The sequence below is a fragment of the Microcaecilia unicolor genome, chromosome 2, assembly GCF_901765095.1.
Source record: "Microcaecilia unicolor chromosome 2, aMicUni1.1, whole genome shotgun sequence".
Classification (NCBI taxonomy): domain Eukaryota; kingdom Metazoa; phylum Chordata; class Amphibia; order Gymnophiona; family Siphonopidae; genus Microcaecilia; species Microcaecilia unicolor.
Window position 1 is genome coordinate 242,505,886 of NC_044032.1, and position 72,089 is coordinate 242,577,974.

General features: G+C 44.0%; 1 protein-coding gene across 1 annotated transcript; it reads left to right on the plus strand.

The window, feature by feature from the left end:
• The first annotated feature begins 1,681 nt into the window (after nt 1-1,681).
• Nucleotides 1,682-54,824, plus strand: C2H9orf135 (chromosome 2 C9orf135 homolog). The gene is made up of 6 exons (XM_030192380.1): nt 1,682-2,117; nt 17,051-17,159; nt 40,350-40,471; nt 41,528-41,596; nt 43,941-44,001; nt 54,303-54,824. Exons 1-6 carry the CDS (start codon nt 1,996-1,998, stop codon nt 54,492-54,494), a joined length of 675 nt encoding a protein of 224 aa, XP_030048240.1. The 5' UTR covers nt 1,682-1,995; the 3' UTR covers nt 54,495-54,824.
• Nucleotides 54,825-72,089: the final 17,265 nt, after the last annotated feature.

Below are 72,089 nucleotides of genomic sequence, written 5' to 3' on the forward strand. Positions count from 1 at the left end.
ACCCAAGCATCCTTCTGGCTTTGAGTCTCACTTTTTTTTTACCTGTTTGGAAGCTTTAAGGTCATCAGACACAGGGGCTCATTTTCAAAGCACTTAGCCTTAGAAAGTTCCATAGTAACCTATGGAACTTTGTAAGGCTAAGTGCTTTGAAAATACGTCTCACAATCACCCCCAAGTCCCGCTCTTCGTTCGTACACAGAAGCACTTCACCCCCTATATTGTACCGTTCCTTGGATTCTTGTGACCCAAGTGCATTACCCTGCATTTTTTAGCATTAAATCTTAGTTGCCAAATATCATCCATTCCTCAAGCTTTGCTAGGTCTTTCCTCACGTCATCCAAACCCTCCAGGGTGTCCAGCCTGTTGCAGACTTTGCGGATGATACCAAACTCTGCAAAACCTCTAGAACGGTATTCAAACTCACTATCAATATAACAGATCCTTTGAATCTGAATAAACTAATAGGTACGTTCATGCGTAAAGCATATGGATGAAAACTAGAAAATCTCAACAATGTATTCCTGGTCACAAGCTACCAGGTATGTGAACATATATAAAGTTTTTAAAATATGTGAGGTTTTGTGAAATATATAATTATGCATTGAATTGGCCATATTTATGTATTTTAGGGCCAGTGTCCTGATGCAACTTTGGCGAATTGTAGCCATATTGACATGGGTGGGCCCCGATATTTTCTATGTGAATAAAGAATTTTGTATTTCACATTCCATGGAGTCAAGAAGAAATTTTAAGCGTTAGGATATGTAACTTTTTTGAGTGCAAGCCCCAGCTGGTGAGAAACGCGACCATTTGATTTCGTTTTTGAATATGTGCACATGTCAATGTGTGAGCATGCACAAAGGCCAGCAGTTCAGGACACTGCTGCCAGCTGCCCAACGTATAAGTTCATTCAGTGGGGAGGAGGTCTTCTGCAGCAAGGCTTGGGGATCCTTGCCAGTTCAGGAATTTCTTTTAGTTGGGAGGAGCATGGGGGGCTGACATGAAGCTTTGGGCCCACCCTAAATAGGCCATCTGGCTACACCACTAAGGGTACAGCGCTGCGTACATCTAAAAATGCTAAGTAGTAGTAGTACTAGTAGTAGTAAGGTTGCCAACATTTTGAAAGAAAAAAAAACTCACTACCTACCAGTCCCCTGCCCACCCTTCCCTATCCCACCTCGGTTCTGCCTGGGATATCTATAGTCTGTTAAGGAGATCAGATTCAAAGCCCATGATTAAAAAAAAAATCGGCGAATAACATTTTTAACAGTGGGAAAAAAAGACTGTATGGTGGGGAAAAAATAACTAATAGTAAACAAGAGACCTAGATAGTTACAAAACTTAATGTAAATAACGTTTAGACTGCTGTACTGGTTCCATAAAACGCAGCAAAAAAGAATCTAGCACGTCCCTCCACGTACACAAACAAACCGATCTCAGCTCGCGCCGCGGACAACCCTAACATTGTACCGGCAGGAAACACACTCCACTTTTCTAATACCATCTTCTCCTCCTCTGCCGCCCCTGTTCCTATTCTTTCTGTCCCCGAGCGCACAACAAGGAAGTACTAGGTAACAGGTAAGCACCTCCTAGTGAACGACACCGCGCTGTAGACGCGGAAGGATCTCCGCTCATGCAGCCACTGAGCTACCCTGGTTGCCATGGCGACGTGCGCTAATAGGAAGCCCTTTGTTCTTACTCTCCTACTACCTTCAAAGAAGTGTGATTCAAGCTTGTTCATAAGAAGCACGACGTAACAGATCAATAATCGCTATTCAATAATGAACTTCAAACAAGGACAAACATAAAGAAGGACTAATTTTTTGTTAACTGTGCGTGGAGAAGGAAGTGCGTTTATGCGCGGGTGTGGCCGTGGTGACGAACGTATGTGCGGTGGCACGCGGCGCGCACAAGTGCAGGTGTTCCGAAATCCGCGGGGGAGGAGCCTCTGCGCTTTAAAGGCACGCGCCAGGGCGTCCACAGACTTTCTGAAGGATGGCATTTAATACTGTGGAGGTCTTGTGGCCAAAACCTGAGCTGAGAGAACGCAAGGGCTCTCTGACGCTGCGCGCCCAAGATATGATGACCTACGGAAGGCCAACTCTTGTGTACAACTGGTGAGTTCACCTGTATGTTACTGGTAGCAAATGTTACTCCGAATTATATGGGCCAAATTCGAAATCCTTAAAGTTCTATATCATGGGGAAGGAGGGGGTATGGAGAAACTATGCTCCCCATTGGTCACTGACAATGTGAATTGTTTGTTTCTGGGTTTTCTTCCGTCTGTACTCGTTAACTAGCATACTTGCCCCTGTTGCTATATAGGCGTAGCAATAAGACAGTAAGTTTCCCTCTCGTCCCTACCCCCCCCCCCCCCCCCCCCCAAAAAAAAAAACAAAAAAAAAACAAATTGGCTTTTTGCCAACCCTTACTATGAGTTGCCTGCAAGTTACTGTGGCTGGAGATTGTAGCCCAGCCCTGGTGCTGGCCACAGGTAGGAGTAGAACGCTCCTCCTCACCTCATCTTATAGCTACAGTGCCTACGCAACTGAGACCTCGAACCAAGCAGGTTTCCATATCATCAAGCTGATCAATCCATAGACTGGTGGGTTGTGTCCATCTACCAGCAGGTGGAGATAGAGAGCAAACTTTTGCCTCCCTATATGTGGTCATGTGCTGCCGGAAACTCCTGTATGTTCTCTATCTCAGCAGGTGGTGGTCACACACAGCAGCAGCTCTGGCTAGGCCTCCAAGCCTAATTTTTAGGTTTTGTTGAGTGCCTGGGGTTGAGGGCTCTTTTGAGCAAGTGCAAACCTGGTGGTGCCAGGTCCCTCCTTTTCTCCCCCCTCCCGCTGGCTCCGTTAAAAAAAAAAAAAAAAAAAAAAAATTTTGAACGTCCTTAAAGGCGTTTATTTCGACGTTTATTTAAGCGTCTATTGCAGCTACTCACTGGGACACCAGGTCGTTACAGCTCGGAGCGGACAGCAGGTAATTTTTACCTTTTTATAGCGGGCAGGGGGTTCCCCGATTCTTCTCCTCGTGGCATATGGCGTCGGAGGGCGAGGGCGCAAAGGGTCGCTCCCCGGATCGCTGGAGCGCTTCTAGAGGGGATGCGGGGGTCTTCAAGCCTGATTCGCCCTTGTTGGGTGACAGTTTCGTGACCGATGTATGTCCCGGTCCTTCCTCCGGCGTGGCGGTTTTTCCCGCCATAAACGCCCATCCCCCGCTCCTCGCCTCCGCCATCTTGGCCGGCCACGCGGCTCGGACGGCTTCTTCTTGGGCCGCCCTTGAGGTTGGAGACATTAATGCCATGAACGCCCTTAATTTGGGCGACGGCACAAAAGCGGCTAAAGTTAAGAGCCGTTCTTCCCGCGCGGCTCCTTCGCGGAGTGTCGCGCCGGACGCCATCTTGGATGCGCAGCATGTCTCTCCCCCGCTCTTGCGAGCGCCGGTTGAGGGTGCGTCTAGGGCTGTTGCCCAGGCTGCGGAAGTGCACAGTCTGGGGGGTTTCTCCCCCGAGTTTGTTTTGCTGCTGCATCAGGCCTTCCTCATGCACAACGCTGCCCCTGCCCCCTCGTCTGGTAAAGAGGTTGAGGTTCCCAGAGGCAAATGCCCTCGGGTTGATTCCCAGGCCTTGGAGGAATTTGTCTCCTCCGATGTAGATGAGGGCAGCGTGTCTGAGGTCTCCCAACGGTCCTTTGCGGATTCCTTGGAGGAGACGGATCCCCGCTCGGTTGGAGCGGATGACCCCTCTGCAGCGCGGCTTTTTAGCCCAGAGGATTTGCCCAACCTGTTGCTACAGGCCATGGACACTTTGAAGATCTCCTCTCCGGAGGACGTCTCTCCCTCAGCCCCTGTTGGCTCCGCCATTATGCTGGGGACGAAGCGCCCGCCTAGAACCTTCCACGTGCATGATGCTATGCACACCTTAATTTCGGCTCAATGGGATGTCCCAGAAGCGAGCCTTAAAGTGGCTAGGGCTATGTCCCGCCTCTATCCTTTGGCTGTGAGTGAACGTGAGGCCTATCTGTGGCCTACCGTGGATTCTTTAATCACTGCGGTGACTAAGAAAACGGCGTTGCCGGTGGAAGGTGGCACGGCCCTAAAGGACGCCCAAGACAGAAGATTGGAGGCGGCCTTAAGGTCGTCCTACGAGGCTACTGCTTTAAATTTGCAGGCCTCAGTTTGCGGTTCCTATGTGGCCAGGGCGTGCCTGACTATGGTGCGGCGGGCTTCCCCCTCGGATTCTTCCTTGAGGGATGATTGGCCGGCCCTGGAATCGGGCTTGGCCTATTTGGCAGACTTGCTGTATGATGTCTTGAGAGCCTCAGCTAAAGGCATGGCTCAGACAATCTCTGCGCGGCGGTGGCTTTGGCTGAAGCATTGGTCTGCTGACCACGCCTCTAAATCCCGCCTGGCTAGATTGCCTTTTAAAGGCAAGCTGCTCTTTGGGGTCGAGCTGGACAAAATCGTGACCGATCTCGGCACGTCTAAGGGCAAGAAGTTACCAGAGGTCAGGGCTCGAGCTAGTGCTCGCCCCGGTACCTCCAGAGGACGGTTTCAGGAAGCCCGTCGGTACCGCCCGGGCAGGTCGGGCTCTTCTGCCTCCTCTTCCTTTAAGAGGACCTTCTCCCCCAAGCAGCGTTCCTTTCGCAGAGACCGCCGTCCCGGAGGTGCTCCCTCCGGTCCTCCCCCAGGGTCTCGTACCCAATGACGGGGTCTTGGTCCACGCCCCAGTGCAGATTGGAGGACGGCTGTCCTCGTTTCTGGGCGAGTGGACCACAATAACTTCAGACGCTTGGGTGCTGGAAGTCATCAGAGACGGCTACAAGCTAGAGTTCTGCCGACCCTTAAGAGACGGGTTTGTACTCTCTCCCTGCAAGTCTCCGGTCAAAGCTGTGGCAGTGCAGCAGACCTTGGACAATCTCATCCGCCTGGGGGCGGTCGTTCCGGTGCCAGAAAATCAGCTTGGCAAGGGACGTTACTCCATTTACTTTGTGGTACCAAAGAAAGGAGGTTCTGTCCGGCCTATCCTCGACCTCAAGGGGGTCAATCGGGCCTTGAAAGTTCGACGCTTTCGCATGGAGACTCTCCGCTCTGTTATAGCGGCAGTGAAGGCAGGGGAGTACCTGGCATCCTTGGACATCAAGGAAGCGTACTTGCATATTCCCATCTGGCCTCCTCATCAACGCTTCCTGCGTTTTGCAGTACTGGGCCGACACTTCCAGTTCAGAGCCCTCCCGTTCGGGTTGGCTACTGCTCCGCGGACCTTCTCCAAAGTAATGGTGGTCATCGCGGCCTTCCTGAGGAAGGAAGGAGTACAAGTCCATCCCTATCTGGACGACTGGTTGATCTGAGCCCCCTCTTATGCAGAGTGCGGCAAAGCTGTGAACCGGGTGGTTGCTCTTTTGAGCTCCCTGGGATGGATCATCAACTGGGAGAAAAGCCAGCTGCGCCCCACTCAGTCCCTGGAGTATCTGGGAGTTCGATTCGACACCCAAGTGGGCAGAGTGTTCCTGCCAGACAATCGGATTGTCAAGCTTCAGGCTCAGGTGAACCAGTTCCTAGTAGCCTCTCCTCTTCGGGCTTGGGACTATGTGCAGCTGTTGGGCTCTATGACGGCCACGATGGAAGTAGTGCCCTGGGCCAGGGCTCATATGAGACCACTTCAACACTCTCTGCTGCAGCGCTGGACTCCGGTGTCGGAGGATTATGCTGTGCGCCTTCCCTTGGGCCCAGCAGTGCGCAAGGCGCTGAGCTGGTGGACGCAGATGGACAAGTTGTCTGCAGGAATGCCTCTGGTGACCCCAGAGTGGATTGTCGTCACGACGGACGCTTCCTTGTCGGGCTGGGGAGCCCACTGCTTGGGAAGGACAGCGCAGGGACTCTGGTCTCCTGCAGAGGCAAAGTGGTCTATCAACCTCCTGGAACTCAGAGCCATTCGGTTGGCGCTTTTGGAGTTCATCCCGGTACTGGCGTTGAAACCAGTACGGGTTCTGTCGGACAATGCCACGGCTGTGGCCTATGTCAACCGCCAGGGAGGTACCAAGAGCGCCCCTCTAGCCAAGGAGGCTATGAATCTATGCCAGTGGGCGGAAGCGAACCTGGAGCAGCTTTCAGCGGCCCACATTGCCGGAGTCATGAATGTCAAGGCGGACTTTCTCAGTCGCCATACCTTGGAGCCCGGAGAGTGGCAGCTATCTGCTCAGGCGTTCTTGGACATCACGAAGCGCTGGGGCCAGCCGAGCCTAGATCTGATGGCGTCATCGGCCAATTGCCAAGTGCCGCGCTTCTTCAGCAGAGGATGGGACCCTCGATCCCTGGGAGTAGATGCTCTTCTCCAACAGTGGCCGACACAAGAGCTTCTCTATGTGTTCCCGCCCTGGCCCATGTTGGGCAGGGTGCTAGACCGGGTGGCAAAGCATCCCGGCAGGGTAATCCTGGTGGGTCCGGATTGGCCCAGACGTCCCTGGTATGCGGACTTGATCAGGCTCTCAGTCGACGATCCTCTGCGACTGCCAGTGGAGCAGGGCCTGTTACATCAGGGGCCCGTGGTGATGGAGGATCCCTCCCCCCTTTGGTCTTACGGCCTGGCTATTGAGCGGCAGCGTCTGAGGAAGAAGGGCTTCTCAGACAAGGTCATCGCCACTATGCTGAGAGCGAGGAAGCGCTCTACTTCTACTGCTTACGCCAGGGTTTGGCGTATCTTTGCAGCGTGGTGTGAAGCAGGCTCACTTTCTCCCTTCACTGCTCCAATTTCTTCAGTGTTGGCGTTCCTGCAAGAAGGTCTAGAGAAAGGCCTGTCGCTCAGTTCCCTTAAAGTCCAGGTAGCGGCTCTGGCTTGCTTCAGGGGCCGCCTGAAGGGTGTTTCCCTGGCTTCGCAGCCAGATGTGGTGCGCTTTCTCAAGGGAGTTAATCACCTGCGCCCTCCTCTGCACTCAGTGGTGCCTGCGTGGAATCTCAACCTGGTGCTAAGAGCATTGCAGAAGCTGCCTTTTGAACCCTTGTCGAGGGCATCTCTGAAAGACCTGACGTTGAAAGCAGTCTTTTTGGTGGCTATCACTTCAGCCAGAAGAGTTTCCGAGCTCCAGGCGCTCTCTTGTCGAGAGCCTTTTCTGCAGTTCACTGAGGCAGGAGTGACTATTCGCACAGTGCCTTCCTTCCTGCCCAAGATTGTTTCTCGATTCCATGTGAATCAGCAGCTCTGTCTCCCTTCCTTTCGTAGGGAGGACTACCCAGAGGAGTACTCTGCTCTTAAATATCTGGATGTGAGACGAGTCATCATCAGATACTTGGAAGTGACCAATGATTTCCGGAAGTCAGATCATCTGTTTGTCCTGTGTGCAGGTCCTCGTAAGGGTCTGCAGGCTGCTAAGCCTACAGTGGCAAGATGGGTCAAGGAAGCCATTGCAGCGGCTTATGTGGCCGCGGGGAAGGTGCCGCCTATCCAGCTGAAGGCTCACTCCACAAGAGCTCAGGCGGCCTCGATGGCAGAGGCCGGATCCGTCTCCTTGGAAGAGATATGCAAGGCGGCAACTTGGGCTTCGGCTCATACATTCTCCAAGCATTACCGTTTGACTGTGGCTGCACGGGCGGAGGCCCGGTTTGGAGCTTCAGTGTTGAGGTCAGGGATTTCAATGTCCCGCCCTGGGTGAGTACTGCTTCGGTACATCCCACCAGTCTATGGATTGATCAGCTTGATGATATGGAAGGTAAAATTATGTATTATCATACCTGATAATTTTCTTTCCATTAATCATAGCTGATCAATCCATAGCCCCTCCCAGATATCTGTACTGTTTTTATTCTGGTTGCATTTCAGGTTCAAGTTTAGTCTTCAGTTACTTCAGAAAGACTTCGTGTTCAAGTTTTTTCACTTGGATTCTTCAAGAGTTAAGACGAGTTTGTGTTACAGTGAGCTGCTGCATTCCTCTCCCCTCCTTTTTACGGGGCTGGATTGAGACTTAAAATTCTGCCGGCACTCCCTCCCGCTTCGTGCGGCTGTAGGGCAGCTTTGTACCCTTCCTGCTTCGGCGGTGTTAGGGTCAGTCAGCTCCTCCCGCGGTTGCGGTTGCAGGATAAGCCAGATCCCCCCGCATCGGCGGGTGTGGTGTCCCTCCCCCGCTCCGCGGGGATGAGCTGGACGGATTCCCCTCCCCCACTTGTGTGGGGATGAGCTGGGTTAATTCCCCTCCCCCGTTTCGGCGGTGGTGAGCTGGGCAGAGTGTCCCTTCGTGGGTGTAATTCTCTAAGTGCTGAGTCCTGCGGATGGAGCTTTGATATCGACATACTGAGGAGTTTCCGGCAGCACATGACCACATATAGGGAGGCAAAAGTTTGCTCTCTATCTCCACCTGCTGGTAGATGGACACAACCCACCAGTCTATGGATTGATCAGCTATGATTAATGGAAAGAAAATTATCAGGTATGATTATACATAATTTTACCTTTAATGACAGGAACCGCATGACGTGAAAGAGTTGAGCCCTCTCGCGCAGTCGCCATATTGGTCAGAACAAGATTCAATCAGGTGCTATGTGCACGTTATTCATTATTATTATTGTAACAGAGTGAGTTTGAAATGAGGAGGTTTAATGACAGAAATATGCCGTCTTGAGCAGCATACGGGCGTACACAGAGGAAGTATCAGTAATTTGTACAAAATTGTAATCTGGCTCAAGAGGGGCTGGTTAGAGGGTCTCATTAGCAGGCGTTGTATTAATGTGGCGATTACTTTTCCAAGTAAAGGACCAAAAATAGACATGTTCTGAGAATTGGGTCCTGAACATTGAGTTTTTTGTTTTTTGTTAATTTTTAAACTAAGGTGTGTTTTTTTTTTTTTTTTTTTTTTTTTTTAAATCTTAAGTTGAAACCCAGGAGCATTTAAAATCTTTATCCCTGTGCTTAGATCTAAAAAGAAAGATGGTATGTGGGAACTTAATCTTGTGTTTTGCATTTGTGGAAGCACAATATGATGACAGCAATATAAAATTGAATGCACCTTTCTAGAATTTTTACCATCAATGCTTCCCTGTTAATCTACAGATGTCGTTTACAATATTGAATCACTAGTAAAAAAGGCCCGTTTCTGACACAAATGAAACGGGCGCTAGCAAGGTTTTCCTCGGAGTGTGTGTGTTTGGGAGAGTGTATGTGAGAGTGAGTGTTTGAGAGTCAGAGTGAAAGTGTGAGTCCAATCCATGCTCCTCTGTCACCTGGCCCCTCCATTCATCCCTATCCAGCAATTCCGCTGTCTCCCTGAGGCCTGCCCTGCAATCCATATGCATCCATGGCCATCTGTCCCCTCCATTCATCCCTATCCAGCAATTCCCCTCTCCATGAGTCCTGCCCTTCCAATCCATGCCCATCCATGCTCCTTTGTCACCTGGCCCCTGCATTTTTCCCTATCCAGCATTTCCCCTCTCTGCCTGAGGCCTGCCCTGCAATCCATATCCATCCATGGCCATCTGTCCCCTCCATTCATCCCTATGCAGCAATTCCCCTCTCCCTGAGTCCTGCCCTTCCAATCCATGCTCCTCTTTCACCTGGCCCCTCCATTCATCCCTATCCAGCAATTCCCCTCTCTGCCTGAGGCCTGCCCTGCAATCCATATGCATCCATGCCCATCTGTGCCCTCCATTCATCCCTATGCAGCAATTCCCCTCTCCCTGAGTCCTGCCCTTCCAATCCATGCCCATCCATGCTCATCTGTCACCTGGCCCCTCCATTTTTCCCTATCCAGCATTTCCCCTCTCTGCCTGAGGCCTGCCCTGCAATCCATATCCATCCATGGCCATCTGTCCCCTCCATTCATCCCTATTCAGCAATTCCCGTCTCCCTGAGTCCTGCCCTTCCAATCCATGCCCATCCATGCTCATCTGTCACCTGGCCCCTCCATTTTTCCCTATCCAGCAATTGCCCTGTCTCCCTGAGGCCTGCCCTGCAATCCATATCCATCCATGCCCATCTGTCCCCTCTATTCATCCCTATCCAGCAATTTCCCTCTCTCCCTGAGTCCTGCCCTCCCAATCCATGGCCATCCATGCTCCTCTGTCCCCTGCCCCCTCCATTCATCCCTTTCCAGCAATTGCCCTCTCTCCCTGAGCCCTGCCCTCCCAATCCATGCCCATCCATGCTCCTCTGTCCCCTGCCGCCTCCATTCATCCTTTTCCAGCAAGTCCCCTGTGTCCCTTCCATGACCCCCCCTTGCATCCATGCTCCTCTCTCTCCCATGTCCCAGCCTGGGCCGCCCTCTTCTTCCCCCCCCCCCCTTCGCATCCATGGTGTCGTTTCTCCCGTGCCCTCCCGCTCCCATTGTTTTTCTTTTGTGGCCACCCTCTTCGCTCCCCCCAACATGGTTTTTATTTTTTTTTCTTGTTTTTAAATGTACCTCCGTGGCGTTTCCGGCAGCGAAGCGTCAGGGAAGGAGGCGGTGCTCCCGACGTCTAGGTTTCCCTTCGCTGTGTTCCGCCTTCTTTTGACGTCATCCTTGACGTCAGAAGAAGGCGGAACACAGCGAAGGGAAGGCTAGACGTTGAGAGCTCCGCCTCCTTCCCTGACGCTTCGCTGCCGAGCGTTGCGATTGGATGAGTGTCATTGCTCCACCCTCGACGTCATCACGTTTGACGCGTGGGCGGGGCAGACACAATGCGATCTCACCCCCTTCACTTTTGGCTAACAGAGGCTTCATTCGAACGTTGGAGGTGCGTTTTATATAGAGAGATTTGCATGTGTATTTGATTTTAATGTTTTTACCACTTATAGATCTGTTACAATATCGTCATTTGAATGTATATTTTATTTATATAATTTTAATGTGCTTATGCATAGACTGAGGCAGGCCAGTGGGCTGAAACATGGCCATGTTGAGTCGTCACTGATTTACTGTTGCTGACCAATAAACTGTTTTGACCATACAGCATCATCGTTTTGAGTCACCTTCGCTGTCTCCTGAGTGGTATTTTTTTCTGTGAGGTTTTTGTTCTTCTGTATTCATTAACTCAGCACAAAATGCCAGTTAATACAACAAAGTAGCAGTTATCAATATATTTGAATATCTTAATTAGCCTCCAGAAAACAATCTGCATTTAAATATTTGTACTTTCCACAAGGCAAATGAGGCTGTATACAACATTCTGGTACTTAAACATTAAGTCTTGTGTTCGTATGGTAGCAGTGCCTGTGGAATATTAAGGGCCCTGTTCACTAAGCAGTTTTATAGATGTGTTAATGTTTTTAATGCATGTTAACCATGTACATGCTTACAATATCCCTATAGGCACCTGCATGGTTGGACCCAGCAGTGCGCAAGGCGCTGAGCTGGTGGCTGAAGATAGACAAGTTGTCTGCAGGAATGCCTCTTGTGACCCCGGAGTGGATTGTCGTCACGACGGATGCCTCTTTGACGGGCTGGGGAGCCCACTGCATGGGAAGGACAGCGCAGGGGCTCTGGTCTCCTGCAGAGGCAAACAAGCTCATTTTCAAAGCACTTAGCCTCCCAAAGTTCCATAGAAACCTATGGAACTTAGCTTCCCAAAGTGCTTTGAAAATATGCCTCAAAGTGGTCTATCAACCTCCTGGAACTCAGAGCCATTCGGTTAGCGCTTGTGGAGTTCCTCCCGGTACTGGCGTTGAAGCCAGTACGGGTCCTGTCGGACAATGCCACGGCTGTGGCCTATGTCAACCGCCAGGGAGGTACCAAGAGCGCCCCTCTAGCCAAGGAAGCCATGAATCTATGCCAGTGAGCGGAAACGAACCTGGAACAGCTGTCAGCGGCCCACATTGCCGGAGTCATGAATGTCAAGGCGGACTTTCTCAGTCGCCATACCTTGGATCCCGGAGAGTGGCAGTTATCGGCTCAGGCGTTCTTGGACATCACGAAGCGCTGGGGCCAGCCGAGCCTAGATCTGATGGCGTCATCGGCCAATTGCCAAGTGCCGCGCTTTTTCAGCAGAGGACGGGACCCTCGATCTCTGGGAGTAGATGGTCTTCTCCAACAGTGGCCGACACAAGAGCTTCTCTATGTGTTCCCGCCCTGGCCCATGTTGGGCAGGGTACTAGACTGGGTGGCAAAGCATCCGGGCCGAATAATCCTGGTGGGTCCGGACTGGCCCAGATGTCCCTGGTATGCGGACTTGATAAGGCTATCAGTGGACGGCCCTCTGCGGCTGCCAGTGGAACAGGGCCTGTTGCATCAGGGTCCCGTGGTGATGGAGGATCCCTCCCCCTTTGGTCTTACGGCCTGGCTATTGAGCGGCAGCGTCTGAGGAAGAAGGGCTTCTCAGACAAGGTCATCGCCACTATGCTGAGAGCGAGGAAGCGCTCTACTTCTACTGCTTACGCCAGGGTTTGGTGTACCTTTGCAGCGTGGTGTGAAGCAGGCTCACTTTCTCCCTTCACTGCTCCAATTTCTTCAGTGCTGGCGTTCCTACAAGAAGGTCTGGAGAAAGGCCTGTCGCTCAGTTCCCTTAAAGTCCAGGTGGCGGCTCTGGCTTGCTTCAGGGGCCGCCTGAAGGGTGCTTCCCTGGCTTCGTAGCCAGATGTGGTACGTTTTCTCAAGGGAGTTAATCACCTCCGCCCTCCTCTGCACTCAGTGGTGCCTGCGTGGAATCTCAACCTGGTGCTAAGAGCCTTGCAGAAGCTGCCTTTTGAACCCTTGTCGAGGGCATCTCTGAAAGACCTGACGTTGAAAGCAGTCTTTTTGGTGGCTATCACTTCAGCCAGAAGAGTTTCTGAGCTCCAGGCACTCTCATGTCGAGAGCCTTTTCTGCAGTTCACTGAGGCAGGAGTGACTATTCGCACAGTGCCTTCCTTCCTGCCCAAGATTGTACATAAGTACATAAGTAGTGCCATACTGGGAAAGACCAAAGGTCCATCTAGCCCAGCATCCTGTCACCGACAGTGGCCAATCCAGGTCAAGGGCACCTGGCACGCTCCCCAAACGTAAAAACATTCCAGACAAGTTATACCTAAAAATGCGGAATTTTTCCAAGTCCATTTAATAGCGGTCTATGGACTTGTCCTTTAGGAATCTATCTAACCCCTTTTTAAACTCCGTCAAGCTAACCGCCTGTACCACGTTCTCCGGCAACGAATTCTAGAGTCTAATTACACGTTGGGTGAAGAAAAATTTTCTCCGATTCGTTTTAAATTTACCACACTGTAGCTTCAACTCATGCCCTCTAGTCCTATTATTTTTGGATAGCATGAACAGTCTCTTCACATCCACCCGATCCATTCCACTCATTATTTTATACACTTCTATCATATCTCCCCTCAGCCGTCTCTTCTCCAAGCTGAAAAGCCCTAGCCTTCTCAGCCTCTCTTCATAGGAAAGTCGTCCCATCCCCACTATCATTTTCGTCGCCCTTCGCTGTACCTTTTCCAATTCTACTATATCTTTTTTGAGATACGGAGACCAGTACTGAACACAATACTCCAGGTGCGGTCGCACCATGGAGCGATACAACGGCATTGTAACATCCGCACACCTGGACTCCATACCCTTCCTAATAACACCCAACATTCTATTTGCTTTCCTAGCCGCAGCAGCACACTGAGCAGAAGGTTTCAGCGTATCATCGACGACGACACCCAGATCCCTTTCTTGATCCGTAACTCCTAACGCGGAACCTTGCAAGACGTAGCTATAATTCGGGTTCCTCTTACCCACATGCATCACTTTACACTTGTCAACATTGAACTTCATCTGCCACTTGCACGCCCATTCTCCCAGTCTCGCAAGGTCCTCCTGTAATCGTTCACATTCCTCCTGCGACTTGACGACCCTGAATAATTTTGTGTCATCGGCGAATTTAATTACCTCACTAGTTATTCCCATCTCTAGGTCATTTATAAATACATTAAAAAGCAACGGACCCAGCACAGACCCCTGCGGGACCCCACTAACTACCCTCCTCCACTGAGAATACTGGCCACGCAATCCTACTCTCTGCTTCCTATCTTTCAACCTATTGTTTCTCGCTTCCATGTGAATCAGCAGCTCTGTCTCCCTTCCTTTCGTAGGGCGGACTACCCAGAGGAATACTCTGCTCTCAAATTTCTGGATGTGAGACGAGTCATTATCAGATACCGGGAAGTGACCAATGATTTCCGGAAATCGGATCATCTGTTTGTCCTGTTTGCAGGTCCTCGTAAGGGTCTGCAGGCTGCTAAGCCTACAGTGGCAAGATGGGTCAAGGAAGCCATTGCAGCGGCTTATGTGGCCGCGGGGAAGGTGCTGCCTATCCAGCTGAAGGCTCACTCCACTAGAGCTCAGGCGGCCTCGATGGCAGAGGCCGGGTCCGTCTCCTTGGAAGAGATTTGCAAGGCGGCAACTTGGGCATCGGCCCATACCTTCTCCAGGCATTACCGCTTGACTGTGGCTGCTCGGGCGGAGGCCCGGTTTGGAGCTTCAGTGTTGCGGTCAGGGATTTCTATGTCCCGCCCTGGGTGAGTACTGCTTCGGTACATCCCACCAGTCTATGGATTGATCAGCTTGATGATATGGAAGGTAAAATTATGTATCATACCTGATAATTTTCTTTCCATTAATCATAGCTGATCAATCCATAGCCCCTCCCAGATATCTGTACTGTTTATATTCTGGTTGCATTTCAGGTTCAAGTTTAGTCTTCAGTTCCTGTTCAGGAGGACTTCGTCTTCAAGTTTTTTTAATTGGATTCTTCAAGAGTTGAGACGAGTTTGTGTTACAGTGAGCTGCTGCATTCCTCTCCCCTCCGTTTTACGGGGCTGGATTGAGACATAAATTCTGCCGGCGCTCCCTCCCGCTTCGTGTGGCTGTAGGGCAGCTTTGTACCCCTCCCGCTTCGGCGGTGTTAGGGTCAGTCAGCTCCTCCCGCGGTTGCAGGATAAGCCAGATCCCCCCGCATCGGCGGGTGTGGTGTCCCTCCCCCGCTCCGCGGGGATGAGCTGGACGGATTCCCCTCCCCCACTTGTGTGGGGATGAGCTGGGTTAATTCTCCTCCCCCGTTTCGGCGGTGATGAGCTGGGCAGAGTGTCCCTTTGTGGGTGTAATTCTCTGTGCTGAGTCCTGCGGATGGAGCTTTGATATCGACATACTGAGGAGTTTCCGGCAGCACATGACCACATATAGGGAGGCAAAAGCTTTGCTCTCTATCTCCACCTGCTGGTAGATGGACACAACCCACCAGTCTATGGATTAATCAGCTATGATTAATGGAAGGAAAATTATCAGGTATGATACATAATTTACCTTTTTTTATTACTACTATTTCACAGGGAAGATATTGATTAATAAGGGAAGGGTTTCCTTCAGCAGAACTGTCCAGAGTCAGTGTAAATGTGCCAACATTGTCCAGTTAAGCACACTATTAGCAGCCAAGTTCATACAAAGTTAATTATGAACATGGCATTTGATTTGGGCTATAAAGATTTGTTTAATGGGATCTCTGAAATGAGGGGGGAAGGAGAGAGAGAGTAATGCATTATCCACTCCACCTCTGTGCCCTCCCCTAAATTGCAGGGCGGGGAGAGAGCCTGTTAAAAATTTACCAGCACACCACTGGTTTGAAGGGATGAATATCATTGTTACTTGTTAGTAAACAGTGTCCACAGCTCCATATGGGAAGATTCTGCAGTTATTCTCCCACTCATTTGAATCCAAAGTGGACCTGACTTTAAAAATTAATGAAGACCACTGCCTTAGATTTTCTCTTGTCTTACACAAACTGCTTGACTACCTTCTACACCTGAGGAACCCTTTTTTTTTTTTTTTTTTTTTAAACCAATGTAATTAGCATTCACCATCACTGTGTAGAGGGTATGCCCATCTCTGTACAGCCCCTGGTTTTGTCATAAGCAAACCTCATGTAAAAACACCATCAAATCTCCCACTGTCGTAGGACCTTAATGTTATCCTCATCCAGCTGGTTCAGCCACTTGACTCTTGGCATCTGAAGTACCTGACTTGGAAGGTCTTGTTTTTGGTGGGTCATGTCTGCTCAATCAGTCAGCCCTCTGGCCCTAGTGGCAGATCTGCCTCCAAGATTCACCACAATAGAGTAGTTCACACACAGCTTAAGGTTCCTTTCTAAGATGTTGGTGGAGTTTTCATCTTAAACAGTCAGTTGTTCTGTCAGCATTCATTCTGAAACCTCATGCCCATCCTGGCAAAAGCACTCTGAACCTTAACCACCTATCTGGAGCAGACTAAAACTTCCACCCAGCTGCTTTTTCATTTGACCCAAACAGGATGAGGGCAGCCATCAGTAAATGCACTTTATCCAATTGGCTAGCAAACGGCTTCTCCTCTACTTATGTCTGGGCTGGGCTGACTCTTGAGGGTCATGTCACAGCTAATATCGGAGCTATGGCAGCTTGGTTGCCCACCTGAGGTCAGCCTCCATTGAGGAGACTTGAAGGGCTGCAACATGGTCATCAGTCCACACATTCACATTTCACTAAACAGAACACCTGATACAACATCTAGTGTAGTCAGGGTTTTTTTTTTTTTAAGTTTGTTTGACATTTAGAATCCCAACTCCATTCTCTTCTGTTCAGGCTTCACCTTCACAACAGGATTTTTTTGTTACTAGTGTCTGGTTCTGATTTGGCCTTGTTTCAAGACCTTGTTGACTATTTTCAGTGAGTCTGGTAGCTAGTGATTCCCATATGTGGAACTTGTGTTCTGCTTGTTCTCAAAGTGAAGTTACGCAGAAGCAGGTGCTCTGAGGACAGGCGGGTATATGAGAACGTATCTCCTGCTATCTCCCCTAGGGGTTCAGTTTTGTGCTTTAGTCAACTGAGTCCCATGTGAGGTGGGCTGGAAGGCAAATGCCAAAAGCTTCTAGAAGCTGAAGGAACACTGGGCAGTATCCTGCACCAGGACTCTTATCACCGACGTGTGAATTTGTCGTGCTGTCCTCAGAACACCTTCTACAAGTGAGTTAACTTTGCCTTCTGGAACTAGACCTGTATTGAGAGGTTATGTATTGGAGCTACTAGCAGGTCAAACTTAATCTTAAGAGGAGTAACGAACTCAAACTTTGTATTTTGTTTTGTATAAAGGCACTGTAATCGAGAGACGGAACCAAAAGACTATGATGTGCAGGCGATTCCTTTGAGTGAGAAGAACTTCCATTATTCAACGTATAGAAGACTTGGAACTTCAGAGAACGTGAATACCATTTATTTTGTTAAATAACAAACCTTAGACTTTTGAACACATCACCAAACATTAGCTGTAGTCAAAGCAATAGAGAAGGTCAAAACAAGTAGGTACTTTAACCAGTAGAGAAAGTGAGTAGCTTCAAAATAAGTCCGTTTACCAGACTGTTGTGGGAGAGGTGGGCTTGGGGTAATCCATGCTAGTTGGGGGAGGGGGGGAGGAGAGGGACAACAATTTGGTGGGGGTGGGGTGCAAGGTAGCAAGTTTATATTCTGTTGGAGGCATAGTTTTCTGACCCCCCCCCCCCTAACAAAACTGTCCCTACCTTCAGGTTTGCATCTATTAGCTTTCTCTTCCCCTCACCAGTAGGGGCCATTGCAAGAATTAGGTAGATAAAAGAATAGTGATGGTCTAAGTTACACAAGGTAGATGTAGGGAGGTATTGTGCTTACTTTTAAATAAGTCTTAAGACTACAAGGAGTGTACAATGAGGTTTACAATTTTGTGGGGAAAGATTTTAGCCAGTTCTAAAACATTAGATCATGTGCTTCAATTAAAAGTAGTAGCTTATACAATATTTGGCAGTAAAGGACATTGAATTGCAAAGTCAAAACTGCTCTTCTGGTGCTTTTGTAAAATAAGGTATCTGAGGGAACTGTTGCCAAGGTACTGGACATCAAATAGCTATTTGAACAATAGCTCAGTTCCTTCTGGAACAAAACTTGAGGTTCAAGGTGTGCCTTTTTCTTAGAACACATGCAGAATATGGCTGCCCATATGTGTGTCTGTGTGGTGGACAGCTGCAGCAGTGTTTTAGGAGGGTAAGGACAGTTGGGAAGGGGGTGGGGTGGAGAGTTGAGGACAAGGGAAAGGCAGTTTTGAAAGGAGCAAATCTGAGTTCCTCACGCTAGTAGCTTATTTCTGTACTCAAGGTGATTTTTTTTTTTTTTTTTCGTGACTGGGGGAGGGGTGGCTACAGAAATGGCATTGGACCATTTTTTTCGGTGACTGCCTCCACTGCATGCAAATCTCATGAATTTTTATTGCAGATAACCTGAAAACCTGACTGGCTAGGGTGCCTCCAGGACCAGGTTTGGGAACCACTGTTGTAGACACACAACCCACACACCTACCATGTATACAACCACATGTATTCACTCCCCCCCACCCCCCCCTGCACACAGCTCAGCACACCTTGCTCCCCTCATCTACATTCCTTATGCCCAGAAACCTCTACCACAAGCCAGTTAAGGTAGACCAGTGGTTCTGAACTCCTGTCCTCAGGACACATATATACAGTCCAAGTTTTCAGGATAACCACAATGAATACAGTAGCATAGCTGGATAGACCAAGTAACAGCTGTATAGTAAGACCCCCTCTTAATGAATACCAATCACTGAATCTAAATTGCTTGGAGTCACATTTGGCATACACTTGTCAGGGGCATTAAGTCATGTCTACAGAACTTATAAAAGCTACGTGAATAGTTCTCAGAGTAGTGCACACACAATTACATAATTGTTTTTTAAATCAATGTATGGTGAACAGAAAACTGGATGAACATATTTTTGCAAATTTTAAAGTTTCAACCAAACATCGGGACATTCCAACAGTGTTCTTCTCCTGCATCAGGCCTATAGGTTAAAGAGGGCTTTTCCTCAGTCCCAGCTTCAGCCTTCTCCTATGCCTTCTAGTGTGGCAGAGTTTCTCAGTCACCTGAGGTCCCTACTCTAAAGAAGAGGCGAATCATCTCTCTTTCAGAAATGGCGTCGTGTCCAGGTACCCCCTCCCCTTCACTTGCTGCGTTCACTGGAGATTACCTCTGTCCATCCTGGGTGGATGAGCTAGAGGAGGGAAAGGAGGAACATGATGACCCTACAGCCGCCCGCGTCTTTCATAGCTGCTGGCTCTCATCTCTAACACCTTAGCAGCTTTGAATATTGATGACCTGGAATCGCAGGCGGCCATCTCGTTCAGTCCTAAGATGGCCCGCATGAGAGAGCCTTCTAACGTGTTTCCAGTGCACAAGGCTTACCATGAGCTTATCTTGGCTCAATGGTCAGACCCTGATGGGACCCTCAAGGTATCTAGAGCTGTCACGTTTATCCAGTGGTCGTGGACCAGGCGGAGAAGTTTTTTCCTCCCTTCTGTGGACGCTTGGTAATGGTGGTTACCAAAAGACTACCCTTCCAGTAGAAGGTGGTGTCTAGAGGCTTCTCTCAAACGTGCCTTCAAGGTATCTGTGTTGGCTCACCTACTAAGGCACACTTGTTTAACTCTACAGGGGGGGGCAGAGCAGACCCTGCCCCTGTCTTCAGAGTAGAGGAAAAAGTAATTTGATTTTTTTGCCAGCATGGCTGAAAGAGGAGCAGGGAAATACAGTGGAAAATGCAGGGAGAGAGAGGAGACAGGAAAAGATCATGAATAATATTAGCCCTTAAATGTCTCTACAAAATTCAGTTAATGGAGAGGATGCAGGGGATGGACAAACGCATAGTTTAGAATTTAAGCAGTTCAGCACTCAATCCTCAGGTAATCTTAGAAATACTGAGTAGAGAGATACATTTCTTTGATCCTGTCAGTGCCCTATATATTAAGCACAAGTCTTTTAGCTGTGTTATTTTTTTTCTAAAGTTCTACCCTCCCCTACACTTTACTTAGACCTGTCAAACAACAAGATGCCTCAAAATACATATGAGCTGCACAAAGGTAAACAGAACAAAGAAGGTTCCTTTTACTGCTTCAATTCAAAGGTGTAACCAATATTTAAACTTCACAAAACAAACTTGTTTCCTGTAGTGTTTTTCCTAATTTACCTAATGCCTGAAATCTTTCAAGGGCACTGCTCTGCAGAGAATCTGCACCCCCAGTTTGGTCAGTAGATCTCTCCCTAGTAAGTTAATGGGAGAATCCGGGGCTTACAAGAATTTTGCTTCTATTTGTTCTCCCCCCCCCCCCCCCCCCCCCCAATTCTAAATTCAAAGGCACTGTATATCTTAATTCTTGGGACTGTCCAGAGAATCCTATTGTGCTGGTAGTTTCTGAGGAAAGGGGAAATGGGCATGTGCTTTAGGCTGTGCCGGTAGTTCTTTTGCAGTTCTATCCATAGCTAGGGCTGAGGGAATGGGTACACTATAACCAGCAGCAGTAGGCCATATGGGCGGCTGTAGCTGATCTGGATGTTTGGAATCTGTGAGCTGTGCTGTAGACCCTTCCCCTACCATACGTTGCTTGGAGACTGCCGCATAGGGCGGAGGGGGTTTGGACTGCCTGATCATAACTACTGTTTGCCATATTATCCCATAGTCTCCACAAACTTAAATGTCTCTCCCTGCTATATTTTTTTGTCTTAGTACATTCTATCCACAACCTTAAAGCTTTTAAAATCTTTGTCAAAACTTCCTGACTGAGGCCACATGATGCTCAGATTTTTAGTTCCATTAACCCATTTCTGGTGGTACTTTAAAATTTCGTTTCTGTAGGCCGGCACTGCCGTGGAGACCTGCTCCAATGCAGTCTGCATAACTACAACTAAACAGATTGTAATCTAGCCTTAGAATGAAGAGGGGGAGAGAGAGCACAAATAAAAGAATACAAAAACAATCCCCACAAAATGAAATGACGTACTTACCACGCTGTCTTCTCACCTCTCGCCTATCGCCAATCCGGTTGCGCCTCGCCGGACAAATACATTCTTTAAGGTCCAAACACTTTTCCTTTGGTCGGTCACTTGTCGAGGCCCACTCACTGGATATTAGCCGTTGCCACATGTGCACTTGTTAGCAGACGGCCGACTCTGGTCCAGTGCTGCAGGGCGGTTGAAGTCCACTCAGGTTCAGCCGGAGCAGAAACACCACTTTGTGCTTTTTCGTGCTGTCTGCAGAGTCTCTAATCACGGTCAGCACTACTTACACAAATGCAATCCCCTCGACCCCGGTACCTTAAAAAAACCAGACAACTGGTAGCACTATTTAGACTGCAACAAAGACAGAGACCAAGGAAGCGCTTCCTGGGGTTAACACAGGTTTATTTAATTATCCAGAGATTAGGATAAAAAAAATAAGAAAATATTCAAGTCTAGTATAGAAAAGAGGAGAGAAAACATGGAAGGACAATGGAAATGATCAGGTCAGGCTCTCCATCCCCTGGCATGGGGCAGAGTGCACTAGACACTGACCAACTTCTTATCTGGCAAAGACATAATATATAGAGTTTCTTTTCCCTTACAAGACAAAAAGGGAGCACAAGGGGGAGGGGTTGTCACACCCCCTTAGTTAGCACCTTACAGTCAGTCAGGATCTCCTGTCAATAAAGAAATACATAGCATCTGTTTTTTTTTTGTTTTTTTTTAAATTTACCGAAGTCTTTATTGAGCAAAACGAACATAACACCAGTCAAGCTTTACACTGCTCATTACATCTTATTCCAAGTGGGCAGCCATTACACTGAACATAAAATAAGAACCTTTAACAGTTGTTAGTCCCACTTGTAACATATTTTAAACTTCAATTTTATCAACTTTATTAATACCCTGCCCCCCCCTATTAACCTCCCTCCCCTTTTCCTACCAAGAAACTCCCTCCCAAATCCCCCCTCTTCCCTACTTCCTCCCTCAGACCATCCATCTAGTCTTGCGCACTTTCATTCAGAAATGGCAGCCATACTCTCTCCCACTTGGGCATAGTTCTCCGTCTCACAGCTGTCAATCTCTCCATCTCACATATTTCACCTTCGTAATCCAGTCTACCAGCGAGGGGACTTTCGATGCTTTCCAATGCCTTGCCAGGTTAATCCTGGCGGTGTGCAAGGATCCCCTCACCAACAACAATTGATGTGTTTTTAAGCCTACTGGCCTCCGCCCCAGTACAAAAATCAGGGGATGCCACTGCACAGATCGCCCCACCCATTTTTGTATTCTGTACTGAACCCCCCTCCAATACGCCTGTGCCTTCCGGCAGGACCACCATATGTGCCCCATATTTCCTGCTTCCCCACACTGCCTCCAACATGCCCCCGGAACTGACGGATACATATGGTGTAACCTTGCAGGCGTGAGATACCACCTGTAAAAAAAACCTTGATTGCACTCTCCTGCAAGGCCACAGATCGCACCGACTTCAGTAAACCTTCCTCCAGCTGCTCCCAACTTTTATCTGGCAAAGAAAAATTCAACTCTTGCTCCCACCTCTTCCTATGTAAGTGTGAGGGTCTGTGTCGAGCTATCTGATGTGTGTATAGGGATGCAATCATTCCACGGGTGGTCTTAAAATTGACACACAATAGTTCCATGGAGTGAGCCTCCCTCTTCATGCATCCTAAGTAGGCAGGTCCCTGGACATAGTGCAAGGTCTGCAAGTGAGCATAACGATCCTCCGGTTTGAGTCTATAGTCTTCCGCTAAGTTCTCAAATGGTATCACTTTGGTTCCCATATGCAATTGTCCCCACATGTCTAAACCATTCTTCGCCCACCTGCCAAAGGTAGTATCCCCCACGCCCGGAGGAAACCCCGGATTGTCCACAATTGGTGCAAGGCCAGAGATTGGGGGCTGACGTTCCTCAAACATAAGATCCCAGTAGTAGAAAGTGGCCTGCACCGCGGGTGGAAATTTATCTATTTGTCCTCTATACCGCATCGGCAACCACATGAGATGTCTTAATTTACGGGAGCCCACCAAGCTTTGCTCCATGTGTATCCATAGTTTTTGTTCATCACTGCGGAACCACTCTACCGCCGGCCTTGCCTGTGCTGCGCAGTAATAACAAAAGAGGTCAGGAACTCAGAGACCCCCCTTCTTTCTACTCTTGTACAGTAGCGCTCTAGGGAGTCTCTGTCTCTTATGATCCCAGATGAACCGGTTTACACTGTCCTGCAACCCTGATATAAAAGACCTGGACTCCCGCATGGGGACCACCTGGAACAAGTACAGAAGCCGGGGCAACACGTTCATCTTGATAGTGGCTATCCGGCCAAGCCATGATAGTCCCATAGATGACCATCGGTCTAGGTCCCGTACTATTTCTCTTGAGTCCCGGATAGTTAACCTCAAATAGTTCAGATAAGTGTTTCGGAATTTGCACCCCCAGATACCTTATCTCCCTCGCTGCCCATTTGAACGCAAAAGAAGCCTTCAGTGAGTCCAACACCGTCGATGGGACTCCCACCGCCATACCCATCGATTTACTAGTATTCAACTTGTAACCAGAAATCATAGCATCTGTTTTGAGGAAAACAAGTGGTCTGTTTGTCCATCTTTACAGCTTTTCTCAAACAAGGATATATTTCTCAGAACCTATGATCTAACTACTGCTTCCTTACAGAGGTAGGTGTTATTTCTTTCTTGCCAGTTTGTCATGTTGCTCCCTGTCATAAAACCACCACCACTTGGTTCCACAGTGTTTGTTTCTCAGAGAGAGACAGTGTTTGATCTCTTCTGCAAGGTGTTTACCTGCTATGTCTCCACATAGTTGAAAAGAAGGTAATTCTCTCCTGGATTGAAGAAGCCTTACTTCCAAGGGGCATGGGAAAAGAATTCTGTCACCTGAATTTCCCTGAGACCAGTCACACTTAATGGTGAGATTGGGGGCAATTCAGCTTTACAATTCACCTGGCTTGGCAAGAGGGGGGGGAGGTAAAGTGTAATTGCTATTCCAGCAAGCTCTGTTTCTCATGATTTGGAAGGAGAGAAGCCTTCATTCCTCTGTCCAATATGAGAAAATTAATTCTGTATATTAAATATTTGGAGGCCTTCCACCTCTATATTAAATATTTGGAGGCCTTCCACCTCCTACAACAATCCTACAACACTCTAGTCTATTTGTAGTTCATACACAGCCAGGGCCTGCCTCAGTTGGCTTCAACAGGCTATGGAACAAGATAAGGATGCAGCCTCAACGTTGGGGTCCCTGGTACCCCACATGGAATCTGGATTGGCTTACCTCATTGACTCCTCTGTACGATCTGGTCCGCACCTCAGCTAGGCAGGTGCCATTGGCAGTGTCTTCTCGCTGGTTGTTGTAGCTATGCCATTGGGTGGTGGATTTGGGGGACTCTAAAGGTCAGTGTCTCCCAGAGGATAAGCCCAGATTGGTCCCACAGACTGCGTCTGCGAGGCCTCGTTTTAGAGAGGTTTGTCATTACCGACCTGGCCATCCTACAGCAAGTTTCCAGCGCCCCTGTTTTCTGCCTTGCTCTTCCTTTCGAGGGGATAAATGCCCAGCAGCTGCAGGTCGCTTTTCCCAATGATGTAGTGCTGGTCCACTGTCCAATTTTCAGAATGGGGGGAGTCTGCTGACTTTTTATGAAGGATAGGCCAAGATCACCTCAGCTCAATGGGTTCTGGATGTTATCAAAGAAGGCTACAGGCTAGAATTTGCTTCGCCCATAGGTGACATATTTTTGGAGTCCCACTATGCCACCACCTCTAAGAAGGCGGTGGTCGAAGCCACGCTGCACTCCCTTTTGGAGATCAGGGCTGTGGTGACAATGCCGCCCTCCGAAACCCGTGCAGGGCAGTATTCCATTATTTTGTGTTGCCTCAAAAAGGAGGGTCCTTTCATCCTATCCTATCAATTTCTGCAAAGTGAATTAATTCTTGAAGATCAGGCATTTTCACATGGAAATTCTGCAGTCTGTCATGGCAGCGGTTCAGCCAGGAGAGTTTCTGATAGCACTGGACCTCAAAGAGGCTTACTTCCATACCCCCATTTGGACCCCCGCATCAGTGTTTCCTCCGTTCTGCCATTCTAGGATGCCATTTCCAGTTTCAGACCCTGCCCTTTAGTCTGCTCCCCACACCTTTTCCAGGGTTAGTGGCGGCATTTCTGCGGAAGGAAGAGTTCATCCCTACCTGGATGACTGGTTGACTTGAGCGGACTCTGTGCAGGAGTTGCAGGGTCATCGACTGAGTAATTGCTCTGTTGCAATCTTTGGGCTGGGTAATCAGCTTTCCCAAGTCATTTAGAGCAGTCTCAAGCATTGGAATACCTGGGGGCTCACTGCCCTGGGCTGTGTCTTCCTACTGGAGGAGCACAGAGACTCTAACTCTGTTCTGACTTGGTCTCCTGTGGTGGTTGACTTCCTGGGTCTGCGACTACATTCTACGTGTGCAGGTGGCATCCTTGGCCTGTTTTCTCAGCCAGGTGTCGGGTTCCTCCCTAGCAGCTCATCTGGATGTGGTTCATTTCTTGAAAGGTGTGATTCACCTGCGTCCTCCGTTGCATCAGTGGTGTCCATCCTGGAGCCCTAATCTAGTCCTGCATGCCTTACAGGGGCTGCTTTTTGAGGCCTTGCATAGGGCTTCTGATACGGACCTCACCTTGAAAGCTCTGTATAGGGTCTTGGAAATCCAAGCCCTATCGTGTCGAGATCCATTTTTACTATTTTCAGAGTCTGGAGTCACCTTACGGACAGTGCCTTTTTTCCTGCCGAAGGTCATCTCACCCTTTCACCTCAATCAACCTCTTTTTCTCCAGTTTTTTCAGGAAGAGGATTTTCCTGCAGATTTAGGGAAACTTTGTCTCTTAGGTGTTCAGATCACCTGTTTGTTCTTTTAGGTGCCCGGCGGGGTGAGGCAGCTTCAAAAGCCACTATTGCTAGAGGGATCAAAGAGACATTGCTTCGGCCTACCTTTTTGAGTGGCTGTGTTGCGCCAGAGCAATTTTGTGCCCATTTTACTAGGGGACAGTTCACTTTGTGGGCATAGACATTGGTTCTGTCTTTGGATAAAATCTGCCGAGCGGCTACTTGGGCTTCACTACTCTTTTTCTCATCATTATATAGTAGACTAGCCGTTGAGCCCGTAAAAACGGGCTGGTATTGGGGTTTTCCTTCCTTCCCCCCCCCCTCCCCCCCCCCCGGAGTCGACGCCGCCATCCCTCCACCCGGCCCGGGCCCTCTCTCTCTCCGTTACTAACTTACACAGCCATTCGCCGGACCGCAGCACGCACATCAGCTGAGCTGCCGTCGGCCCTTCCTTCACTGCCTGTGTCCCACCCTCCTGTGACATAACGTCAGCGAGGGCGGGACACAGGCAGGGAAGGAAGGCCGACGGCAGCTCAGCTGATGTGCGTGCTGCGTTCCGGCGAATGGATGTGTAAGTTTAGTAGCGGAGAGAGGGCCCGGGTGGGGGGGGGGGGGTAATGGTAGCGGCGACCTCGGATGGGTGGGGAGCGGTATCAACCTCGGCGGCGCAGTTTCCCTCTCTGTCCCGCCCTCGTCATCACGTATTGACGCGGGGGCGGGACAGAGAGGGAAGTCTCTACTGCGCATTTGCGAGTGAGTCGGTCACTCGCCGTTTGTTTGATGTGGCCGCTAGGTCGGATGCTTCCTTTGGAGCGATGGTGCTGGTGAGAGGGGTGACTGCTTCCCTCTCTCCTTAAGGATTGCTTTGATACATCCCACCGGTTCCTTCCTTAGCGCAGGCAGCAGATGAATTTATTTATAGCATTTGTATCCCACATTGAAACTGCAAATAGGTGGGAAAATGTGGGATACAAATGCAATAAATTTCATCTGCTGCCTGCGCTAAGGAAAGTAAAATGATCCCTTCTTACCTGATTTTCTTTCCTTTAGCTGCAGCAGATGAACCCAGGATCCCTCCTGTATCTTTCCATCATGTTTATTCTGTGTGTTCTGCCTCAAAAGCGAAAAAACAGGAAGTAATCGGAAGCACCAGAGTTTTTGACAGCTTCCGGTATACCAGAATTGGCAGCTTGCCATATATTATGGTACAGTACTGGCTGCTGTAGTTCTTCATTGGTGAGGAAGGATTTCTGGCTGATGGAGGGGCTGGTCATCAGTATCATTCACTTCAGCTTGTAGTCTGTCTCCACCAGCTGGTAGACAGACACAATCCACCAGTTCCAGGATTCAGCATTGCAGTGGGCAGAAGAACATTAATTGGAAAACAGAACAAGCTGGATTAGTAAGGATCATTCCTACAGACACTTGATGCTAACAGAATACCTAGCCTTTTTCACACATGAACAGAAGTAGCCCTTCATGAAGTATAGAATAAGTAACCACAAAATAGAAATATCCAGAGAAAAATTTAAAACTCAACCCCCAAGAAACCATAGTCTGCATACAGTTCAAAACCAAAGACAGTGACACGTCCCTTTGTACAATGCAAAATATAAAGAGCAGATTAAATTTCAAAAACTTACACATGCCAAATGCTACATTAACAAATAAAACAAACCGAAAATAAGGTGATACCTTTTTTTATTGACCCAACTTTTTACATTTTTGACTAGTTTTTGGAGGCCTAAAAAAAAGTAGGAAAAGACTACTATTACAACAGTATACGGTCCTGATGTGAAGTAGGTTCTGGTGTCCAAAAGTTAGTTAAAAATGTATATAGTCCAATATAAAGGTGTCGTCTTACTCTTTGGGTGTTTTTTTTTCCCCCTCTTTATATTTATTAACTAGTGGACTAACAATGCTACCGCATTACTTCATTCTAAATTAAAAATAAATTTTTTTTCTACCTTTGCTATCTGGCCATTTAATTTTTCTAATAGTGTTTCCAGTCTCTGGTTACTGCTTTCCATTCTTTTTTAGCTCTTTCCAAGGGTTTCCTGTCCATGTGTAGTTTTTCTCTTCTGTCTTCATCTCTTCCACTATGTTCAGCTCTGTGAGTGCTTGAGCACCCACAATATTGAGCAAACCCTTTGTGCCCAGGGAGGGGTAACTGGGTTTAGCATCTCCAATCATTTTGAAAAGTTGACTCCTATGTCCCCACTTACCCAGTTTTCCCAATTTTTCACTTTCCCCAGCCCATAGCCTCTCTCTCCCCTCCACCTTATTTAGTATCACCTCATCTCTCTTGCTCTCTCCCCCCCACCCATCCAGTTGTCTAATCTCTCACTCTCCCCACCCATAGCCTCTCCCCCTCCCTCCTTATTCAGTATCGCCTCATCTCTAGCGATCTCTCACTCTCACACACACCAGTCTTGCCCGATTTCTCTCTCCCCCAGCCCATAGCCTCTCTCCCCCTCCTTTTATCCCATATAGCCCTCTCTTGCTCCCTCCCATCCACTGTGACCCTGCAACAGTCTCACCCATGCTAAAACTACCATGGTGAGATAATTAACACCAGTCCTGGTGGGCTTGGCGCAGAAAGCACAAGCAGCACTGCAGAGAGCTGGACCCTGCACATTTCCCATAGTTGTAGTTCAAGCCCAGCAGAGGTGCAACGAGAGGGAGCAGGAAGCGGGCCCTGCATGCAGTGAAAGTGTGGTTCAGCTAGGGAGGCAGCTGAGCCTAACAAAGAAATCAGCAGCTGTTCTGGGACTAGGGATTCCAGGTGATGTCAGACCCTGGCTTGTATCTGATTGGGTTAGAACTTCTGGTCCCAGCTCAGTTAACTGTTTTTGGGACTGGAAGCTCGGGCCCAATCAGCTGCAAGCTGCGCCTGACATAGCTTGGAAATCCTGTAGAGGGATGGAATACTTTTTTTTTTTTTTTAAACTAGTGGCCAAATTTGTACTTAAGTACAAAAGTACAGCTTTAAATATAACTTGTTACAAGTAAAAGTACTGCCAATTGAACTTAATACAATTATTTTGTTACTAGTCATCTCTGCACATTGAGCCATTCCTCCTACCCTGTCATTAGTTACAGGCTTGAGCAACTTATGCTGAGGGTTCTAACTCCAATCTACAGCCTGTTTTCTTTGCCAATTGTTCCCAAAACGTTCTTTACCACATATTTCAAAGTAGTTTATGGCAAGACTAAATACCTCGCTGAGAGACAATTTCCAACTTCCAATCAGATTACCAAGAGAATAAGCCTTGCAAAAAAAAAAAAAAAGCCCATAATTGGATGTTAATCTTACAGATACTGGTATACTGTTCCATACTTTTTGGGCCCTGGAACGAAAGAGCATTCCCAAATGGATTTCAACTTCATTCTCTTTATAGATAGAATATAAACTGGCAGATTTTTGAACTTCTCAAATGTTCTCTTAAACCTGAGGATGGTATCAAATGCCCTACTATTACTAAAGTAAATGCATTTATAGATAAGCAATTTTAAATTGAAATTCCACTTTTAACCAATTTAATTTTTCCAAAAGAAGACTAACTTTACTAAATTACCCATACCATAAATCAGTTGGGCAGCAGTATTTTGCAAGAGCTGAAGACTGCACAATTGCTGTTAATATTACAATATAGTGAATGACAATAATCAAGTAGCATTATTAAAGTAGTTTAAGCAACTGTTCAGAATCCAGATAATCTCAAAGATATAATTACTCGCAATTTGTAAAAATGAGATTTTCTCAAGTGCATTAATATGTCTAGAGTCCAAAAATTATACCAAGTATTTTAGAGTTAGACTCTATCTTTAAGGAAATACCCGAAGAAAGTAAGTTTCCATCTCCCATTCTTATGAATACTATATCTACAACTCAAGGATGAAAACCATTTCAGTACCACCCCTCCAATTCCCATTTTAGTCAATATAAAGAGCAATAACTCATGATCAATGGCATCAAATGCCACTGATATATCAAATTGTAAGAATATTACCTCTGCACCCTTGGATAAATGTTTTACCTTGCTTGTTAATACTATACGCATAGCTTCAGTACTATGCATAGCACAAAACCCATGTTGAGAAAAATGTAAATATGTAGATTCTTCTAAGAATGATAAAAACTGGAAGTTTACAACAAATTCCAAAAGTTCTGCTAACCAAGGAAAACAAACTGGTCTAAACTTCAACTTGAGTGAGATCTTCATCTAAAATATTAGGTATGGGAGGGAGTCCATACAATTGAAGCAACTCATTAATACCTTCTGTTAATACATTTTTAATAAATTCAGTAAGCCAAAGCAATATTGAGGAGGGAATGGAACCTATATAGAAAGCAGGACAAAAGTCAAAGCTTTCTTCCTGAGCTACTCAATCGCAGTAGGCGATAATGTAGAACATGTCCTGAGTTCTATCTACTGGAATTCCCTTTATTATGGCTTTAATTTGCCATCTAATAAATTCTGTGTTGGTTGTTCAAAACAAACATCTGTTAAAATAGTAGTCACTTTTAATTGGAAAAAAAAATAACTTCTGCAGAAGGCTGTAATGATTGATATACATTTTAGTTCTATCAATGTTGGTCAATTCTGAATAAATTTAAAAATCCTGATTTGGGCAAGTCTTCTATCAAAAATTGGAATTTGTTTCTTGAATGGCTGTCTTATATTTTTTTATTTAAGTTTTTAACAATTATTACAAGCATTAAACTTGAGAGAACTGGACAAATCAAAATTACATCAATTCAAAAGAAATATCACAACACAAATTTTAAATTATTTGCCAGTCAGAAGTCCACAATTGGAGTTCAAAAATGTCACATGTTGAAGAGTTTAACATATCGTGCGTTTGATCCTATTACAATAATAAATTTTTATATTGCTTAATAGTCCTTCCAGATCTGATAATCCTGATCCTCTCTAGTCGTCTTCCATTTCCTCACACGTTCTAGAAGTTTCTTGTTTTTTGTTTTTTTTAAAACTGCAATGTCTCTGTAAACCAAGGATTCTCAGATTTCTTAATTCCCTATCTAAAGTACCGTTAAGTTTTTCCCCATGACTGAAGCATATCTGTGCATTTATAGAGATGGTTCTAATATTTTCATTAATTTTTGTGACCATCTACCAGCAGGTGGAGAGAGAGCACTGAATTGCACTGTCTTATATGATGGAATGCTCCTTGGTCAGTCAGTATTCTTTCTCCAGCAGGCTGCTGGATGTCTATCCACAAGCTCCTGGTGTCATCGGATTGCAGTTCCTGTTCTGGATCTCCGTTTAGTAGCTATGGGGTGTGCAGCTGAGCAGTGCTGCCTTTGGGGAGGGGGGTACACCTGCAGGCTTATTTTTGAAAGAGAAGGGCGCCCATCTTTCGACACATCGGGAGATGGGCGTCCTTCTCCCAGGGTCGCCCAAATCTGCATAAGCGAAGGCTGATTTTGGGCGTCCCCAACTGCTTTCTGTCGCGGGCACGACCAAAGTTCCCGGGGGCGTGTCGGAAGCATAGCGAAGGCAGGACTGGGGCGTGCTTAACACATGGGCGTCCTTGGCCGATAATGGGGGGGGGGGGGGGGGGAGGGCATCCCTGACGAGCACTTGGCCAACTTTACTTGGTCCATTTTTTTTCTTGCGACCAAGCCTCAAAAAGGTGCCCGAACTGACCGGATGACCACAGGAAGTAATCGGGGATGACCTCCCCTTACTCCCCCAGTGGTCACTAACCCCCTCCCACCCTAAAAAAAACTTTTAAAATATTTTTTTGCCAGCCTCAAACGTCATACCCAGCTCCGTCAGCAGTATGTAGGTCCCTGAAGCAGTTTTAGTGGGTGCAGTGCACTTCTGGCAGGCGGACCCAGGCCCATCCCCCCCTACCTGTTACACTTGTGGTGGTAAATGTTAGCCCTTCAAAACCCACCAGAAATCCACTGGACCCACATATAGGTGCCCCCCTTCACCCCTTAGGGCTATGGTAGTGTTGTACAGTTGTGGGGAGTGGGTTTTGGGGGGCTCAGCACCCAAGGTAAGGGAGCTATGCACTTGGGAGCAATTTCTGAAGTCCACTGCAGTACCCCCTAGGGTGCCTGGTTTGTGTGCTGGCATGTCAGGGGGACCAGTGCACTACGAATGCTGGCTTCTCCCACAACCAAAGGGCTTGCATTTTGTCGTTTCTGAAATGGGTGTCCTCAGTTTCCATTATCTCCGAAAACCGGGGACGACCATCTCTTAGGTCGACCTAAATGTTGAGATTTGGGTGTCCCCGACCGTATTATCGAAACAAAAGATGGATGGCCGTCTTGTTTCGATAATACGGGTTTCCCCACCCCTTCGCGGGGACATCCTCAGGAAAACTTGGGCGTTCGATTTATGCCCCTCCACGTCACCTCAGGTCCCTCCCCCCCACTCTTCTGCTCTCTCCTGCCTTTTCCATTCTTTTCCAGGCTGCTACTACTTATTTCTATAGCGCTACTAGACGTACGCAGCATTGTACACTTGAACATGAAGACAGTCCTAATTAGGACGGACAAACAGGACAAACGAGAAGGGAATATTAAAGTGACGATGACAAAATAAGGGTTCTGAACAAGTAAATAAGGGATAGGACTTAAAAGCAGCCTAAAAAAGTGGGCTTTTAGCTTAGATTTGAAGAATGCCAGAGATGGAGCTTGACGTACTGGCTCAGGAAGTCTATTCCAGGCATATGGTGCAGCAAGATAAAAGGAACGGAGTCTGGAGTTAGCAGTGGAGAAGGGTGCAGATAGGAGAGATTTACCCAGCGAACAGAGTTCCCGGGGGGGGGGGGGGGGGAGGAATGTAGGGAGAGATGAGTGGAGAGGTACTGAGGAGCTGCAGAGTGAATGCACTTATAGGTCATTAAGCGGAGTTTGATCTGTATGCGGAAACGGGTAGGAAGCCAGTGAAGTGACTTGAGGAGAGGGCTAATATGAGCATAACGCCGCTGGCAGAATTAGTCGTGCAGCAGAATTTTGAACAAATTGAAGAGGAGAGAGATGGCTAAGTGGGAGACCTGTGAGAAGCAAATTAAAAAAAAAAAAAACCCCCAGTTAGAGCCTGTGGTTTGGGTGTCCTGCCTTGTGCTTTCCCTGGGTTTGAGAGATACTGGTGCCGCCAGTATCAGGGCTATGGAATGAAAAGATGGATGTCTTACTATACTGCTACACAGACAGGGCTGCTGTTGGTGCTCTGGGTGAGTCTGCAGTTTGTCTGTGCTGTTTCCCACAGTTTTCTCGTTTTGGCGGGGGTAGCTGCGGGAGTGTGTACCCATTATTGCCGCTGTGCGTGGGACTTGCAGCGGAAACTCTTTCCTCAGCTACTGGGGCAGGCTCACAGCAGAGTATCACGGAAATGCTTACGCAGACCTTGCTCATTTTCCCACACTGTGTGTTTTTCTGACTAATTAGCAGGGCTTTGGCAGGATTTTGATGGCACATGAGCATGGCATAGCAGGACATGGAGCTTCTGTCCCCACTGCGGATGTTCCAAGGGCACTCCCCGGAGGACGGGGGTTTCTCCTGAAACTTTCCTTGGTGGTGCTGGGGGCGCTGCTGCTGCAACTAGCTGAGAGCTGACTGGACAGCATAGGTGTTTCTCCTGTTGAGCTTCTTATCTTGCAGTGGAGCAATTGGATATAGTTTATTGTCCATCCCTCAGCCACCGGGATCTTTAACATCTGGAGGAGGGGTTTTGCTGCCACAGTGGCTTCTTGGCAGTATTTCGTTAGTGGAGCACCAAGAGATACTTTCTTATCGTCCCTCCGGACCGACCCAGAAAGACACTGATGGTTTGCGCACTCCTTCCAGCAGGTGGAGACTGAGAATTCAGACTCTCTCGTGAAAGCCAATAAGAGCCCTGGCTAGCTATAGTAAGATCCAGCAGGTGGAAGGTGGTGAGCCCTTCAGTCTCTTATACTTCTTATTCTATTTCTGTTTGCTTTTACTTCAAAAAAGGAAAATAATTTTATTCCTATTATTCCTTTAATTTCTTATTCTGTTTCTAAGGAGGCTGGGATGTCACACTCATATGGCTGGATCCCTCCCCCCACAGGATTTGAGTGCGTTTTAATAATTGGGTCTTCATTGCTGCACTAACCTCAGCCCCTTTTGAGGGAAGGATTTCTTGAGGACAGGGAGAGGCAGCCCCTGTGCTTCGGTACTGAGAAAAAAAAAAACAGAAAATTGCCAAACAAGCAAAGCAGCTCACTTTCTGCCTTTGCCATGTGTGTACTTCAGCCAGCTAATTGGGTCTTCATTGCTGCACTAATCCCAGCCTCTTCCAGGGAAGGTTTTCCTAAGGACAGGGAGAGACAGCCACTGTGCTTCGGTGCTGAGAAAAAAAAAACCTGTTAAACAAGCAAAGCAGCTCACTTTCTGCCTTTGCGGTGTCTGTAATTCAGCCAGCGTTTTTCTCTCTTGCTTCTTGATGAGCTTTCTCAGCCGCTTTTATTTAAAAAGCAGACATAGCATGGCTGAAAAGCTACGCTATCGTATATGTCAGCGCAGGGACCTCATGGTATCTGGTACTTGTAAATATTGTACCGCCAAAGATGCTCCGGCGCTTAGGTGTGATTTGGGCGCTGTGCTTTCTTTTCCCAGGCAGTCAACTGTTTTACCTCAAGCGCCAGTTTCAGCAGAAAGTGCTGCCATTAACAGTCACAAGCGGCAAGCACCGCCATTAAGCAATCACAGCCTACCACTTCAGAGCTCTGTTCTTTGGCTCCAGAAAAGTCCTTGGAGGTTTTTCTTGCCTGGGTTGTTGCAAGGGGGGTGGGGGAGAACTTGAAGGGGGCTTTCCTCCTGAATTTGTGGTGCAAATGTATAGGGCATTTTTTAAATTCATAAGTTGGATCCCTCTCCAGTGTTTCCTCCTGAAGGGTCAGGGATCTCTGATCTTCTCTCAAAAGACCTAGAGTTACCGGGGATTTAGAGGCAGATACTGACATGACCCTGAGATGCCTTTCCTTCAGGACGATCTTGGGATAGGAGAAGCTGATTTTTCTGAGGAAGCTATTCCTGCTGATTCAGTATCACTCTCCCTCCTGGGAGTATCCTTCTGTAGTATGAATTTTTCAAAAGGAGGGCTTGCAGGAGCTCATAGCTTTAGTCTGTCCTACTTTAAATTTTGAAGACAATTCAGTAAGGAGCAAGGTGGATCTTTTGGTTAAAGGTATTAGAAAACTGGTAAATATCTCCTATGCATCAAGATATTAGAGATCATCGAAGAACAGTGGGGTATGCCAGATTCTCCATTTTATCTCAATGTCTGTGGTTCAACTTTACCCCGTTCCTGATCCAGACAATTCTTAAACTTGTGGTGGTTTCTGCTGTTACCAAGTGCAATACTGTTCCGTGGATGGAGGCACAGCGCTAAAAGATGTACAAGATTAGCGGATGGAATTTCTTTTGAAGTCTTCTTTCAATGTCTGCTCTGGGAGTCCAGGCAGCTATCTGTGGTTCTCTGGTAGGCAGGGCTTGTTTTATATGGTCCAAGCAAATATCAGATAGGTAATGCAGATGACTTCTCTTTACTGAATACTAAAGTGACAAAGATGGACTCTGCTTTTTTTTTTTTTTTTTTTTTTTTAGCAGATACCATGTATAATTGATTGCAGGCATCTTCCAAGTCTATGACCTTAAAGTGTTAAGGCCAGTTTTTCTTTGGCTTCAATTCTGGTCTGCTGATACTGCTAAGTCTTAAGTTCCCCTTTAGAGGATCTTTTCTGCTTGGTGATGAGCTGGATAAATTAAGTCTAGGAGATACTAAAGTTCATCATCTTCCTGGAGATTGTCCCAGGCCTGCCGGTTATGGATGTCTTTCCAGTAGGGACATGGCAAGAGATTTTTGTCTGTTTTGGCTGGGCAGAGTACCTTCTGTCCAAATGTCTTGCTATTTTCAACTGTTCCAATCTTTTTGAGGTGCCCGCCACGGAAGTAGAGATGCAGGTCCTTCCTTCCAGTCCTCTGCTTGTCTGGCACAATGAGGTTTTCTGGGCTCAAACTCTGCTTCCAGTGGGGGCTCGCTTAGCTCAGTTTTATGGGAGATGGGCCCAGATTACCTCCGATCAGCTTGTCCAAGACTGGTACACCTAAGAGTTTGCGCAGCTGCTGCCAGATGCCTTCCTAGAGTCTCCTCTTCCCCGCCCCCCCCCCCCCCCGTCTAAAAGCAGGGGCAGTCGGGGTCACTCTGGAAAGGCTTCTTGCTTTACAAGTGGTCTACCCTGTTCCTCCTTCAGAAATAAGAACAGGGCATTCTATTTAGTTTGTAGTCCCCCCACGTGATGACACGTTGAACAGACGAGTTCGAGGAGAGCTTCTGGGCCCCGACAGCCTAAACAGCTGCACAAGTTGATCTTAAAACGATATCGGACAATTGATAAAAGCATATAATTAAGGAGCAATGAGAAAATCTAACCCCGATGGCAGCTAAATCCACACGGAAGCAAGGAGATAAAGTAAGGGTGGCGGAAACATCTAAAATGCCAGACTCAGAGAATGGAGGGCCTAGTTCAGTGAGCTCCACGTGGGTGGCAGAAATTGTCACCGAAGTCACCCAGGCTTTGAACCAGACTTTGGATCAAAAGTTCCAGGGGATTGCTACTAAACTGGAGGCGCTGGATGAGAAAATGGAGGCTGTTAAAGGAGAATTTACGGCATCCTGTCAGTGTATCTCCGACTTGGAGGACCGGGTACAGCAGATGGCTACCGACAAAGATGCACTGCAGGCGAAGGTAAAAGACCTGGAATACAAGTTGGATGACATTGAAAACAGATCGCGGAGGGGAAACCTTCGCTTAGTAGGATTACCGGAGAATATCTCAAAGCAAACTGAGGACCTTTTTTGGAGGAATGGCTCACTACCACATTACAATTGCAATCGTTGGTGGGGCCTCTCCGAATTGAACAGGCGCATAGACTGGGACCAAGACGCCCGGATGAAGCCAGACCGCGGGTAGTCATCAAACTATTACGTCCATAAAATGGAAATCCTAAGAGCGATTCGGACAAAAGGTCCCTTAAAGTATGAAACTAAAACAATTCTCTGCTTTCAGGACTTCTCCTCCAGAGTCGCCGTACTCAGAAGAGCTTACTCACCAATATGCTCTGCTTTACACCAAAAACAGGTCCAGTTCGTGCTACTATACCCAGCGCGCCTCAAGATTTTTTCAGATGGGAAAACATCTTTCTTTGACACTCCAGAGGCAGCTCGGGACTTTCTGAAGCTAACCATTATGGCAAGATCTTATACAATGTGAGGATAGCAAGGCCGACGGAACTAGAAATTAGAAACACAAACTTGGACTACTCCGTTTGGGATGATTGGAGCAAGCAGCCCATGAAAGAATTAATAACCATTCAACATAACGAGATAAGGATCTGGGACAGACTTGTTAACAGAGCCTAATATTCGGAGGGCAGTTAGAACCGATGGGACCTCATAGGGGATACCTGGAAATGACTGAGATCTCCCCACACCCTAACTCAATTAACAGTATGCCCTGAAGAAATGAACTCATAGATAGAATTTACTGATCAGCATATTGAGACTGGCTGCTGAAACCTGGGACATCTAGACCGTATGTATGGTTACAGATGTGACTAAAGACTTAATTTAAGATGTTACGTATACTAGTGATGAATGATTAGACTGCAATCGGAGATGGGGGGACAATGATACGGAAGAACTCATAAATAGCTATAAGGACTAACAACTCAAGTGGGTTAAATCTGTTGTGCAAGATTGAACTTTTAAAAACTCCTACAAGGACTAGGTACAGGTGTCATGAGTACATCCGGATGGAGGGGGAGGAGGGATGACAATATGGAGGAGATGGGAAGCAGTAATAAGCAGGGTAGGCAAGCATAGGATAGGACACTTAGAGTTAAAGATGTAAAGCTTTTGATTATATTTGGGTAACGCTATTATAAATCCACACACACAAGAAGGCTAGGAATAAAATAGCGAAATGGAAGGGGATGGCTGATCGGTGTGGTGGGGGGGGGGGGGGGGGGGGGGGGGGGGGGGGGGGGGGGGGGGGGGGGGGGGGGGGGGGGGGGGAGGAGGGGAGACTCTCTCTCCTCGGGGGACCTAAAAGATAAGGCCGGGCATGGATAATTCGTGCTTAGGCAAACCTCATGAGAGGTTATATAGGATTCTAGGGGATAAGGAAGACGGAAGGGAAGGTAGAGGGAATAGGGGGACGGGGGGGGCAAGGGAACAAGACGGTCAGGAGGGATAGGCTTGGGTGGATTCGGCTTTGTGTGGTCGGGAGGGGGCGCCACGGTAGCGCTTAGGGACGGGATAATAAACACCTCAAATGTTTGTTGCGGATCAGGCAACCGTGGAGGAGTTAGAGGCTGGGCTGACTCCTCTGATTCGACAAAAATATAAATCCTTGATTGAGAAAGATCTTAAAGGGGAAGGATGAGGCCCTTGAAATTCATTTCCTGGAATGTGGGAGGGGTAACATCCACGATCAAACACCAAAAAATCTTACAACTTTTAAATAGGCAAACAGCAGATATAGTATTCTTACAGGAGACACATCTGACATCGACAGAACATGCTAAATTTAACAAATGGTGGGTGGGGCACAGCATAGGAGGGCGGGAGTGATGATACTCTTTAGGAAAACGCTGGAATTACAGATCCGAAATTGTTGGCGTGCAGAGGATGGTAGATATATTATAGCCAAAGTAGTGATCAATAAACAGGAGTTTTTGCTAGCAAATATATGTGCCCCCAATGTTTATGATCGGGCCTTTTATAGATCGCTGGTTCACAAAATAGCCAAACAGGGAAATGCTCAAGTCATTATGGGAGGAGACTTTAATGGGGTGCACAATCCAAGTATAGATACATCGAGAGGACAGAGGGCTGGCAAAGAATCGGGTTTAAAAGGAATCCCAATTGACGTGTGGAGAATGCTGCACCCGACTGAAACGGAATGCACACTCTTCCCAATCCCGAATAGATTACTGGCTCTTATCTAAAACCCTCTTTTCCAAGGCGCAAAATGCAGGAATTGGACCATATGGGGTTTCAGATCACGCCTATATCTGGTGGACCTTGAAGGCTCCAACAGGAGAAGGCAGAGGGCTTACCTGGCAATTTCCCCTAGGCTTGGTACATGATGATTTTCGAGAACACAATGCATCACTAGGCAGAATTCCAGCTGCACAATGCTGCTCACCAAACAGATCCGATTTGTTTTGGGAAACAGCAAAAGCGGTTCTTAGGGGAGTGATAATAGCTTACTCAAGTCACAAGTGGAAGATGAGAGACAAGGAAATCTTACGTCGGTTATCAAATCGGGAAAGCTCGAAGACAGTGGGGCATCAGGCAGACTTTACAAAATAAAGAACATTTATTAGCGCTCCAAGCCTCCCTTAATACCTTGCTGCATGAACGCGCAATGAAATCTATACAGTATTATAAATATCAATTTTACCTGCATGGCAGTAAGCAAGGGAGAGTGCTGGCTAACCTGGTGAACCGGAAAATGGGGAAGCAGAAAATATTGCAGATTAGGAATATGGTGGGGGGGGGGGGGGGGGGGGGGGGGGGGGGAACTTAGTTAGATCAGATGAGGAAATAGCAGAAACATTCAGACACTATTATGGAGCGCTATATGCTAGATCATCGGAGGGGGAATTAGTCATACATATCTAGAGGAAAGGAATCTTCCAAGTTTAACCGACTCGCAGAGATCCCGCTTAAATCAACAGATTACGGAAGAAGATGTGTCCAGAGTCATAAAACAGGGGGCTACACTTAAGGCACCGGGCCTGGATGGGTTTAGATATGAATTCTATAAAATTTTGGAACAAGTGGTACCGGCCCTGACAGCTTTATTCAATAAGTTTGTAGAGACCGAGAGCATGTCAGATTCCCTAAAAAGTTCGGGTAGTGGTATTGAAACTGGGCCGAGACCCAGAAAAAACATCGTCCTACAGACCAATATCATTGCTGAATGTGGTGGCTAAAATGTTCGCAAAATTGTTGGCTAACAGATTGGCGGTGATATTGCCATCTCTCATAGAAGAAAGCCAAAGTGGCTTTGTTAGAGGGCGAACAATTGCCAAAAACATGCGGAAAATCTCGGCCTCGATGGACTGGGTGGAAAGACGAGGAACGCCTTCTCTGCTCATCAGTTTTGACGCAGAGAAGGCGTTTGCTAGAGTGAACTGGGACTGCTACTTTAGAGAAATATGGCTTTAGGGGATTATGGGTTACAGCGATATGAGCCTTATACGCGGCCCCACGAGCAAAGGTCTGGGTGAATGAGGTCCTTTCAGAACCTATAAATATTCAGCGGGGGATACGACAGGTTTGTCCGCTCTCACCTCTATTATTTGTCCTCTATTTCCCCTTTGATCCGGGAAATTCTTTCGAATCCGGACATTAGGGGAGTGGATATGGGGCACCATGGTTTCAAAATCTCTGCCTTCGCGGACGATCTCTTAGTGCATTTGATTGATCCCCAGAAATCCCTTCCGAATTTAATGGATAGTATTGCAGAATATGGGGATTTTTGGTAACACTGATAGTCCAAATTAGGGTTGCATGAAATAGTTATGTGGTAATAGTTTGTAGTTTTAAACACCTCATTGACTGATGCTGGCTTTTTATTTCATTAATGTCTGTTCAGGACTGGAGCACTACAACAGATCAGCAGTTATCTCAGATATCTTTAAAGAAAGATTATGAAGAGAAAGAGATACACAAGCCCTTGGTCAATATAGATAACTTTCATACAGCTGTTTTCAAGAGGTAATGTTTCTTAACATCCATAATCTCTGTAAAATCATTAGTTTCTGTAAGTTCTGTTTTCTGGAAATGTGCTGTACATATAAATACTAGTGGGCAAGATCAAATTTTACTGGTGACATGGAGGAAAAGACAGGATCATCAAGAAAAGTAAACTGCTCTAAAATTAGAAAGGAAGAGAAATATCTTTGTCTATTATCTGGAAGAAACAAGCCTGGTTTCTGGTGAAGTCTTGAAAAACAAATACCAGGAAAGTTTTGTCCCCCCCCCCCCCCCCTCTTCCTGTTAAGCCTCAGATCACTAATTCAGGAGCTTCAGAAGCATCCAGTTGGTGGTATGAGACTTGACACAGATGAAGAGAGATGTCATAAATCTATTTTTTTTTTTTTCTTGGTTTCTAATTCCTAGGAACCATCACTTTTTTTTTTTCTTAATTTTTTTTAAGCTCCCTGCTAGCTTTCCCTTTTTCAATAGGGTTTTTCCCTTGCTTTGGCTCTCATTGTCCTCACTATATTGACAATGAGGGATCAGAGGCTTCTTTTGGGGAAGTGAAAGGGGGGAAAATGTAATCTTGCCTTTAAGCAGGTTCCAGCTGATTATCAGCCAAGACCTTCTCCGCCCCCCCCCCCCCCCCCCCCCCAGGCAGTCGGTGTTCTGTGCTGGTGCCCAAATATGCTCCAGTATTGAGTATCTGGGGCTAATTTAGCCAGAGACTGTTTAATTATTATCAAAACTGTATGGTTCTTTAACAGTCCCTTTTTGGAGTCCACTGTTTATGCTTTAATTACACTTTGCAGTATAGCAGTGTGTCATAGTTTAATGTAAATCTAGGCTTACGCTGATCTACTTTTGTTCACAACTGACTTTAGATGAAGAAAAAAATCAAAATTGAAACCTGTAATTTCTCCTGAAGTAGAAAATTTAGTTTTAACCAGAGTTATGTTTGTTTGAAACATGGCGATGGTAATGATTCTTGCTGAACATGTTCATTGTTTAATTTCAGAAGAAAGAATTATAACTATTCACCTCCAATTTAATCATTTTGTTGCTTCTTTCTAGAGACACAGGGCGACCTGAGAGAGGTTATGGAGCTGTTCTGCCACGCCATCCCTCAGATCACATGAAAATGTGCGTTAAAGCAATCAGGTGGTGCACTGTGGGTAGAGATTGTAGCCTGAATGGACTTGATCCATGATATCAAATAGGGATCATTGTACTTTCAAACATGCAAGCATCAAAGAAAGATTGACAAGCACAAAAGTATGGAACATACTGGAAAGCAGGCAGCCTCAAGGATTGGTGTATAGAACTAATTTTATTAAAGACCTACACAGACCCTGATTCAGCAAATTGCCTGCGTCAGGCACAGAACAAAAATAAAATCAACATGAATACAAATAGTACAGTTTAAAACAATGGTAAACAAAACTGGTTTGAGTGAAACAATTGATTTAAAATATTATATACTATGATGACATGGTGTTGAAAAATGGACAGATATATATTAGGGGCTTACAATAAATGTCGCTACATGAAAATATAAAGAAATAAGAACCAACATTACTGGATTAGTAGATGGTTCTAACACAAATCAGTAGTCTAATTTAAGAAATAGGGGCAGTCCCATACAATTAGTCAACACCGTAGATAAAAAAACAAAGAATAAAAATGAAAAATTTAATGAATTAACATAAAACCAGCAGGAGTAAATGACAAATATGCATATGAAAGTGACCATATTTCACTTGAAGGGATTACATGGCTTCCATAGTCTGGAGGATACAGTTTAAAGTTTTGATCTTGAATGACTATGTTCCTTTGACTGTAGCAAGTTGAAGATCTGTAGATAGATCTCAATCTTTGAGGAGAGAAATTGTTGGTTGATCCATTTTTCAACATGGTTGGTTGGATATATATTCCTCTATTTTTTATATAGAGGGGCTGTTTGTGGAGCGCATTACCTGTGGCACTGTAAGTTTCTATTAAGCAGTTTAGAAAACAACTCAAGGTGTATGTTTACTCATGTATTTGCTAATACTTAAGGCAGCTGCTATGATGGAGAGTTGCAGTATTTAACTGCTGCAGGTATAATGCTTGTTTTATCAGTTAATGTTAAATTTCTGTTTTGTTTTGTTTTGTTTTTTTTACATTTTTTGTTTTTATGCTTTGGAAACCACCTCGAATTGAGTGGTATTTAAAAATTTAAATTAAGTATGCTGGGTTTCATACAACTACAGAACAGACAATCATATTCAATGAATCATGAATGTATAAAATCCAAAGGAAGGAAAAAAAAACTATGGAACATTTATAAATAACTAGCAAATGCATAAATTGAATACAATAGATTTATCTATTTGGTGGTTTGTTGGTTTGTCATTTAATAGAGGTACAAGGGAAGGGTTCAAATGAAAATGTGATGTGAATGTGCCTTTGAAAGGTACTAGTCCTATAAACTTTTCAGGACCCTTGGCTGATTTTGGAAATTGTAATAGTCTCATTGAAGTGTCCTGTCTTCATGCCATACCTCAGGATGTAATTTTTGACCCTATTGGTCATCTCTAGAGATAGTTATTATAAGTAATCTGCTGTTACCCTCCCTGTTGGATCTCCATTTTGGGGACACATTTCAAGTTGGCTTACTGTTGCCTCCTCCTATAAGCAGCACTGGGATTTTACCACTCGCTGTATTCAGCTAGAATGTAGAGATTCATGCTTGTGAAATCATGAGTGCTGGACTGATCTACAACTACTGCTTATTTATAATAAAATAATTGGAAGCTCTAGGGGTTTTCTTATATGTATGTAGATTTGGTTTAACTTGCTGTCTAACAACTCAGTTCCCTGTGTAATCTTCTCAAGACTGCACTGTCCTTAACACATGTTGGCTATCTGCCTCAAAATAGAGGAAATAAGGCATTGGCTCACTGCTGGGCAGCTATGTTTCTTTTTGTTTTTTTAAGATGTGTATAACTTTAGACAACCTAGTTGAAACTTATTTGACATTAGACATGCAGATAACATAACTAAGATAAAGTGGTATAACAGAGCAATCAATCACAGGCTATTTAACATAGGTCATTTAATGCAATCCTAAAATCTGTTTTTGATGGCAGATGTTCAACTGTATACATATCCAGTTTGTGTAGGGGGGTGGGGTGGGGAAGCCTTTCTCTAAGTTTTGACAGTAGTAAGCTTTAGAATGGGATGCAGGGCTAGATAGGCCTTTGGTCTGATGCAGTTGAGCAAGTCTAAAGTTCCTGAATTTGAGTGAATAAAGGCCAGTGTGAAAACTTATTTTAAAAATGTATATTCTGCACTATTGCAAATGTTCTAGGTGGGTTACACGCAGCATATACAATTAAGATAAATACATATCAATCAACAATAACTAAAATTCTCAGTAAATATAAAAATTGCTCAAAATAACTCTCCTCATAAAATTGTTTCAGATATGAATTGTCTTTTTTAGGTTTTTGGAGACAACCTACAACTCTCATTTTGTTGCACCTTACCCTTATATACCATCATATGTAAGTATAGAAGCTGACAGCAAATGCTTACATTTTTGTACTATTTTAACTAGTGCAGGTAAAGCTTGGAAAAGCAAGGAAACTGTCTGCTTTATTAAGGCTTACTACCCATTCTGTGTCTGATGAAGAAAACTTTAAGTCAAGGCCTGTACAAATATAAGCTGTCTGTAGTCAGCTGTTGAGTTATTTATAACAGGCAGAGGGACTGAATATACATACTCGCATGGCTTTAAAAAGCTCTTATAAATGGGGCGTCTGCTTTTCTGCGCCTCAGAATAGGGAAAATCCTGCTCTAGTATACAGCTCACATTGCTGGCCTCAGTATCTGCAAGTGCTCTTTATTTCCAGAAAAAGGCCATACCACTGGGAACCAAAAGGGTGTTCATCCCTTTCTCTCTCATCCTTCCTATTCTTCCCTGTGCTGCTTGTGGAAAAGTGTGCACACAGACTGTGCAAATGTGCATGTAAAATACCACTACTGCCCCAATATGATGCCATTCTTACAGGCTTATGTGTTTTCCTTAGCATCCAGCTGCAGAATCCTGTAAAATTTGGTTGTATACCCTTCCTACCAGCAGATGGAGTAACTTTTTTTTATTTCCCCAGTGACATCACTCATATATGAGCTGGTGATCTATGGGGGAAAACTCAACTACTACTTATTTCTATAGTGCTACTAGACATACACAGTGCTGTACACTTGAACATGAAGACAGTTCCTGCTCGACAGAGCTTATGGTCTGAACAGGACAAATAAGGGATAACAAATACTTAAGGTGGGAATGATAAAACAGCCATGGGTACTGCACAAGTGAATAGGGGTTAGGAGTTAAGTGGCCTCAAAGGTGGGCTTTTAGCGTAGATTTGAAGATGGCCCAGAGATGGAGCTTGATAGGAAGTCCTATTCTAGGCATATGGTGCACAAAGATAAAAGGCGCGGAGTCTGGAGTTGGCAGTGGAGGAGAAGGGTACAGATAGAGATTTATCCAATGAACGGCATTCCCGGGGGAGATAAGGGTGGAGAGGTACTGAGGAGCTGTAGTGATTGCACTTATAAGTCAATAAGAGGAGTTTGAACGGAAGCACATAGGGAACCTATGAAGAGACTTGAGGAGAGGGTTAATATGAGCATAGAGACACTGGCAGAATGTAAGTTGTGCAGCAGAATTTTGAACAGATTGAAGTGGATCAAGAATAGCTTGAGATGCTAGACTGCTGTGAACAGCATGTTCATGTAGCTTGGATAGGAAGGGGAGGAGGGAGATGGGGTGATAGTTGGAAGGACAGGTAGGGTCTAATGAAGGTTTCTTGAGGAGTGGTGTAACTACAGCACGTTTGAAGGCATCGGGAACAGTTGTAGTGAAAGAATGAGGATATGACAGATAAAAGGGATGACAGTAGGAGAGAGGGTGCTAAGTAGATGGGTGAAAATAAGATCAGAGAAACAGGTAGTCAGTTTGGAGGAGGAAAGAAAATGTAATTTCAGAAGAGGAAAAAAGGAGGCAGGGCTGAGAGAATGGACTAGGGGAAGGGGAGGTGAAGGTGACGAGAATTGAAGGTTAATCTTGTGAACCGTATCACGAAAGTACTCAGCCAGAGTCTGGGAGAAAGGGGGGGGGGGTTGGACGTTGGATGTGAAGGCACTTTGCAGAGAGAGTTCAATGTGGCAAAGAGTTTGACAACTAGATGTAGTCCTGTTGGCAAGTGAAAGAGCAGACTGGAAGGAGGTCAGCAAGAATTTGAAATGTATGAAGTCAGCATGGGATTTCAGCCAAAGGCGTTCGGCAGATCAGGCACAGGAACGTACGTAGGTAGCGGATTCTAGAGGTCAGCCAAGGCTGGGGTTTGGTATGCCTTACAGAACGGGGAATGGGAGGAGTGAGAATAGTATTGTAGGAAGAGAGCCTCATTGACTGACTTGGATAACATAGTGGTTGAGGTTTGAAACACTGGAGGATAGAGTGGAAGAGTCATAAGTACATAAGTACATAAGTAGTGCCATACTGGGAAAGACCAAAGGTCCATCTAGCCCAGCATCCTGTCACCGACAGTGGCCAATCCAGGTCAAGGGCACCTGGCACGCTCCCCAAACGTAAAAACATTCCAGACAAGTTATACCTAAAAATTCCTAAAGATTCCTAAATGTATTGATCATCACCTCTCCAGGCAACTTTTTTTTTTTTTTTTTTTTTAGTTCCCATTTCTCCTGTTCCTGGGATGTTATTGCCACTTCCAGGGCTGCATACCAGCAAATCTGTATGAGGGCAGGTAGAGTTAGGGTGTTTCTATGGCTCTGATCTATGCCCAGTTATCAGCTTTTAGCACAGCTTTCCCCTCAAGTGAAGATCCTTGATGCCTCAACAAAGCATTTCATTGATTGTATTCTTGTCATGGATGTTTCATCTCCTTTATTCCTCCACATGTTTAAAGGCTTCAACCAGTTACTCATCTTGGGTCATACTTTGGGCACAGATAGAAACAGTAGTGGAGGAAGAACAATGCATTTTTGCTAGCTCCCCCAGCTGCCACACTTCCTTTCCAGCAGTATGTAGGAAAACTGCAGGACCTAGTTCTGGATGTAGCAGGTTGAATATGGTGTCTGTGCAAGCACATGCCTCAATTGGAGTAGACAGAGTACAAGGGAAGCTAGACGAGCCATTTTCATCCTCCATTGCCTCTGGGGCAGTCTGCCCTTTGGCATTTCTTGCTTGTTCCAAAGAATTAAATTTTGAGGAACATGTCTGAGGTATGTATGAATTTAGGTCATTTTAAGTGTCAAAAGGCATCACAAATTGAAGCAGAAAAAAAAGCCTCTGCTGTTTATTATTTGAGGCAAACATGGAGGCAGTATTCGCCTTACCCATTAGTTACTAAGCAAATTTATTTGAAAGTATGTTTACTAAGGTACATTAGCGTTTTTAACGCACCTGTAAATTTAAGGCGTGAAATGCTAACGCGCCTGTACATTTCTATGGGCGCATTAGTGTTTGACGTGCGTAAACCATTTCTGCGTGTTAAAAACGCTAACGTGCCCATAGCACCACTTACTAAACATAGGCGTAAATTCCCTAGGCTCAGTATGTATACAAGGTGCATTCATACCAGTGGGCATCTCGACTCCTGCCCAAAGTTTTTTCAGACATCTAGAAACACGCTTGTGCCTGTGTCTGAAGACAAAGTGCAATCATGTTTACTTGGTGTGGTGGTGCTGCTTTCTTGTTGCTCAGTTTCCCTCCCTCCCCCACCTACTGATCAGTTCTGCACAGTTGCTCATAGGAGCTTGTGGTTGTTGAAAGTAGACATAACCGTTCATCAGTGGCGTTCCTAGGGTGGCTGACACCCGGGGTGGATCGCCGGTGCGACCCCCCCCCCCCCCCGGGTGCATTTTTACCTGCTGGGGGAGGGGGTGCCGTGTGCCTGTCAGCTTCGCTCGTTCCATGCTCCCTCTGCCCTGGAACAGGAAGTAACCTGTTCCAGGGCAGAGGGAGCATGGAACGAGCGGAGCAGACAGGCGTGTGGCACCCCCCCCCCCTAGGAATGCCACAGCCGTTCATGGTTGAAAAGGTTTAATGACTCAGCTGAGAAAGTTGTTCAAACTTTTCTTTCACCTGCAATATTTACTTATTTCCAATTTTTTAAAAGTGTATATTGGCTTTATTGCACCTGCAATTTTTAGTTTTTTACATTTTTTAAAGGGTCATGGGTCTGCCACCACAAAGAAAATGTTCCATGTAATGTGGAAACTCAAACGAATTAATTCTTCCTAAGGGAAACTTTCCGTAACATAATTCAAACAATTGTACTATCACATGTTGACTACTGTAACGCCGTATATGTGGGATGCAAAGAACAGATCTTAAGGAAACTCCAGACCGTGCAGAACATGGCAGCTAGACTCGTTTTCGGAAAGACAAGATTCGAAAGTGCTAAACCCCTTCGCGAAATACTGCACTGGCTACCAATCAAGGAACGAATAGCCTTCAAAATTTGCACTCTGGTCCACAAAATAATCCATAGCCTGGCCCCAATCTACATGACTGAACTTATTGACTTACCAACTAGAAACATCGAATCAAGAACATTTTTAAACCTGTAAAGGACTAAAATACAAATCAACATATGCATCCAGCTTTTCCTACATTTGCACCGGTGTTCTCCATGTTCATCTTCATCCTCAGCACTGCCGGTTCAACGCAATGCCAATCTGCAAGATGGCTGTTTGACGCCGCTCAGTCAGCACTTCCCTGGCGCCTTTGTGTCCCAATTCTTCACCAGCCTTTCCAATGTCTCCCGCAGGCCACGGTCGTCACCCACACTGCTTGTCTCAGGCATCTGTCACTACCTTCTCGGCTTTGCTCTCCTGTTTGCCTGCCTTAATGAGTCTCAGCGAGTCAAGACCTGATTTTGGCCCTTTCCTTCCTTCCTCCTATTTTTTGCTTTCATTTCCCTGCCTACTTATTTGTTTTAAGGTTGTATTTATATTCCCTTCCTTCCTCTCTGTTCCTTCTACCCTCTCAATTCTCATTGTAATTATTTCATTAGTTCATTGTAAGCCGCTTTGGGGCTGCCAAAATGCGGCAAAAGGCGGGGTATAAATGACCTAAATAAATAAACTCTGGAACGCTTTACCTAGAAACACTAGAACTGTTAACACCCATCTAAAATTTCTAAAAGACCTCAAGACTCACCTCTTCCAGAAAGCCTACCCAGCAGACCCGAAGTAATTCATGAACAATGCATCACATCTTTCGATCTAAGAAATGAACAATACCCCTTCCACATAATCCTATTACTTCAAACTGTATGAATTTTACCACTCCAATTAAATTAAGTGTACTTCTACCCTTATCCTACTCTGTATTGCTCACTAGAGGCTGTAGTCCCATCCCCACAGACTTATTAGCCTCATTGGGATTACTTCTCTGTACATGCTACTATATATTCATCCTTGAGTTGTATTCTCTTTTCCAGAACCTTATCAGCTTCCTTGCACCTACTGTTACTCTGTATTTTCCACTCTGTATATATTCCCGGAGTTGGTACTCTCCTTTCTGGAACCTGTAAGCCACATTGAGCCTACTGCTATGCAGGAAAATGTGGGATATAAATAATATTGCCTTTCTGTGGTACAGAGCGTTTGTGCTAGCAAACTGTACAAATTCTAATGCATAATTACTAAGATGTATTTAATTTTGTAGAAAAAGGAGGTCCAAAATAGCTGTTCACAGGATATCAAAATACAGAGCAATGGAGCAGCATACACAGGTTGTATTTTTTTTTTAAACCATAGATTATAAAGTGGAAACCATAAATGTAATGTCTATATATGCTCAACATGTTTCAGTACTTTAGTACATTCTTCAGGGGCAGTTTTTGTTAGAGGTTCTCAAACCTAAGACATAACTTAGAGGTCTCTATGGGGTAACAAAGTAAGGGTTTTTTTGTTTTGTTTTGAAACCTTTATGGTTGTCGGGGGTTTTACTCCTGAAGCAGGCACGGAGGGTCTGAAACATATTGGTTATATGGACATTTTACAGTTTTAACTTATCTGTGGTTTTTAATAAAATTGAGACTTGTCAATTGATACAGCCTGTGTACGTTGCTCTGTATTTAATTTCTTCATGTAGAAGGTGCTGTTCTTTGGCTTCACTTAAGCAGACTTATGCACTTTTCACCTTGACTTCTTGCTCTCTTGTCATCCTCCTCTGTCCCTTAGAAATCCGTGCTTGGCTGTTTGTACTTTACTGGTTTGAGCAGTTGTGGATTTCTGTTCATGCCATATGCCCCTCTTAAGTTTATTTAAACAAAATTTTCACACCTCAAATTAAGTTTTCCTTAAAACATGGTTAAAATGCAAGCAGTGAACTCTTTAAGGCCCTCTTTTTTTTTTTTTTTTCCTTGGGCAGTCTTTTGCACACTGTACTCCTGATTAAATTAGGGGAGGGGGAAGTAATATTGATAGGCAATGTTGTGGTTATGGCTGTCCTCTATATCAAAGGTCATGTTCTGTGGAAAAGGAATACTAATGTTACTAGACATTAGAATGGCTCAATATGGAAAAGCCCTTAGGTTTTCAAACTAGATCAAGGGGCTTGTTTAAAAAATACTTTACAGGATAGGTATGGCAGCTTAACTATGCTTCTAGTTGATCCTGGGGACTGTTAGTGTCCCTTTACACACAGTAAGGGGGGGTGACCTAGCATGCTGAAGATACTGATTAGAAGTTACATGGCACTGTGAAAATCAGTCTGGCGATATCTTTTCCATTAATAGAACTTAAATACCATTTTCCAGAAAAAAAACAGAATCCACTGTCACTAAGCACTTAATCTTTTTGAAATGTTGCACCTGGAGTTGTACTGAATTCTGCACTTCTGCCACTATATTATGCTTTTTTTTCTTTCTGCTATATAAGTTAAAAGTCTGGCATACTACATATCTTGTAAACAGTCAAGCAAGATGTTTTGGTCATGAATTCTTATTGTTGATGCCAAAGCGAGCGAAAGGCAGTGTTTTTCCTACTTAAAGGCAACATGTTCTGCAAACGATTTGCATGCTACATGAAAGCATCTATTCTGTGATAGTTTAGACAACCTCTTATATACTGTTGGCTCGTGTTTGAATAGATAATCACTCTCTGGATGAGTAAGAGGAAGTCTAAAGAGTTAGCCAAGTAGCTGTCTGAAAGGTCCATAGTCCAAGAATTAGCCAAGTAGCTGTCTGAAAGGTCCGTAGTCCTTTTTGAATTAATTGTATAAAATCTCATACCAGAAGTAATGTAACTTTGCTTTCATGGATGTTGGACATTAATTTTTAACTATATAGTACATCTGTAGGGTACATGCTATGTGCTGATAGTTGGGTTGCCTGAGTTATCATGACCTGCCATTTTGCTCTGACTGCAGCTGTCATCCTAGGCACCTCCTCGTCTGCCCAAAGCTAAAGCTGGCCCCAAGTGCTTAGGAAAGGTCCATAAAGAGCCAAAGTAAATGGAAAGAACAAGTGCCACAGGGAGACCATAATAGCTACCATTCTCCATTTGCCTCTCTTAACTCTGATCTCCCTTTTCACTTTTAGCTTTAACTAGTATCTGTGCACTCCTAATACACCTAATGCTGCTCTCTCCCAACTAGTGATTTTAAACATTTCATTATGTCTTGTATAAACTATACACTTTACAAGCATGTTCTGGGAAAGGTGATATTGGGCTGATCACAGTCCAGTTTAGGACACAAAGCTGAGGAAATATGTTGGATTGAGTTGGTTATTAGGTGCGCTTGGTGAGCCTTCCACGTTCTCGCAGGGCTGATGCAGAGAGTAACCTGAGGGAGCAATATATGTTGAGGAAAATATTGTGTATTATGCAGAAGTTTCAGTATAAGATCCTTTCTTGGAGTGCATATACTTGGCAAAAAAGAAATAGCAGCCTAAAACAATTAGTTATTCTGTTCATTGGCCATGTGGGGAAAAACCCAGGTTCAATTCCTGGGTCAGGTTCTTGGGGGCTGTGGAAGCAATGTTCACGTTTCTTGGGAGTGTAGGGGTCCCAGTCCTTAAAAGGTGACATTTAGTGGAGGGATTTAGGGTTCATTTGCAGGATTCTAGAGGAAGCCCTCATGCATGACTCTCACGGACTGTTGTAATAACTAAGCTAAATGACTTGGGAGAGGGGTTCAAAATAGGGAAGAGAAACCCTGGCTGGCTGCAAATTGTTGAAGGTCCAATGTATTTGTAGCCCAAAGGAAGGTGTCTGATTTTTGCATTGAAAAGTCCAAGGAACAAGAAGTAACACTGCTGGGCCAAAGAAGGTGCCTGCATGTTAGTGTATAGCTTACATTAACTGAAATGTATTTAGTCTGTGCATTGTTCTTTGTTGCATGGCTGCCACACATGTGAAGGAAATGTCTTTCATTATGATAATGCAGCTCTACAGTCTTGTTTGCTTTTGTCCCCAGTACATTTTAATTGCATGAATGTGATCTGATGGCAGAAAAAGACCTGCACGGTTCATCTAGCTGCTGGCCAGCTTCTAGTGCATCTGTGGTAGTTGCTGTTTTCAATCAACTGATGATCTTTGCAAAGTTAGCACAGTTTGCTTATTGTGAAGTTTGAAGCTATTCTGCTAAACACAGCTACTGAGACTCAGTTGATAATGAGCACCAGATTCCTGACACATCAAAGCCAAATGGGTATAGAGCGAGCCCATCAAAAACCCAGGGCTGCCTAATGGTAGAGGCCACCTGCTGTCAAAGTGAAGTGCCATCATTGGCTTCCTATTCTGTTCCTCCTGTCTGGCATCAATCCTGTCCTCACCCCCACAAGGTCACTTTGTGTGTGTGTCTCATTGCGCTGTGGTTTGGAGGATAATGAGGGGTAGAGGAAGGCAGTGATGACTATTAGGGGACAGCTGGAGAGATGCTGGGCCTTGTGTGGGGGGGGGGGGGGGGGAGGAAAGAGAAAATATTTTGGAGTGGGAGATATAGAGAGAAGATACACTGGAATAGGTGAAGAGGTGGTGATTAATGCCAAGAGGAAGGGAAGAGGGAATACATAAGGAGAGACGGGGACAGATATGCTGGTCATGGAGGGTACATAGGGGCAGGTACTTTAACAGTTACCTTGGGATACGAACAGCTAGTGTGCTGCTATATTTACAGCATTGTAAATATGAAATGCTGTGTGGTCTCAACAGTCTCTTATTATGCAAAATGTTAGATGAGTTGCTAGGCCTGAGGTTTTGCTATAAGTTATCAGCTATGAAATTTTAAGCAAAGGTAATTTTGCTTTTCTTAGTGGCTCTCCTATTTTTAAATTCACAAGCTTGAAGCTATTAGCTTTATTGTCAAATATTTGAAGCAAATTAGGATTACCAGTAAATGATAAAATTATGAAAATTTATGTAGGTATAGGAATAGTATGTATTTAGGGTTTGTCTACTTGAAAATTGCAAAAATTCTGTATTTTCCAAATAGTTTTCTTTGCATTCTATAAAGAACAAGTATGGTGTTGACTGCTTTGAAAGCTACAGATGTGAATAAGTTCCTAGTGATAGACTTTGGGCAGTCCAGGTACCTTTAAATCAAGAGCCACTGTGTATGCTCTGGCTGCTTTGAGGCAGCTGGATCTGCCTGTTAGAATATTGTAAGCTCTTTGAGCAGGGATGGTCTTTTTTTGTGTATGGTGTACAGCACTGCGTATGCCTTGTAGCGCTATAGAAATGATAAATAGTAGTAGTAGTAGTAGTAGAATATGCTCTTCCTCAGCAATCCTCCAGACCGTTCAAGACGCTTGGGTTATGCACTCCTACCAGCAGAGGGAGACTGAACACTAAAACTTCTTATACAAGTAGCCTGTGCAGACCTTCTACTAACCAGTATTTTCTCAGTCTCAGCAGAGGGTAGATGTGTGCAGCCTGTGCAGTGCACGGTTGCCAGGTGGGCGGTTTTCCACGACCCGCTGGGGGAAATTTTTGTCCGCTGCGGGTCGGGGTTTTGGGGCTATTTTTGGGGGGGTTTCCGCTGTTGTGTGTTTTTGGGGGGGGGCGGGGCTAATGACGTTTTGGGCGGGGTTGATGATGGGGGTGTGAACTTTTTGGGCGGGTTTGGGGACCGGATAACTGGCAACACTGGTGCAGTGTACTCAGTCTGGTAGGCCTGTTTGGGGTTTCTAGGTAGGGTTGTAAATGTTAGAGAACCCACAATTGGATCTCTGTTACAGGGTGTAAGTCCTAAGGGGGCTGCTTTGAGGCAGCTGGATCTGCCTGTTAGAATATGCTCTTAGCATCTGTATTTGTGCTCTAAAGACAATTTCAAAAGTTAAAGTACTCCATATCTGTCCTGGTAGAGATGACCAAGCTGAGCCCTGCTATTTTCATCATAGCTCAACTTTGTAAGCAGAGTTGCCGCTGCTGTTTGGAGAGGGAATGAGGGCAGGGGTGGGTTGCCCCTTTTTGGAGATGTTGGAAGCTGTTGAAGTTAACAGGGTCTTTGGTGGCCATGTTGGATGGGATTGTAGGGTTTTATAAAGCATGGAAAGTTATCTAAAGTAAAAAAAATTTAAAAAAGTGTCCAGTTCATCTAAAAACTGTGCTGTGTTAGCATAAATGTATTTTATATTGTATATCCCTTTAACAGTATTATATTTATTGTTATGGATCCCTATTTTTTTTTTTTGGGGGGGGGGGGGGGGGAGAAAGGAGATGAGCATCAAATGTATGTACTGTCATGAGGCTAGATTTCTAGATTTGCCAGTGGGTTTTATTTCATGTGTTGTCTGACTTTGTCATTCTTATTGTTCCATAGCGCTACTTGGCTCCACAAGAATATTCTACTGTCCATAGAAAATGCCATTCTCAATTTACTGACCCAGCAGATTACAGGAGGTATGGCATCAACACATGGCAAGATGAAAGTGGAGTTTATGCAAATGCCGAACTAAAGCGGAAGTTCTTTAAACCAACCTGTCCCATTACCCCCCGCATGTATAAAGTATAAATGGATGTTGGGTCACTTAAACCATTTTTGCCTGGTCTTCATTCCTTAACATGGGAAGGTGGTACAAGAGGGGGGGGGGAAGGGGAGAGGAAAAGTTCTGTGGTATAAACTGATCTTCTGTATTGCTGTTTTTTTATATTTTTCAATTATGCACCTGACTTCCATATACGACTGACTTAGTGCCTGTTCTTTATCTGCATTAGGAGATTTGGACTGTTTTTTTTTCAATTATGCACCTGACTTCCATATACGACTGACTTAGTGCCTGTTCTTTATCTGCATTAGGAGATTTGGACTGTCTGTTTTTTAATAAATATATATTTTCTTGCAGTTTGTGTGCTGAATGTTTTTTTATTTTTTTATTTTTTTTATTACTGAAAACATTTTTCAGTGAGAAGTAAAAGGGGTTTTAATTTTAACTGAAAAATTGACAATTTTGACACATTGGTTGAAATTAATCTATTGTGAAATGTTGATGCTTGCTTGATGTACTCCGGGTTTAACCAAAGCATTAGGGGTTTTTTTTCAGTACTTTGTTAATGAGGGTGTGGTACCTCATTTCACTATTGCTGGCACCAGAGTAGAGTAGAATTCAGCCAATAGTAAGGTTGTCCAGGCAGAGCACTGGAAGGCTGCTCTAGTACAGGCAGGGAGAAAGTGAGCTTGGGTAGGTGTGGGGGGGGGGGAGGGGGAGAGTTCTTTTGCTGTATAAGTGGGGTAAGGAGTAGGAATGGAAAGTGTGCTGTGGGAGGAGGTTGCTGCTGCAGGCTCAGAGCAGTCAGCAAATACAAAACTTTACATGGCAATAAACAAAGCTGATGGGGGGTACTCACTGAGTACATGGAGCACAAATCATATAGGAGGAGGGTGTGCACCTGCATGCAAGTGCGCTGGAAGTACTGCAGAGAAAGAGGGAAGAGAGCCTTAAGGGGGCAAAACCTAGGTGCCAGGTCTGATTTTAGATGTCAGTGACCTGGCATCTGGGTTTGTAGAGCCTTGCATTAGGGATATCCTAAACACAAGTCCAAGGATTTATATCAGTGTTTCCCAAATCTGTCCTGCTAGTCAGGTTTTCAGGAGTCTGACAGTAAACATGCATGAAATTGATTTGCATACACTGCCTCCATTATATGCAAATCTCATTCTTGCATATTTATTGTGGGTATCCTAATATTTCAGACATTTCTTCTTAGGGACGGAGATATGGGTTGTTTACTGATTTTTGTAACATTACACAAAATACTACTACTTCTGTGCTCTCTACTATTAGTAATAATAAATATTCCCACAGCACATCAAACGTGTTACACAGTAATTAGTTTTAAGACTTCAGATTTCTCCGGTGTGTTTATTATTTTGCATAAACTACACCTCTCCGTTGTAGTTATATATTGCCAACGGGAATCCTCATTAGTCTTAATCTTAATCTTAATTACACGAAATTTTTCTTATTTTTAATATCCTTTAACCAAGCACTTATCTTGATATCCGGCTTGTTCTACTGGTTACTGATACGCTCTACAGTGCGCTTCTGTTTCGTTATTTCTTCATCTGGAGCCAATCTTTAGTATGCCAGTTCTTATGCCCTATAATATAACATGTTATTATTACTTATTCTACTGTGTAAACTTTCTTATATTTTATAATTACTCAGGTACTCACAGTTATGTCTATAAGCCGCTTATCTTCTCCGTCTTTTTGTTAGTATATATTTCCTACAATGGCGCTGATCACGTGATTATATAGCGTCAGACGCTGTCATGACACCTACTTCCTATAGCCTTTCCGAATGTTCGAGAATGGTTAAGAATGTCTTGTTATTTGTTATAAAAACACTTTCCATTCTATTTGATTATTTAACCCTTTTGGTGTTAACGATTCCAATCTATATATCCAACGTTGTTCTTTCTGTAGCAATTTTCTGTTACGATCTCCTCCCCTTATATCGGGAGGTACATGATCAATTACAACACATTGATATTCTTTAAATTCATGCCTTTTTGAGAACCCATTAAATGAGAAGATTTATGATTTAAGATATAAAACAAATTGTGAGTCAATATATGTAGTATACATCTTAATATGCCCATGTCAGAAAATTTACGTGGGAAAGACTAAAAGACCCTTAAAAACAAGAATGAGCGATCATAAACACAACTTTAAATTCAATAAGAAAGAAGCGCCGCTAGTACAACATAGTTTAGAAAAAAGGCATGAATTTAAAGAATATCAATGTGTTGTAATTGATCATGTACCTCCCGATATAAGGGGAGGAGATCGTAACAGAAAATTGCTACAGAAAGAACAACGTTGGATATATAGATTGGAATCGTTAACACCAAAAGGGTTAAATAATCAAATAGAATGGAAAGTGTTTTTATAACAAATAACAAGACATTCTTAACCATTCTCGAACATTCGGAAAGGCTATAGGAAGTAGGTGTCATGACAGCGTCTGACGCTATATAATCACGTGATCAGCGCCATTGTAGGAAATATATACTAACAAAAAGACGGAGAAGATAAGCGGCTTATAGACATAACTGTGAGTACCTGAGTAATTATAAAATATAAGAAAGTTTACACAGTAGAATAAGTAATAATAACATGTTATATTATAGGGCATAAGAACTGGCATACTAAAGATTGGCTCCAGATGAAGAAATAACGAAACAGAAGCGCACTGTAGAGCGTATCAGTAACCAGTAGAACAAGCCGGATATCAAGATAAGTGCTTGGTTAAAGGATATTAAAAATAAGAAAAATTTCGTGTAATTAAGATTAAGATTAAGACTAATGAGGATTCCCGTTGGCAATATATAACTACAACGGAGAGGTGTAGTTTATGCAAAATAATAAACACACCGGAGAAATCTGAAGTCTTAAAACTAATTACTGTGTAACACGTTTGATGTGCTGTGGGAATATTTAACATTACACAAAAGCAAAATGAGTTTTTGTTGCTAAGAGGAGGAGCTAATGTCTTAGGCATTAACTTCTTGCTATTCTTTTTCCTTGTAATGTGTATTTACTTTTAAGGATAATTCCTATATAGTCTTAGAATCTATAAATGCTGCACAGGGTCTAAGTCTCATGTTGAAAGATGTGGTTTAAAAATCTTCAGGTTAGTTCAGGACCCATAGGATGTCTGCTGTATTTTCTTTCCAGTTAATTGCTTAATTTTCCCTGATGATGAGATTTTTCCTTCATGGTACAATTTTTTTTTTTTTTTACTCTTGGGATCCCTTTATTTCCTACATGTGAGCTGGAATTGTACTATACTTTTTGTATTCCTGGGTTCTTTTTCCTTTTTTTTTTTTTTTTTTTTTTTTTAAAGTTCAGTATTTTAATTTATATTAAAACCAAATATAAGAACTCACCCCACCCTGCAGGACACAACAAAATTGTACATTAACAAGTTGACAAAAAGCATCCAAAGGGGCTCCAATTTTAATTGCTTGAACACCTCGCTTCTTAATAGCTTCAGCTTCCTCATACTTCCGAACAAGGCACATTCCATCATGCATTCAATATCAAAACAGCATTATTCAGACAAAATAAATTGAAGTGTTCCCACAAGCAAAGCAATAGCTTGACCTCATCCCTGTGTAGAAAATGAGATAAAGCAGCTGACTTTAAGATAACTATTTGATAAGTAAGGTCAACCTGAACATTTGTTAACCTTTCCCAGACCTATCCCCAGAACTGCTTTAAGCTAGCTAAAGCAAATATGACAGTTCCCACAACTGATTTGCAAGACCAGCACAAACTTAACTTGGTGCTAATTTCAACAGCCTCTAAGGCAGGGGTGTCCAATCTCAGCCCTCACCAGGTTGTTTTCCCCAATGAATATGCAGGATATATTTGCATACAATGGAGGCAGTGCATGCAAAATATCTCATGCATAGTCATTGGGGAAATCCTGAAAATCTAACTGGATTGCAGCCAATGGTGTGCTGGTAAATTTTTAACAGGCTCTCTCCCCTGTCCAACTCTGCGCCCCCCCAAAATTGCAGAGCTGGCTATAGCCAGTGGAGGGGGGGGGGGGGGGGGGCAATGCATTACTCTCTCCAGGAAAAAAAATTAAATGATCCCAGGTTCCAATCTAATTCATGTTTAATGTGGGATAAAATGCCATAAATAAGTAAATAAATATAAACTTTTAATGTTGAGCACCTGATTCTTAATGTTGAGCACCTGATTCTCAAAGTGAACATATTCCAAACACTATAATGAAAATAAAATGATTTTCTACCTTTGTTGTTTGGTGACTGTTTTTCTGATCATGCTGGCCCAGTATCCAATTCGGCTGCTATCTGTCCTCCTAACTCCGTTTCCAGGGCTTCCTTTCCATTTATTTCTTTTACTTTCCTCCTTTCTTCATTTCTGGTCCTCAGCTTCTGCCTATTTTCTTCATCCATGTGCAGTTTTTCTCCTTTCTTCCTTTTCCCTTATCTTATCTCCTTCCTCACTCTTCCCTCCCCTCCATCTATGTCTAGCATTTATTCTCTCTCCCCTCCTCTCCCTCTGCCCTCCATTCACCCATGGCCAGCAGCTCCCTTTTCTCTCCCCTGCCCTCCATCCACCCATGGCCAGCAGCTCCCTTTTCTCCCTCCCGATCAGGTCCCTCACCGACCCTACCTTGGCCATCAAATTCTTCGGGGCAGGCAGTGTTGCCTGCCCACTGCCATCGCTGACTTTCCGCTGTTGCCTGATCGCGCTTCAAAATGGCCGCCGAGACTTACAGAAGTCTCGGCGGCCATTTTTAAAGCGCAAACAGGCAGTGTGCTATCTAAAATGGACTAAATTGATGCTGACAGAGGGTGGATGAGAAACTGCTAAGGGAAGAACAGAGAACTATATATACATTAGGTACAGCCACACCGCATGGACTCAATATGGACATGGATTTCAGTCCTTTTTTATGATCATCCTTGTTATTTCATTTTTGCTTTTATTTTTGTTCAGTGTTCCCAGTCGCCTGTCTTTTTTCTATTACACATTTTTTGGTTTTTCATATTCATTTTTTTCATTTCCATTATTATTATTTTGTTCCATCATTCAAGATTATTACTATTTTTATTTTTATAGCATATACATTGTATACGAGGACCTATATATATGTTTAAAAAATTTTTTTACAAAATTATTCGAACAATTGAATCGCTATTTTTATTTTTTATCTTTTATTTTTCATTTGTATTCTGTAGTTAACTGGAACTACATATGGGATCACATGGTTTATATAGTCCAATCTCTTGTTTTATTGTTGTTAGATTCCATCTATAGCTTTATGTGCGCCCCATTGTCTTCACTAACCCCTTTTTAGCAGTGGAGTCTCTTATATCGATCATACCATTAAGTATCGACCCCACCACTCGCATGTGCTATATCTCCTTAGTAATGGTTCGTTCCAATCACAGGGGAAGTGATGTCATCTTTACTTCCGGTATAAATCCTTCCCTTGAAGGTGGTTTCATGTTTTGCCATACATTTCGTTTCACAAAGCAGCACAGCGTTTTCTTGTGTACGGTAAGCATTTTCATTGGTTTTTCCTGAGTCCTGTTAGCTTTTATTTAACCAGTGCTTATTCAATGCAGTTATAGCGGTTTGCATTGTGCCTCACACAAACGAATTTGCTTCCCAGTACTCAGCAGTCATTTAGGCGCCTTTATGGCCTGATCTTGTGCAATGCCGATAGCTATGTAGTCTGTTTTAGTAGTTTATATCATGCCCCACACCGACTATTCCATTCATTTTCATTGTTATATATTTTATCTGCAATAATCCCCCCCTTTTTTGATTTACACCTAGGGGAGCTACATCAATATTCCCTTGGGCACAGTTTTAGATATTTTTAGATGTTAATATACATTTTTAGACTCATTTTTTTAATATTCCGTGTTGATAGTATTGTTTCATATTGTCTTCATATGCTCTCATATGTATTAACGGGTTCTTGTGTATGATAAGCATTTTTATCGATTTCTCCTCTGCCTTTCCAACTTTCATTAAGTCTTCACTTAAATTAGTGCTGATTTAGTGCAGTTATTGAGTTTAGCATGGTGCCTTACATAAACTAGCGTACTTTTCAGTACTCAGTATTAACTTTGGCGTTTTCATGGCTCGATCGCGTTGTATCGCTGATAGCTATGCTGGCTGCTGTAATAGCTTATAGCATGCCCCACACCCATTATTATTTTTTCTCATTTATTTTTTCTCATTTCGATTGGCATTTACCTTTTATTTGTAATTTTGCCCCCTTTTTGATTTACACTGAGGATATTTGTCATCATTCCTGTGGGCACAGCTTTATTTATCTTTACATGCCAATATACTTTTGCTGACTCTTATTTTATATTTTTTATGGTGACAGTATCGTCTAAACATGGCCTTCAGGTGTACTCTGCCAGCATGTTATGTGGTTCCTTATGCACTTTTGCAAAGGTAATATTATTTTTCAGTTAGGTGGTTCCCCTATGTTATGGTCCATTTTTCTTAGTAGTTTATGGTCTTCTTTTTTAATATATGCTATTTTTCACAGTAATATCAGGCAATTCTTTTTTCTGTTTCTCCCATCCTTATCATTTTATGGTTCATCACCTTTGACATTTGCTGATTCATTTGGCATCCGTGCCTTGTTTTCATTTTCATTTTTTTATTTTTATTTTTATTTTCATACCCGTGTGGTCTTCTTCATTATTCTCCATCATCAAAACAATTTTTTGGGATCCCTGTCCATATATTCTATGTTTCACTTTCTTCAGTATCATTTCATTTTGTTGTATATGTATGTATGGAGAGTATGTAGTGATTTATGCCTTCGCTTACATATTTATTATAGATATCGTTGTTAGCAGCTTTAGTGCTTTTTTTCATCTGATCTACAAGGTACTTTTTTCTACAGATAATACTAGGTATGTCCTCTATATTTATACTTTATTATGTTGTGTATTTTATTCCATGCCTTGTCCTCATTATCTCTATGTGGTACAATTTCATATCTTTACATAATTCAATATTCTTTATTCTTTTAAAGTCATATACTCTTATATTTTTATCATATATTTTTTATTATATATACTTTGCATCTTTCATTCTGATGTTTTATTTGTCTAAATTTGTACAAGAAATTGTATATGGATGTTCAAGTTTTTATTCATGTTTTTAATTATAATTGTATTTTTATGCATGTCTTTGTATATTATATTATTTTATAGACACCTGACGCAGGCCTCACGGCCGAAACACGTCACGTGTCGGGTCATTTCTGCTACTGTCAATAAAGACCTTGTTCAGGAAGACACTCATTGTGAGAGGACTTTTTTGGATCCACTGTGTGTTTTGCCTTACAACTAACTTCCCCATAATGCACCCCCTCAATATCCCAAGCTACCCTGACAGCAATTGCAAGTGGCTCCAAGGTTTAAATTGAACAAGGGTGATAGTGGACAACCCTGCTTAGTTCCTTTTTAGAAAGGAGAAGGAATGACACTAGCGCAGGGTGCAGAATACAAAATCTGCACCATATTAAACTGTAAACCCTACTCAAACCATTCCAACACCTAGAACCAATAACTCCACTCTATTAAAAGCCACCAATGAGTCTGGCCACTCAAGCATCATGCTAAGAATGCTCCTAAGGACATAAAAATTATACAAAGCTAATCTGCGGATGAACTCACTGTGATCCCTATGCACCAAATGAGGCAAATAGCCAGAACCTCATTGAGAGAAGCTTAACATACATTTTGCAATTCATATTAATAAGAGAAATGGGCTATAATTTTGTACTGCTGCAAATTATGGAACATGTAGAATATGATCACAGTTCTGAAGATTCTACAATGACTCAAGGGTGAATATTGACTCCTTAATCATCAGTCTCAAAAAAAAAAAACTCCACAAACTCCTTTCATACTGTGTATGCCATAGCACCCTTTCAAACACCCATATCTGAAGATAATAGAACATAACGAGAAAACCGTTACTTAGCTTGGATGGTAAAATGAACTTAATCATCTTCCACGTATCCGTACATAATCTTGCTTAATCCATTTTTGCACTCTCATCAATTCCTGACAGGGAAGCCCTGTTTTGCCACGAAATGGCTGCGTCAGGGGAAAGTATTCAAAAGCACCTCCAAGTAACTAACACGCCTTCAATGCGTCCTCTGGCATCCAACATGATGTACCCCAGAATGATCCCTGGCTTGGGGAATACCACAGTTCATTACTCCCCAAAAGCTCCCATAGATCCCCCCCTCTCCAGCAATGCTCAGCAATAATCAGATAGGGTGCAGCAAAGCCAAATAAAATTTAACAGGTAGCCCATCAGGACCAAGCATTTTGCCATGAGGTAGAGCCCTTATTGAACTACAGATCTCGACAGCACCAATCTGAGCACCTAGCTTTGTTGTAGAGTAAGCTGTGGATGTGGAAAAACTAAATCTGCTCTTGAAAAATCTGCCTCTGAGGCATATAACTCCTCAAACTGCTGGAATACAGATGCTGTCATGTCCCAAGTATTAACTTTCCCCAAAAGATTAATAATCACTGGTATTCTAAATCTGCTTCTCTGACCCCTCAAATACTAACAAATGACCAGACCTATTGTTCTCTGAATAATACAAAGATTTGTGCAAAATGATCCACTGCCATGCCTCCTTGCTCAATATCAAATTGTAATTTATATCTCACATGCTGAAACCTGTCATTGGTCTGAACAGTAAGCAAACAGCTATGCTCCAGCTATTGTAGTTTTTCCAGTTTCACCAATTCCCTCTTAATTATTTTTCCCCACTACATAACTTATAATTCCCTGAATTGTGCATTCCACCACATGAGGGGAATAGTTAGTCCACAGATATTATATGCAAATAGTCCCTCATTGCAGATTTTACCACATCAATAAAAGCCTTATCCTGCAACAGTGCAACATTAAATTGCCAAAGAATTTTGCCCTGTGAAAAATTGACTCCCATTCACACCTACTACTACTACTTATTTCTAAAGCGCTACTAGACGTATGCAGATCTGTACACTTGAGCATGAAGAGACAGTCCCTGCTCGACAGAGCTTACAATCTAATTAGGACAGACAAACAGGACAAACAAGTGATAAGGGAATATTAAAGTGAGGACGATAAAATAAGGGTTCTGAACAAGTGAATAAGGGTTAGGAGTTAAAAGCAGCATCAAAAAGGTGGCCTTTTAGCTCAACCGCTTCATGATCTGAAAGCATTATTCAATTAATTTTAGACTCAAGCAAAAAAGGCAACAGTGTGTTTTTAAAATTTTAATCTATATGCAAACAAGAGTATGCACAAGTGAGAAAAAGATGTACCCTTTTCCCCCCAGGGGGCTGCACACACCAGGGATCTATGAGGAACAGCTGTGCCATTGAAGCAATGACTGTTTGACTTTATCCTTATCAAGTTCAAGGCAGCAAACAATCAATAATATCCTGTATTTGATTAAAAATCCCCATCCATAACCATATAATCTGACTCAGTAGCCCCAACCTGACTAGCCAAATCCCTGAACAAAAAAAAACCCCAGAAGAATCTACATTGTGTAGAGAAACTCTCATATTGATGATATTTCTTAACCAAAATCAATATACCATTATGTTTGCTTAAAGCTGAGGAGAATGCAATCATCTCATAATTATATCTCTACCTCAAGTCCCTATGAGACGTGTCCTCAAGAAGTGGAAGATTAACATCCAGGTGTTTGGATAACCCTCTTAAATCAAAATTGCTTATGTATTTGAAACTCCTTAGATTACGAGTTACCAACCTCGTAAAGTAGACTGCTATTAGGATACAGCTGAACTTCCTCAAATAAGAAATAAAGAAGTGAATCCCAGCCCACTGACCTTAATTTCAAAGACATTACAATAACAATTGCACTGACAACCCCAAATAACCTAAGCCACAAACTCAACCCAAAAGCTCCATACTGTTAAGTGCAAACAAAACGCTGAGCCTACTCTGCACTGGTAAATGGATTTAAATTGACCCCCAAACAAGAAGTTATCTTTGGTTCCCTAGACTACTAAAATCATACTAATCCTGAAATTCACTCACCAACCATACTAAAAAATTATAAGCCAAAACAACCAAACCCACACAACACCCACTCATAGCACACTTATGCTTTCTGACAATATTTAACTCAAACATTCTAAACTACCAACATTCCTGCAACTTAACTCCAAAACACATAGCTCACCACAAACACTCTTAAATTCTGATTGAATTCCAAACAATTCTTCTAGCTGAATGAGTTGACCACCGAATCCAGATAGCTCTTTAATTCCTTTAGTTCAGCAAGTGTTCTGGTATAGTTAAATAAAATTATCCTTAGCTGAGCTGGGTATAGATGCCCTAACTGCACTCCCAAGTTCTTCATACACTCCCAGAGCACCAAGAATCTTTTCCTCCTCTGCACAGCTTTAGCAAGATCAGGAAATATCACCCCTACAACTAACAGATCACTATATGAAAACCTGGACATAGTAAATGCCAAACAATTTCCTATGATTCATTATGTCATCAGTGAATACCACCTAGACATTCTGGGAATAACAGAGACCTGGCTGAATGGAAGCAGAGGACTTCCATTGACTGAACTATGCCCCCCACAGCATTCACTGTCCTGCATCAACCAAGACCAGGGAACTGGGGTAGAGGAATAGCAATCCTGATCCAAGAGACAAACTGTGCAGGGTCTCCATTCCTCACCTGTCTGAATCAGAATGCCTCATCTTCATCCAGGTAGGAAATAAGAACCAATATGGTAGCTAATGGTTTACAGAGCACCTTGCAACCACACATTATTTATGAAATTTATATCCCTCATTATCCATACAATCTATGTGAGTCACAAGAAAAACATTGTAATTTAAAACATTATATAAACCTAAAGAGCTGGAGAGCAGCAATAATAGAAACTAAGTAAATGAAAAATATTCTCACAATGTTCTAATGGGTAGGGAGCTTTCCACGAGCTATAATTAATTAACTAAATTAAACCTTAAGAGTCCAGGGTGCCTACAGAGATGGTCTACCTTTAATGGACTCATCATAGGTTTCCTGCCAACCTCCGAAACCAACCACAGTGTAAAAAACTCTAAAAGGGAGAAAAGACACTGTGGCAAAAAAAAAATGGAGGATATTCTTCAATGGTAAAGATCACTACCAATAGAATATACAAAGAACTGGAAGAACTATATAACAAAAAATGAAATGAAATGGGTGCACCACATAAAAATAGAACCAAAAATCACTTCTAACACTGGAACAAAACGGCTGAAATCGAATCCAGGTGAGCATTGACCAAAACTGCAGCCCTAGAGGGTGGCCACCCATCTTCAGTACCCCATTGAAAAGTATCCTTTGGGGTTTTGTTTTTTTTGCCACAGTGTCTTTTCTCCCTTTTGGAGTTTTTTATACTGTGGTTGGTCTCGGAGGTTGGCAGGAAACCTATGATGAGTCCATTAAAGGTAGACCATCTCTGTAGACACCCTGGACTCTTGAGGTTTCATTTAGTTAAATTATAGTTCATAGAAAGCTCCCTACCCACTAGAACATTGTGAGAGCATTTTTAATTTACTTAATTTAAAACATTACAATAACATACAATAAATCAGTGTAAAACAGCACTAAAATAAAAATAGTTATAAAATTCAAATCATTGCAACTACCAAATAAAAACACAACTGGTTTGGCTAATCAACGTAGTCTACTTTTTCTTTTTGAAAATAGGCCGCTTGAAACAAATGTTGAAGTAACTTCAAAACTCCAGAGGAAGATCGTTCCACATTGTTGGACCAGCTATGTAAAACATTTGGGAACGATCCCCCTCTAGTTGAATCTGGTGGAATGAGGGAACACCTAATAAGGACTTTCCTTGATATCTTAAACTTTTAGCTGGAAAATATATTTTTTAACACTTTGAGATATCAACCAGCACATTATTTTATAAGGCTTTGAATGCTTAACACTAATATTTTGAATTTGGCTTCCAATTGCTTGGCAAGTTAATGAAGTTTGATAAACTGAGGTGTAATATGGCCCAATCACATGGGCAGCAGAAGTTTGTGCTACCTGCAAGGCTCTTGAAGTATGTGGAAGGCTACAAAAGAGTATTGCAGTTGTCAAATGAGGCAAAACAACTTTGCATAACTAGACAAAAATTTTCTGAAGACAGCAATCTCAAGTCTCATCATTAACTGTATCTTAAATCTGCCTTAAATCTGCCTCAGATAAAGAGGGTGGTATATGATCTCAACGAGAGCCAAAGTATTTTTCTTGGCCAAATTCAATTATAAACAATTAGCAGTCATCCAGGCCCTTACAATTCTTAGAGTTCTATCAGACGTAACCCATCTGTTCAAGAACTGCTGAATCTTGACCAAGTTAACCCTGGAATTCCTTAGTTAATGATTATGGGAGACTTTTAACCTACACATTGAAACTTGGGACACCACTATTGCTGCCTGCCTTCATTCATATGATGACAGCTCTAGGGTTCACTCAGATGATCAAATCTCCAACCCATGAAAAGGGTCATATTCTAGACTTGGTATTCTGTAAAGGGGTTGGATGTGTTTGAACTCAAATCTAATGCCATCAAGAGAACACCCTTATGGACAGATCATCATTTTCTAAAAAGGTATACCTAAAACAGAGGGGCCTGAGCAAAGTTTGGAAGGAAATTCAAAACATGAGAAATTTGACTGCTGATAACTTCTAGAGGCCTTGTCTTACCCCCATGTGGATGAAAAGATTACTTCATTGTCAGAACAGGTTGACATTTGGAATGCACACTTATCGATGGCATAGAAAAAATGGCCCTCTAAAGAAGGTGCTGTGCTCTACACACAAGCGCTCCGCCATGGTTCTCCTCAGAACTATAGGTCCTTAAGCGTGAAGAACTTAAACTTTTTGAAAGAAAATTGTGAAAATCTCACCTAGAGGAAGAGAAGCTCAACTATGAAACACATGACAATGTATTGCCAGGCCTTAGCAGCCAAATAATAATTCTCTGAGGACAAGCAGGCCTTTTGGGTAAAGCTATCCCAGTCCGGAGCTTTTAACACTGATCCAACTTAAATGCCTAATCTCTGCAACACAACCAAACTAAAGCACGTAATGGACATAACACAACTCTTCCGTTCTCCGATTCCATAATGTAGCTGTGCCACATGAACCTGATCTTACCACAACATCACCCTGTATTTTGTTCACACCAGAGCCTGCAAAGGCCTCTCCGGTACTATGTAAGCCACATTGAGCCTACAAATGGGTGGAAAAATGTGGGATACAAATGTAACAAATAAATAAATAAAACAAGCTTTAAAACGGCTTTTGTGGAGCATGAGGCACACTCCATTGCGTGTATGCGAGTGCCTTCCCACCCGCTGCAAGGGTGTGGTACCTACCACAGTGAGGGGTGGTCATGTCTGTGATCCTCCTCATAGCTTGGTCTGAAGAGCTTCTGCGTGCCTTTTTGGAAGTCTTTTTTCGCTATTTTTGTGCGGTTCGTGTTTCGGATTGCCCTGTCTTTTCCCTTATTTTTCATAGTTCTATTTTTCCCCCCTTTTTATAAGCTTTGTTTTCCACATCATTAGGCCAAATTTAGGCCTTGACTCGGACACATTCTCCCTTGTTTTTGCTGGTGCCTTGCCCCTTTTTTGTGGCACCATCAAGTCATTTGATTTGGCTGCGGAAGTTTTCCCTTCCATGTCCATGAAAGTTCCCAGTGTCTTCAAACACTGTACCCGGTGCAATCGGACCCATTCTTGGTGTCTTCTGTGTTTAGGGTCTGACCATAGCCTTGCTAACTGTGACTCAGCATTTAGTGCCAGCTAAAAACACTAGCACACTGTAGTAAAAGACCTTTAGATTCTCTGGCCCTAGAGGGCTCACAAAGTATTTGAGTGCAATATATAAACTGTAAACCATTTTGATTATACCTCAGAAAAGTGATTATATAAAGAATGTGATAAAGAAAGAAAGCACAGCATGCCAACAAGAACACATGTACTTAAGGATACACTGCACATAGGCATTCCCAGGAGTGTACAGCAGAAATAACCTACTAGTGCAGCAGGCTTTGATCCCATTCCTAGTGACCTGGGTTCAATTCCCACTGTAGCTAGTTGAGACCTTGGGCAAGTAATTTAACCCTTCATTGCCCCAGGTATAACCCCCCCCCCCCCCCAAAAAAAAAAAAAAAAAAAAAAAAACACACACACACATTGTGAGCCCTCTACGGACAGAAAGTACGTGCCTAGAATGTGTACAGCACTGTTTATATCTAGTAGCACTATTGAGATGATTAGTAGTGGTAGGAATGGAGCAACAGTGTTGACAATCCACACACACCGAGTGCATGCACACATTAACACCCACCCTGAAACAGCTGTAAATTTGTGCATGTGTTTTTCTGCACTATTGGGGCTAGGTGTTTAGTTTATAAAGGCACATAGTGCACATATAAAATAAGCCTAAATAATGTGCCTTTGTTTTATATTACTGCAATTCGGTTAAAGAAAATCCAGCTTCTTCAGAATGCAGTTGCTAGAGTGGCTTTCAAATTAAAGTGATTAAATCAAGTCTCCCCTTTGTTTATAAGACTTCACTGGCTGCCAGTGCATGTGTGGATTGTTTCATTTTTTAAAATGTTAATAGAGTAGTATCCATGTATTTAACTCATTCGAATACCCATTTTTATTTTCCTTTATCCTGTCCACTTTATGGCATTCCTTTCCTTTTCCAAGTATATTGATGGTGAACTTCTCGCTTATATGCTCATTAAGAGCAGTATATCAAGTTAAACCATAAACCATCAAGCAAGAAAACTTTTTAATCAATAGATAATTTTTTTCTTACATCCCCCCAAGCCCAAGTAAATCTGTTCAATTTAAAAGAAACATGAGAGCTCTTTTCCTTTTCAAGATACTCAGATCTGGAACAATCTGTGCCTTGTTTTATAAAGGCCTAAAATCTTTTCTTTTTCAAAAATACTTGGGGCCCTGTTTACTAAGACGCGCTAGTGATTTTAGCACATGTACAAAATTAGTGCGTGTTATGTAGGTGCCCATAGGAATATTATAGATGCCTACACAGCACACGCTAATGAGCCTCTAGTGTGGCTTAGTAAACAGGGCCCTTAGAGTAATATTGGTTTTGGTTTTACATGAATGTTTATTTTGATTGTAGGGTTGAGGTTTGTATTTTAATGTTGGTCACTTTTGAGTGGGTTATAAATAACTATGATTGTGATTTTTTTTTTTAGGCACTTTATTATAAAATTACCCACTATGGTTTAGTAGTGCTTTATTTAGTTGACAGTGTGCAGCTGTCAGAGCCACCCACGTTGAAGGAGCAGCTGCAGCCTCTCTGCGAGGTTAATTGTGTTTTGCTCTGTGTGTGTGGTAGGTTTTGCACAACTTTTTGACTTCTATGTAGCACGTTCAGCTTTGGCCATTTCCAGGTTTCAGCAAGAGGAAGCAAAATAGCAAGTAGTGATGTGTTTTTAAATGTAAACCTGTTGTTCTTACAATAAAAATAAACTGTACTGGTGGTGTGAGAGGGTTTGGGAGGACCAATTTTGTTTTGAGAGAGCAGGAAAAAAGTAGGACATGTTTAGTAATAAAGATGACTTCTGTCTGCTGTTTCTGGTATGTATTCATAGATTTTATTTGCATTTGTTTGCAAAAATCAAGTAACATCTGCTAGAGAAAGCCTCAAGGATATATATGGCAAGGAAGGAGTGGGGGAAAGAAGGAAAGCCTCTTCTTTACAATAACATGAGTGGACCTTCACCTACTCACACTGCCTAAGTTTCAAGCTTGTCTAAAGGAAATGGGTTGTTATTAGAGGGGAAGGTTCTTTGCAGCAATAACAAGTTTACAGTAGTAGAAGTGCGAGAGGGTTGCTAAGCTAGTACCACCAGTGGCCAAAGCTTCAGTTTGCTAGGGATTAAAAAAGTTCATATGTATTCTGCTCTGATGCATAGCTGCAGGAATTTTGCAACTGGGCACATTTTGCCCAGAACTGTACTTTAGCGTTTGAGGATCGTGTGCTGCAGAGAAATGATGCACACACACTAGCAGTTAAACTGCAAAGGGCAAATGAGGAGATTAAAGGATCTGTTTATAATTACAACAGTGTTTACAGGCCCTAGCAGAGCCAAGTTTTACTTCTGCACTTTAGTTTGGCCATTTCATGCATAAAATATAATTATCTAAACAGCTGTAATGTGCACCCTGCATACATGCATTATGTCTTAATTGCTAACAGACCAGACATATGTCACTCAGTTTGTGTCACTTGCACAATGAAGATCATATATTTTAAAGTCTTTTTTTTTCTCTCTGAATTGAATGGTATGAAGCGTATGAAAGTATTAAAAGCCACATTTCTACATCTTGAATCTGTGTGCACTGAAACTTGATGTGGCCATGTCACTTCCTAGCCCCCTAGCAATGACTGCTAAACACTATGCAAACAAGAGATCAAAGATGAGACTATTGTGGGTCTCATGAAATAAATTTCAAAATGGCAATGCTGGTAAGATGAACTAGAGGAGGATAACAGGAGCAAGCACAGAGGATTGCAGTACAGGGAGGCAAATGGAAACAGTTCCCCCCGCCCCCTGATATTAAGCTGCAATGATTACTGTCTTTTCTAAATGCCAGCTGCCATGTCCGGCATGCTCCTTTTAGTGAAATTGCTCAATTTCACTAAAAGGAGCATGCCGGATATGAGGGGAAGAGAGAGCAGGGCAGCCAATGCGGCGGCACCGGAGACCAGCGCTGGATGAAGGCTTCAGCTGGTGGGGGTTGGGGACCCCTGCTGGCCAAACCAGGGGCCCAGAGCAAATTTGGGAGGGGGCAGGCCCCTGTAGCCCCTCGTAGCTATGCCACTGCCTGAAAGCCCAGACCAAATATATTCCATGTATTAAAAAAGGAAGGAGGAAGACCAATTGACAGCCGGCATGGCTAAAAACTGAGGTGAAGGAAGCTATTAGAGCTAAAAGAAAATCCTTCTCAAAATGGAAGAAAGATCAAACTGAAAGTAATAAGCAACAGCATAAGAAATGGCAAGTCAAATGCAAAGTGGTGATAAAGAAGGCAAAGAGGGACTTTGAAAAAAAGATTGCATTGGAGGCAATAACACATAACAAAACTTTTTTAGGTGTATTAAAAGCAAGAAGCCGACAAAAGAATCAGTTGGATTGCTAGATGACTGAGGGGTAAAAGGGACACTCGGGGAAGACAAAGCCGTAGCAGAGAGAATAAATGAATTATTTGCTTCGGTCTTCACCGAGGAAGATTTGGAAGAGATACCAGCGCTGGATGAAGGCTTCAGCTGGTGGGGGTTGGGGACCCCTGCTAGCCAAACCAGGGGCCCAGAGCAAATTTTTTTGGGGGGCAGGCCCCTGTAGCCCCTCGTAGTTATGCCACTGCCTGAAAGCCCAGACCAAATATGGGCTCCACCAAAAATGTGGAGGAGTGGCCTAGTGGTTAGAGTGGTGGACTCTGGTCTTCAGGAACTGAGTTCGATTCCCACTTCAGGCAC

Excerpts from the sequence above, each read along its gene's own strand:
- C2H9orf135 (XM_030192380.1), top strand. The coding sequence starts at position 1,996 with ATGGCATTTAATACTGTGGAGGTCTTGTGGCCAAAACCTGAGCTGAGA. Across the intron at positions 2,118-17,050 it reads CCAACTCTTGTGTACAACTG|GCACTGTAATCGAGAGACGG; the intron begins GTGAGTTCACCT and ends TTTTGTATAAAG. Across the intron at positions 40,472-41,527 it reads CATACAGCTGTTTTCAAGAG|AGACACAGGGCGACCTGAGA; the intron begins GTAATGTTTCTT and ends GCTTCTTTCTAG.